The following is a 72,089-nucleotide window of genomic DNA, read 5'->3' as shown; positions in this document are numbered from 1 at the left end:
CTTGGGATTGTTAGAAACGCTGAGACAATAAAGAGCACCAATTTTGGACAGCTTACACTTGACCATCTTATGGCTAGCGTCAGGAAATTTGTAAATGGTGGAGCAAATCTGGAGGGCAACCTACCACTGCTGCAAGTAATAATATCATTATTAACATACCATATATTTAATTTTATGGAAAATTTTCTAAGCTGTTTTTGTTGTAATGCAGACGTGGTACTATGAGAAGTGGAGGGTGCACCAATTGGACTCTACCATCTCGTATGCATCAAGGTTAAGGCCGCTGATCCAAAACTGGAGTGACGAGAAGGCACAGAAGGTTGACAACATAATCAACAAAAAATATATAGGGGTTGGAGAGGTAAAGTGTTAGTACTGTGTGCCTGGATTATCTACCATATGTTTTGAATGATACTAACGACACTAACATACAGTATGTCGATGACCTGCTGCGGCCTTTCAATCCGCCACCAGTTGGGACGCCGGTCAAACCAAAGACTGACGGTCAGGTAAATGATGAACATCAGGCACAAATATATATTGTTACTTTGCAAGTACAATCGAAGTCATATGCTTCTAACTGCTTGTAATTTGCAGGATAAGGCACTCATGGGCCGTGTATTGGCTGATTTGAAAGAAGTTGCCTCCATTGTGCGGGAAGCCAGTGCACCACAATTTGATAGGATGATCACCCTTGAAAAAATGGACGAGTGCCTTAGGCGTACACTTGCGAACGGCAGATGCACGGACGACCTCATCACAGAATTCAATGTAAGTATACCATTATGAGTTTCTATAAATATTTTTACTATCAATACTCTCCACACTAACACATTTTTTTAAAGAACCACCGCTATGGAATATTTGATGCTGATCGCCCAGGAGTAGAGGACATACAGCTATCTGACCTGGGAGTACCTGCGGACCCAATGGAGGTCCCAGCCTCCCAGGAGAGAATACTACTCACCAGCAAAAACAAAAAAAAAGACACGGAGGTCATTGCCAAAGGCATTTCTGCTAAGGGAATACAAAAAGATAACATGGATGCCCCCATGAAGAACGTAGCTGAAGATTTGCAGCCTGCTCCTAGTTTGCAATCGCGAAAGCATTCAAAAACCACGACAAGCCTTGAAGCTTTCATGGTGATACACATTTCACATGTAACTGATTTTTTTAAGTTAATGCAGATTCGTAGCTAACATATGATCTTCCACGTTCAGGATGAAGAAGACAGAGCTGTTGTTGCAGCTTGCAAGGAGAGTCTCAAGAATGTTTCACAGCTTTATAAAGAGCTGGATGCTTCGCAGGGTGCTCCGAGTTTGGATTCGCGAAAGCATTCCAAAGCCACCACAAGCCTTGAAGCTTTCCTGGTGATGCACATTTTACAGTTAACTGGTTTTGTTTTTTTATTTCGCGCAGATTGCAAGCTAACAAGTGCTTTATTTCGAATCACAGGATCCTCTGAATTTGAGGCACAATGAGAATGTGCGAAAGGCTGAAGAAAGAAGAGATCAAGATGATGAAGATGTCAGTATTGAGGTGGGGGGAGAGGCAGGTACCAGAAGCAAACACCGGTCTGCCAAGGCTAAGGCAATAAGGGAGCCGGAAGAGACCCATGTCTTCCCAGTTGATGAGGACAACTATGATGATTCTTTAGCAAAGCAGCGACAAGATAGTGTGGTTGATTCCATGCTACCAACTCGTGCGAGCATCCGGAAAAGAGTGGCATCTTCATTATTGTGCAATGAAGATTATGTTCTGTACGATAGTGATAAGAGGAGAAAGAAAAACAGGACTCCATCAGAGTCTACCAACGATTCCAAGGACACAAAGAATACAAAGAGGAAAAACCGTGCAAGCATTTGTAAAGATACAGACACAGGTGCTTCGAGGCTGGAGACCGACCTTGACAAGTTTCGACAGAATTACGTGGCCGAAATTTTCAACACCTCAGATCTTGATAAACAATTGGTCGTAATTGATGACATTGTTCTGCTACAGAAGCATTTGCAATGCCTCACCATGACAGAGGGAGTTGTAGATGACAAATGGTTGGGTGACGAAGTAAGATATTTGCCAAATTATTTTATCAATTTTCTTTTGCACAGTACAATTAACTTGAATTTTGTTTTAGTTGGTTGATGCTGTGATTCAGATCATGCGTCATGATCATCCTAAGGACATAAGGGACGTGCAACTGGTTTACATTGAGAGGGTGGCCGGCGTCGCTATGCTCGAAAGAGATGGTAAGGTAGAGAACTGCCACGAGGCCGCTTTGGCGGGCAGTCATGGAACAACAAAAGGAGACAACTACCTCAGACATGATCTGGTACCATCTAACCATGACATAAACACATTTATTTTTCAAATCATTATGCATGTTGATGTAATCATCTTTGCTGTCCAGGTTTTTCTACCTATGAACATGGCGAACACCCACTGGTTCCTTGTGGTCGTAAATCCCAGAAGGAGGGAGATTCAGATTCTTGATTCACTTTTCAGCTACGTAGTAACACAAGTGGTTCACGTGGTGAGATTTTAAACGTCTTTCAATATAACACAGGATTTAGCATCATACCTAACCATGAACATTGAGCAACTTCTCATACCATGGACTTTGGCAGATACGTGGGGTGGAAGCACATCTGAGAGCATCGCTGCGAATCAATGGACCACAAAGCCATGCATGGCAAGACATTAATGTGACCCAATGGACAGTAAAGCATGTTCCTGTGCCAAGACAAGATGACAAGTCAGTCAACAATATTAGCTTCTAAATATGTTTTTCATTGTTAATACGTGAAATGGTGCTAACAGAATTAATTGTTGTAGTTCTTCTTGTGCACTCTACATGCTGAAGAACATCGAATTCTTTACGGGAGAAGATCTTACGCTGCGTTATGACCAAGTACGTAGAGTAACACCTAAAATTCTGTCAATTTTGTAAACATATGGAACGATACTAACATATCCTCCCATGCAGGCATACATTGACAATTATAGAAGAGAGCTGCCTGTTGTCCTTCTTAATTCGCCCTACAACAAATTGAAGTCCATGAAAAGGCTGAAGACGTACAATGCTAGCCTATCGGATGCAGCTCCGATTGAAGATCATGAAGATGCAAGTAGTTAGTCCAGCAGTGGTTGATTCTTAGATTTGGAGTGTACACTTGGTTATGAAGCGGTAGAGTAGGGTGTGGTTTGGTTTTAGTCCCGAAGAAGGTTTCCTAGCCATGTTCTTAGTCCAGTGCGGATTAATCAAGTTGTAATATTTCACAGTACTGGTTCCAAATACTATTCTTGAAATAAATTTGCTCTGCATGGGAGACGCTGAAACATATATTTGCTTTTTACGACCAGAACTTTTGAAGCTTAGGAAGGTTAACTGAATTCTTAAATTTATATTTAAGTTTCGTCGGAGTCTGACAAGATTCAGAACAATTACATCGCTAGTTAGAAGTTTCGGAATTTTTTTAACATCGCTAGTTAGTAGTTTCAGAAAAATTTCAGCGGGTGCTGAAATATTTTGGCCGAAATTCAGTGAGGCTGAAATATTTTGGCTGAAAGGCAAATATTGCAGTGAGTGCTGAAATGAATGAAGTTCAGTTATTTCATCGAAATCTCACCGAAGAGAAAACCATGGTGTCGTGCCATCTTGAGCAGCACCAGACATGATTCAGTATTATTAACAAAATTTGGTCTCACATATACGAGGAAAAAAGGTATGAGCATGAGCATGCAAGATCGGATGGGCAATAAAATAGCTTCACAAGAGAGTAAAATACTTCACGTGTGAAGACTCAATCCTAGTTGACTTTAGAACCAGTTTTTATCCTAAAAGAGGTCAAATGAACTACTTATAACCAAAAATAAAAGCGGTCCAGTTCTTTTGGCTGATTTTCAAAGAAACGGGAACTATATCTTTTTGATGATCGTGATTCTCAGGAGACCTACGTGTTGTTACGCAACTTACCTTGGTTTTTTTAAACCATAACTGACCTTTGCTAAACTCTCCACGCCCCCCTAATATTCAACTAGGTGGGTCCCCTCCCTTGATTTCCTCCAACCGAAGAAATCTATACGTAGATATATGCCCGGGTTGTTACGATCCCTATAAATAGGGATCCTTTGAAACCTCGTAGATCATAGTTCGTCCTTCTGCGCCGCCCAAACTAGCAAGACCGAAGGACGGAGCAACCCAGAATCCAGCAAGACCGAACGACGAAGCCAAACATGAATCCTCTGGTAACTCCCCACGATCTCCTACTGCAGCCGCTGCTATTTTTCGTGGCACGATCTTCCTCCCATGATCTCTTGCTGCAACCCCACTAGATTGTTTTCATATTCATGTAACTCAGCATGTTTTTAAACAAATTAAGTTGGGGGCGTTAGGGGAGGGCGCTAGGATTTGTTTCCTACCAGATTGGCAGTTCATTGATTAATTTCGGGCTAAATCTTAGCGTCTGGTCTTGTCGATGCCAATTAGTGCAGCGGGCGCTTGCCTTCTTTTTTCCTTCCGCACGAGTTATGGAAGGCATCGATGGCCCATGTTTTAATTCAATACTACTGACCATGATTAGCGCCTAGAGTTGAGGAGGCCACGGTTGGATAGTTTATTATTTTCCAATCTTTATTTTATTTCAGATAAGTGCCTTGCAATGGAGATTACCTTATATGACCGTTCAAACGTAACCAAGCTGAATCTAATGATAGTATTTGCACATTCATGGAACTCAGCATGCTTGTACCTCATGCAGTAGCGTAGAGCACAATTTTTATGTTGGTATATATAAGCTGTATTCGTCTGTATGAGTGTTTAAATTGTATACCATGCTGAATCTAATCACACTTGCACATCCATTGAACCCAGGATGCTTCTTTGCCGCCATATGAGGAGTTCATAAACGGATTAAACACGCAGCAAAGGATGTACATCCAGTTGATAGGACTGGGTGGACTTCTCAAGACACCTAGCATCAAAATTAGACGTGTACTCTGCCTGGCCATCGCTAATTCATATGATGCAGAGCAGGATGCCTATATCTCAATGGGAGACCATGTAGGATCACACTAGAAGATGTAGCGCATATAACAAGCATGCCCTGCCATGGGAAGAAGCACGTCCCTTCAAATCTTGATGATAATATGGAGTTGTGGAAGAAACTGAAAGACCGTAATGACACCAAAATAACTTTCAAAGGATTGCTAGCCAAGATGAAAGTCGACAGCACACAAAATTTTGTCAGGCCATTTGTGTTGTACACCATAGGCAAATATGTATGCCGAACAAAAGAGGAGTATGTTGATAACAAATATATTGGGATTGTTAGAAATGTTGAGACGATAAAGGGCACAAATCTTGGATAGCTAACGCTCGACTATCTTATGGATAGCGTGAAGAATTTTGTAAATGGTGAGGCAATTCTGGAGGGGAATCTACCACTGCTACAGGTAATTCATAGTAGTACAATTATCAGTTACCTAACATACATTACATAATGTACGAGAATGTTTGTAAACTGCTTTTGTTGTCATGCAGACATGGTACTACGAGAAGTTCAGAGTGCACCAATTGGACTCTAGCATCTCGTATGAATCAAGGTTAAGGCCGCTGATCCAGAATTGGAGCGAGGAGAAGGAAAAAAAGGTTGACAATATAATCCAAAATAATTATCTGGGAGTTGGAGAGGTAAAATGTTAGCACATTGTCTGGATTATGTAACATATATATTTTTGAAATCATACTAACGACAGTAAACTGCAGTATGTTGAGGACCTGATGAGGCCTTTCTTCCAGCACGAGATGGTATGCTGGCCAAACCGAAGACTGGCGCTCAGGTAAATGAGTTACATCAGGCACAAATATATATGGTAACATTCCAACTAGTATGAAGTTATATGATTCTAACTGTTTAAAAGTCTCAGATTACGGTACTCGTCGGACGTGTATTGACTGATTTGCAAGAAGTTGCCTCCCTCGTGCGGGAGTCCGGTGCAGAACAAGTCGATAGGATGTGCACCCTTGAAAAGAAAATGGATGAGTGCCTTAGGCGTACCCGTACAAATGGCAAGCTCACGGAGGACCTCATCAAAGAATTGAATGTAAGCCTAGAATTATGAGATTAGTATATATAATTGGAAATTTACGTGTACAAGTTTTTTTCTAAATTAGTTTACTATGAAAACACCCTAGACTAACATGTATTTCTTAAAGAAAAAACGCGATGGAATATTTCCAGGAGTGGAGGACATACATCTATCTGACCTCGGGGCACCTTCACAGCCAATGGAGGCCTCTGTTGAGAATGCTGAGCAGGCTTCTGACCAGGGGAAACAAAAGGATGTCACAGAGGTCGCTGCTAAGCACGATTGTAAGCAGGGAATAAAAAATGATGACATTGAGCCCCCCATGAAGAACCTTGATGAATATTTTGACGTACGCATGTTAACTTAATTATGAAACAATCATTGTCGTTTCAGAAATAACATGTGATCTTCCACGTACAGGATGAAGCATTCAAAAGAGCTGCTGTAAAAATTAAACATGATCACAGTGGTGTTCATAAGCTTTTGAAAGAGGTGAATGATATCCAGGGAGCTCCTAGTTTTGATAAGCAAATGCATTCCAAAGCCACCACAAGCCTTGAAGATTTCCAGGTGATGCACATTTTACCTATAATTGAGCAAGAATCTGCTAAAAGCTAACACGCGGTTTATTTCGTCTGACAGAATCCGTTCAACAAACGGAGTAAGCAGCACTCTGTGAAGGCTACGGGACCGCGAGATCCTGAAGAGCCCCGTGCCTTCACAGATGATGACAACCATGATGAATCCTTTCAAAAGCAGCAACAAGTAAGTGTGGTTGAATCGACGGCACCAAATCATGGGGGCGAAAAGAAAAGGGTGGTACTGCAATTATTTAAGAATGACGAGTATGCTTTGTACGATACTGAGAAAAAAAAGGAAAAACAAGACTCCATCAGAGTGTACAAATGATTCTGAGGACACGAACAGTAAAAAGAGGAAAATTGGCTCTAGCAACTTAAAAAAGATGTCAGAAGTTCCTGAAACCCAGAGGGACCAGCTAGACGTGGTTCGACAGGATTTCGTGGCATCACTGATCAACACTACAAATTGTGAAAAACAAATGGTCTTAGTTGATGACACTGTCGTGCTATCAAAGAATTTGCAATGCCTCACCCATAAAGATAAATCTGAAGATGGCGTTTGGTTGGGTGACGAAGTAAGATAGTATTTCACAAATTAGTTTATGAAGTTTCATTTTTGTACAATACAATTAACTTGATTATTGTTGTAGGTGGTTGATGTTGCGATCCAGCTCATGCGTCATGATCAACCAATTGACACAAGGGACGGCCAACTGGTTTACATTGAGAGGGTGGCCGGCGTCGCTAAGCTCGAAAGAGATGGTAGAATAGAGGAGTGCTACGAGGACGCTTTGGCAGGCATTCCTGGAACAACACAAGGCACCACCTACCTGAAACATGATATGGTATTTTAACCTGACGTAGAACAGATTTTTTTGTTACTATGCACGTTGATCTAATTATCTGTGCACTCCAGGTTTTCCTACCTACGAATAGTTTAAACACCCACTGGTTCCTTGTGGTCGTAAACCCCAGAAGGAAGGAGATTCAGGTTCTTGATTCACTTTTCCACTGTATGATACCCAGAGAAGTAAATAACGTGGTGAGAATTTCAACATATTTAATTATAAGAAAGGATTTAACATCGTATGTAAGTATTAGTCGTAGGCAACTTCTCATCCCATTGGGCTTGCAGGTACATGGGATGGAAGCACATGTGAGAGCAGCGACGCGAGTCAATGGGATTGAAAGCAATGCATGGGAAGACATTAACGTGACGCAATGGCCAGTATGGAATATTAATGTGCCAAAATCCGATGAGACGTCAGTCAACAATATTAGCTTTTGTTTTTGTTTTAGATTGTTAATATCTGAAATGCTGATCTAACAACATAAAATGTTGCAGTTCTTGTTGTGCACTGTACATGCTGAAGAACATCGAATTTTTTACGGGAGTAAAACTGAGGTTGCAATATGACGAAGTACGTAGAGTAACACCTAAAATTCTGTCATTTTCTAAAACATATGGAATGATACTAACATATCCTCGCATGCAGGCCTACATCGACAAATTCAGAAGAGAGCTACCTGTTGTGCTTGTCGATTCACCCTACAACAAAATGAAATACAGAAGTAGGTTCAAGCAGTACCATGCTAGGCAATCGGATGCACCTGCGGTTGAGGACGACGAGGATGCAAGCAGTTAGTCCAACATTGTGCTTCATTCTTACATGTGGAGTGTACACTTGGCCATAAAGCGATAGAGTAGGGTGTGTTTGGGTTTTAGTCCCGAAGAAGGTTTCCTAGCTGTGTTCTTAGTCCATTGCACATGAGTCAAGTTGTAAAACTTCAATAATATTGGTTACTATATTTTGCTTGAAATAAATTTGGTCTCTATGGGATCTTGTAGAAATCTATATTTGCTTTTTACTACCATGTGACAGTAATGGTGCCTGGGGCAACCCTAGAAGAATAATGGATTTTGATATATCTATTTTCATACGAGAGAAAAAGGTACGAACATGAGCATAGCCTCACAACAGAAGTCAAAAATACTGCCTCATTCAACACGCAATCCCAGCTATGTCTCGTAGGCAGGCCGCAAAGCCAAAGAAAATAGAGCATAGGATAACAAGAGTAAAAGCACGTACCATAGGGGGCCTCTGCAGGTGCTGCAACGCTGAATTGAAGCGATCACCTTCAGGAGCACAGTGGTGTGGCCATGGTACATCCATCCTGCCTCAGGGAATCACATAGCATGTTCTGTCATAGCCCTACAAAACGGAGGAAAAATTACTATTTGTACTAACCTTGTCAAGTGTGTGCATGTAACAAATGTTGGACATAACTAAACACGGAAGAATGAAATGCAACATATGGAAGAATTGAATTCTCATTCCTTTCTCTCTGCTTTTTGCGAGGACCATTACTCTCCCTTTAACAAGGCTAAAACATCATAATAAGACTTAACAGCAATCTTGAAAAGGTGGATATCCCATGTGAATCTAATTTTTCATATAAAGCACATGCCAAGTCTGTTGATCCCAGTCCAGCAATTGCACAAGAAGAAGCGAGCATCATAAATATTGAGCAACATAAGCTATGAATGTTTATAGTACATTCCAAAATTAATAGCTTATCATATTTATTAATCTCCAAATCTCACCTATCAGCCAAATTGAAAGAATACATGTTGAATCCAAAGATTGAACGTTCGTAGATCATGCAGTCGGGGCTGGAGGAACAGTAGTAGAAAACAGGGCATTGGTTCGGCCCTCGTAATACCATTAATCCTGATTCACTCACGAACCGGGACCAAAGGAGGCAACTGTCCCGGTTCGTGAGCCCAGGGGGCCGGCCGGGCCACGTGGGCCACTGGTCCCGGTTTGTCTGGACCTTTTGGTCCCGGTTCCACGCATGAACCGGGACCAATGCGCCTCGCCCCTGGCCCATGACCATTAGTCCCGGTTTGTGCCACAAACCGGGACTAAAGGGTTGGTCCTCGTTGCGGTCAGAGTTTAGTCCCACCTCACCAACCGAAGGGCGCTCACACCGGTCTATAAGCCCGTCCCTCTCTGCCTTGTTGAGATCCTCTCAAAATGAAAATAGATGCCCTTATACAGGGAATTTGACCTAAATTCAGAGTGAATTTCTCTGAAATTCACAGAAATTTATTATGAATTTAGGTTGAATTCTCTCTATAGGCGCATCTATGCTCATTTTTTTATGTTGGGGTTGGCGATCTTTACAGACTTTTTGTGTGTTGAATATGCACCATTCAAAATCAGTCTCTGCTTTGAATGGTTCATTTTGAACACACAAAAAGTATGGAGTTCAAATAAGTTCAAGAAAATGAAATCCCTTTGTAACAGATGAGTTTTCGTCCGAAACCCTGATACTTCGAAAGAGATTGTCCATTTTGTTCACGAAGTGCATCCAGCTTTTGCCGTAACCCTCTCAACTTTTTAGCACATGCTATGTGGGTGAAATGATGATACCATGCCAACTTTCAACCTTTTCAGAGCTCAATTGTAGGGCTTTTCAATTTCAGGGTCATTTAGCTCAAAACAATCCGTCACTGCATGAAAAATAACAAATGAAGTCAGAAAGGGTTGAAAATTGATGATGTGGCTTTGAATGGTGCATTTTGAACACACAAAAAGTCTGGAGTTCAAATAAGTTCAAGAAAATGAAATCCCTTTGTAACAGATGAGTTTTCCTCCGAAACCCTGATAATTAGTAAATGCATGAAAAATAACAAATGAAGTCAGAAAGGATTGAAAAATGATGATGTGGCTTTGAATGGTGCATTTTGAACACACAAAAAGTCAGGAGTTCAAATAAGTTTTAAAAAATGAAATCCCTTTGTAACAGACGAGTTTCCGTATGAAATCCTAATACTTTGAAAGAGATTGTCCGTTTTGTACACGAAGTGCATCTAGTTTTTCCGTAACCCTCTCAACTTTCTTGCACATGCTGTGTGGATGAAATGATGATACCATGCCAACTTTCAACCTTTTCAGAGTTCATTTGAAATGCTTTTCAATTTTAGGGTCTTATAGCTCAAAATAATTTGTAAATGCATGAAAAATAAAAAATGAAGTCAGAAATGATTGAAAAATGATGATGTGGCTTTCAATGGTGCATTTTGAACACACAAAAAGTCAGGAGTTCAAATAAGTTTTAAAAAATGAAATCCCTTTGTAACAGACGAGTTTTCGTATGAAATCCTGATACTTTGAAAGAGATTGTCCGTTTTGTACACGAAGTGCATCCAGTTTTTGCCGTAACCCTCTCAACTTTCTTGCACATGCTATGTGGATGAAATGATGATACCATGCCAACTTTCAACCTTTTCAGAGTTCATTTGAAATGCTTTTCAATTTTAGGGTCTTATAGCTCAAAATAATTAGTAAATGCATGAAAAATAACAAATGAAGTCAGAGAGGATTGAAAATTGATGATGTGGCTTTAAATGGTGCATTTTAAACACACAAAAAGTCAGGAGTTCAAATAAGTTTTAAAAAATGAAATCCCTTTGTAACAGACGAGTTTCCGTATGAAATCCTGATACTTTGAAAGAGATTGTCCGTTTTGTACACGAAGTGCATCCAGTTTTTGTCGTAACCCTCTCAACTTTTTTGCACATGCTATGTGGATGAAATGATGATACCATGCCAACTTTCAACCTTTTCAGAGTTTATTTGAAATGCTTTTCAATTTTAGGGTCTTATAGCTGAAAATAATCAGTAAATGCAAGAAAAATGGTGCATGAAAAATAACAAATAAAATAAATAAGTAATTAGAAACAAAATAATATAAACTTTATTAAAATATATAAGTAGAAACAAAATAAAATAAACTTTAATAAAATTTATGAAACTAAAATTAACAAAGTATTTTCTGTTCAAAACATTATAAGAAACCTCTAGTATTATTGAAACTAAAATTATATAAAATTGATGCAACTAAAATTATCGAAGTATTTTATGTTCAAAATCATTAAAAGCAAAAAGAATTTTCATAAAGAACTTTTTTTGTTAGGAACTTTAATAGCAAAAAGAATTATCATAAAGTAAAATAAATAAGTAATTAGAAACAAAATAAAATAAATAAGTTTTTTGTTGTAAGTAGAAACAAAACAAAATAAATAAAGCAAAAAAGAAAACAAAAAAACAGGTAAAAAATAAAAAATATGCCACCTACTGGGCCACCACGGCCTGGATACGACTAGAAACCCATCGATGGGCCAGGATTCAGGCACGCAGAAGGCCCAGTAAGCCCATCAGGCATAGCAGTGACAATTAGGCCCGTAAGCCTGCAATGGAGAGGAGCTCGAGAGGGGTGCGGCAGTGGGGTTTATAAACCACTGCGCGCCCCTCTCAACTAGCGAGGTGGGACTAAACTTTCGACGCGGGCGCAGCAGCACAAGGCCTTTGGTCCCGATTGGTGGCACCAACCGAGACTAAAGGTGTGCATTGGTACCGGTTCGTGGCACTAACCGGTACCAGTTCCCCCCTTTAGTCCCGGTTGGTGCCACCAACCGGGAACAAAGGCCGCCGCTTCCCGCACTTTGGGCTACTGAAAAGAGGCCTTTGGTCCCAGTTGGTGGCACCAACCGGGACTAATGGGGGCATTCGTCCCGGTTGCTGTCACGAACCGGGACCAATGCTTCTTCTATATAACTAGCACTTGTGAAAATTTTCATTCAGTTCGTCTTCCCCGCCCCGACGTCGCCGCCAGGCTGCCCCTCTGCGCCTCGCCGTCGCCGTCGTCGCCCTGCCTCCGACGCCGCCCCGCGCCGCCCAGACGCCGTCCCGCGCCGCCCAGATGCCGTCGCCACCCCGCGCCCCCTGCCTCCTCGTCGCCCGTCGCCGCGCCCCTCACCTCCACCCCCTGCCTCCTCGTTGCCCGTCGCCGCGCCCCTCACCGTCGACGTCGCTGCCCCCTGCCTCCTCGTCGCCCGTGGCCGCGCCCCTCACCGTCGCCCCCGTGCCCTGCCTCCTCGTCGATCGCCACCCCCTTAGTGAGTTCATATGATTATTCCTAATTTAGATGTGTAGTTAATTTAGATGTGTAGTTAATTGAGTTGTTGTAATTTGTTCATAAATGAATATGCAAAAGTTAGAATTTTTTCTGTTCATGGATTTTTTTGTGATATTATTGTTGAATATATAAATGTTTGTGTGTTCATATATATGCAAAGAATATGTCAATTTTTTCAAAGAACTTTTATAATTTTTTCTGTTGTAATTTTGTTCATAGAATTTTTATCTTGTTCATAGAATTTTTATGATTTTTTTCTGTTGTAATTTTGTTCATAGAATAAGAAGAGAAAGTGTTTAATAGAATTAGTTAGAAAAATAATAGAACTAGTTAAACTAGTTTAAATTTAGTAAGTACTACTTTATTCTATTTATAGTAAGTGCTTAGTAGTTGAACTAGTTGATTTAATAAAACTAGTTTATTTTACTATAGAAGTAGTTTATTTTTAGCAAGAAAATTAATAGAACTAGTTTATTTTTTTAGTTAAAGCAATTATTCCCGCATCGACGTCGACGATGCCAATCCCGCATCCTCGTCGTCGACTCTGCGGAGGAGGCCGGCTTGATCAGAGGGGCCATGTCCGGGACTGGGCTCCGCCGGGCTGGTTTTGGGAGGTGCTACCTTCCGGGGGGCGTAGGTTGGTGAGGAGCCAACCCGTCATTGACCCGATCCTTGTTTGGTGGCGGTCGCGTGGGCCAGTGATGGTGCCGAGGCTTCCGGACACCACGGAGGTGGTACGTCACTGTGTCAGCGAGGAGGACGAGCACGTCCGTCGCTACATGGTTGCGTTGGAGTGCAGGTTCGACAATACCTGGCAGGTTCTTCAGGGATCTCACTGGAGCTATGATCCTGTGATGGTTCCTTCTCTTTGGGTATCCACCGCCCGCGCCGATACCCATCGGGCGCTACGGTTCTAGCTGTACTAGCGATGCTATATGTATGATAGTATTCGAGGTGTATTAGTGATAATATTCGACGCTGTACGGACGCATGGAGATGATGTAGTTTTGCTTATAATTGAATGCATCCTAATTTGAATACTACTTTATTTTGTGATTTGATTTTGCTTATTGAATGCTCAAATTGGAAAACTACTCGTACTTTGAATGCTAAAATTGGAGAGCACTATGCAAGCGTATGCATATGATTAATTGATAGCTTATAGGGTTTTCGTTCTCGCAGAAATCTAGGAGCCCACCTCCATCATCCCTGCCGTCGTCCCCGTCACCGACCCCCTCCGACCTCGAGGGGAGACCAGCCACGAACCGGTTTTAGAAAGATAATTAAACGATATTTCAGGTTGACTTTAAGTCTATTGAGTCTCCACCATATATGAGAGGACGAAGAATCCCGACTGTTGTCGTGGGGGTAGCTTCTCCTTCGTTCTCGTGTGCTAGACAATTTGGTGTAATGCACTCGGGAACGAAAGGAAGGAGCTACCATCACCGACGGTCGCAAATGTCTGAGAGGAATCAGTGAGGGAGAGTTCCACCATATATATATGAGAGGACGAAGAATCCCGACTGTTGTCGTGGGGGTCGCTTCTCCTTCATTCCCGTGTGCTAGACATTTTGGTGTAATGCACTCGGGGATGAAAGGAGGAGCGACCATCACCAACGGTCGAATGTATACACCACGTGAGCTGAGAGTTTTCAAGAAAAGACTCGAGAAACCGATAGTCAACCCGTGATGAATAATAATGATCTAGCTTAGGTTTTTTAGTACATATATTTAATTGTAGATGTTTAATATTTGAATTATGAACATAGGAAATGTCGTACTCGAACGACGAAAGTCTCCCGGGGGAGTGCGACTGGTGCCACGACGACCGAGGTCTATGCGACAGGCCTCACCTGGACGAAGATCGGCGCAACGACGACAAGTGTTATTTTTTCATAATTAAGCATGACTTCAACTATTTCAACGTGTACTTTTCATCTTTTACAATTCGACTAGCTTATCCCATGCCATGCAAGACGCTACGTCTTGGAGAGGATGGGTTTTGAAGACCATGAAAGTATGGAAACAAAGAAAATTCACCTAAGGATCCATCATGATATAGATTTTGAAGTAAATCTGTATAATTCTGAGAGTGTAACTCATTCTGGTTGCAAAAATTGGGACGCATTTTGCAAGATGTATGGTTTTGATGAGGGTATGCTTGTCACCATTGATTTTGGTGATCCTGACATCGAGCAAGACAATATGGACATTTGGGTCCTTGTTGATACGCCTCCAATTCTACCGCTATGTGAGTTTCTCAAACATAGTTATTAGCTAATTTATATTGTTCATTTCAAAATAGTTGACAGCTTATTTTCATTGACAGCTTATTTTGATTGTTCAAACAATGTGCGGAACATGGTAGACAGAACCTACTACACCGATGGCTCTGAGTTAACTTATAAGGAGAAAACTCATCTGGTCGGATTTTGTACTGATCTTGAGAATTACAATATCTATTGTAAAACTCCTCCACATTATGGTCAATACGTGCCACTAGTGCACGTGTTGAACTACGGTAACTACTATGGAGATACCCTGGTAAGGTTTCTTACTATTACGACATCCGTGCATCTTTTGCATACTTCTAAAACTAGTACATCATTGCTAACTATGAAGTTATTACTATGTTTTTCAACAGATAATCCCAGAGGATTGTGTGCCTCATTTGATGTATCAGAATGGTAGCCTTGATGTTTTGAACATACAACCAGGTCATCCTACGAATCTCAACTGTCCATACCGGATTTCTAAAAGAAGTGGAGACATGAAAATCAAAGAATGGAAAAAATGTATGGACAGTCGCAAGGAGGTTCTTGATGTTTTGATCTCCATTCTCCATAATGGAGAGTCGGGGTTTATATTTTTTTATGCTATTTTACCTTAAAGAGGGTATTTAGGTCCTACCTAATACTGATGATCATGTGCTAAGAACAATTAAGTAGGGTTGGTTCGATGACTATGAGGATGATGATCGTATGACTTGTTATTAATAACGAGTAGAAGTTGTATGATGATGATTAGTAGGACTTGTTATTATGATGATGCATGATGCGGGCATGAAGAGTTATTATATATCAGTGGGTGAAATGAACATGGATTGGAATGAAGTGAAGGCAACAAGCACGTGGTGCATGTCGAAAGTAGTACTAATCCAAACTTGATCAAGTTAGGATTAATATTACTTTCGACATGCACCACATGTTGCCTTCACTTTAATCTAAGCCATGTTTAGGCATAGCAGTAGCGTTGGTAAATCAAGCACGGAAATAAGAGAGGACAGTTCTCTCTGTTAGCTAGCTTACACACCCTAAATCACCCCCTAAACCCTCCCCCCTTTAAAAAAAAAAACAAAAACCGGGACCAAAGGCCCTCCTGCCTGGGCTGGCCGCAGTGGCCACGTGGAGGCCCATCTGTCCCGGTTCGTGTAAGAACCGGGACTAAAGGGCTAGGGCATTAGTAACGACCCTTTAGTCCCGGTTCAACAACCGGGACAAAAGGCCCTTACCAACCGGGACATATGACCCTTTTTCTACTAGTGGAATGGGGCTGGCCGTCGAGGCCGGCGGCCGGCTTCATCTAGTCCCGCAGAACATGATCCATACCCAACCACCTTGCCATCGGACGAGATGCATGGCCAGATCAAAGCTGCAGCCATGGCTGAGAAATGATATGTAGAGGATGCAAACAACCAATTGGGGTGTGGGAAAGAGGTTGCCTATAACCTTGTGGCTATAGGCACCCGCATGGAGGACTGGGAGGTGCGATGGCGCCGAGTCTTCGCCGACGGCCGTCGTGGGGAGGGCAGTGGGCCTCCTCTCGTGTTCGTTGAAAAGGTGGTGCGAGATCGCGAGGGAATTGGGGTGGAGGAAGGGAGGGGCCGCGACGCGCGGCTTGATCCTGCCGGCGACGAGGGAGGGAGGGGCCGCGACGAGCGGCTAGATCCTGCCGGCGAGGATTAAAACCGTAGCGGCGGCGAGGAATAAACCCTAGCGAACGGGATAAAAATCGAACCGAAAATAGCCCTGAAATTCGTACCGAGAATACCCTCGAAATATTTGGGAGGGAAAATCAGATCAGTTCGAAATATTTTTTCTCCCGAAAATGCCCCTCGGGGTCTGATATAATACACGTGACATCAGCGTATTGCATCGGATCTGGACCATCGAATTCGCTGCGACGGACGGTCCATATTGTTCGGATGCAGTGTAAAATGACCCATAATTAATCTTACCAGATTGAGTTAATTTGTTGCACTCAGAAGTTGTGCACCCCAGCTTGCAGTAGTCAACGGCTGTTTTTGGGTAGTCAGCTGCGTATATGCATGCAACCAGCAAACCAAAATAAATAAATTAAACATCGATCCATCTCTTGTACTTTCAAATTGAATTTCGCAAGCTAGTAAATTAAGTTGCATCCACCTCTCTTTTGTACAAGTATACAATGATAGATAAATGGGACGAGCAAATAAAAGTCTATGCGTACTAGAATTAATGTGACGGAAAGAATGACTTGTCATTTCACTGCTCATACATATGAGTATATATACCTTGTACGAATGCTGGGGCCCTTTCATAAGGCATCCGGCAATCATCAGAATCAACATCCGACATGTAACCAGTGCAATAGTGGCAACACGTTGAGGTGCTGCCGAATGGGCGACATGTCAGATACGCAGTCATAAGAACCGGTACGCAACAACAATGGGAAGCTTGTGCTTGCTGGGTTTGCAGCATAGCTACAACACCCATAACTACAAGTATCACCGCCATGGTCTTCACCATATTCGTAGTTGGTAGCTACTAGCTAGTACTCACGCAAAGGGATTGAAGTGACTATACTCGATTGACCGCTCAGATGATGAACTAAGCACTTTGCACATCATCACTATTTATAGGAGATGGTTGGAACATGTAGCTGCAACCATGTGGAAAGTGCATGTGCGGCTGATTGACTGATGGATCGAGATACATATGCTACGTCAGAGAGCTAGACATAATATATGTATAGTAGACCCATGCCGATCGGCTGACGGATCATGAACATCGTGGTGCTAGAGGATTACATAAAATACATGTGATGGGCCAAAGAGCTAGATATAACATATGCTTAGTAAACGCGGGCTGATAGGGATCGAGATCAATCGCAGTGCTAGAGGATAGTACATATCAGATAAGATATGCATTCAGTTGGGCATGTGCAGTTTGCTACCGAATGGGGACTCAACAATCCATGGTTCCCGGTTGCTGTTTATAGCATATGCTGCCGTCGTGTATTCTCGGTGTTGAAATTGCAACATTCCTATAGCTTGAAAACAATAATTTCTTTCCGCCACATACTTCACCAATGCAGTTAGCCCGATGATCAAAGTTTGGTGGCAGCACCCCACACATATATACCCCTTTCCCCAATAAATCCATTTACAAATGATCATATCACCATTTTCATGCAGCATGGATATATATCGATCATGCCAATATTTACACCTGGAAGGCAGGACTAAACAATCAAATCTAGCTTATTGATCATGGTAGTCATGCAGAGGCCAGTTAAAGCCAGTGGCAGGGGTGTCTGTCTCCTTGCGCTTGAGGGTCTCCATGTCAAGACAACAGTGCCAACCTGCTAGGGTTGAGAGAGTGAGTGAGTGAGAGAGAGAGAGAGAGAGAGAGAGAGAGAGAGAGAGAGGGACAGACCAAGCTCATGGTGAAGCTCAAGCAAGAATTCCAATCAAGGTTATCCACGCGTGTCAAGACCGCGGAAGACGTGTATGTGTCTAGGTGGGTGGGGGGTCGTCCCCCCTATGCCACAATACGCCGAATTTGTAATTCCCGAGCATCGGACTGTGTGTTCGCCACCCAAATTTTGTTGTTGTCAAAGCTTAGTTCTCCAGAGTTTTTAGGTTGCATACCTTATTTTAACATCCTAGAAACTTGTGTGTATATTTATACATACACAGGTGCGACAAGCTACAATGTAATTGTGAGTCACTAATCAGTTAAAACGTTTTACTTTTGCTCCTTCCACGAACGAGTCCCATGTTAGGGTTTCCCCACTTCCCGCCGGTCTCACCGCCGATTTTCCTCGTCTCGTGCTCCATTTTAGGTGTTTCTTTGAGTTTGTTTAGGGTTTATGTTCTGTTCAAGAAGATGAGGCTGCGGTGGCAGTCCTGAAGATAGAATAGTTCTCCCTGCCTAGCCCCCGTGCAGTGTGTCTAGCGTCGTCAGAGGGCGTGTGGAAGTGTGTCTCCGGCGGATCTCGCGGAATTCGGTCAATGTTTGTCTTTGGTGGATCTTCTTGGATCCGGTCTTCGTTTGTCTACATACGTGTGTCTATAGGCTCGATCCTTCCGACCCACGCTTATTTATTAGTGATGGTTGCTGTTCTGGTTTGCTGGTCCTTTCGGGCCTGAGCACGGCGACTTCCCGACTGCCTACTACAAAAAGATTTTCCCGGCTCCGGTGAGGAAGGGGCGATGACGCCGGGGCGACTTTGGCTCACTTAGTGCTTGCAGTTATCACTAAGTGGTCTATGAAACACAGATGCAATTTCCATTGCTTCTTGTGTTCTTTGTACTGCCATGATGTTTGATGGATAGATCTGAAGTTTTCCCGCATAAAAGGACTTTGGGTGACTACCCGAAATGTTGTGTTCATGCTATCAAATTGCTTCTGTGTTGCATGCGTTAGCTCATATGTTGCGTCTATTGCATGATTTTCCTTGCCGGCAACATGGGAATTTATATAATCTCCTGCCAACAGCTACCAAGGTGGCTAGAATAAATTCTCAAATAATTTGAAAATTGAGCTACATTTCATTAAGAGAGTGAAGTCGGCATGCCATAAGCCAATGGTACAACATAACCATTCAGCATGAGATGATGACCACTTTACATCCTCACAAGAAGATGCATGATACATGTCTACTGATATTGGGTGTGACATCTAATTATTGAAGGCAACATAAACACTCCTTGGCCAGCTTTTGACATGGACTGCCTGTTGGGGAACGCAGTAATTTCAAAAAAATTCCTACGCACACGCAAGATCCATCTAGGTGATGCATAGCAACGAGAGGGGAGAGTGTTGTCTACGTACCCTTGTAGACCGAAAGCGGAAGCGTTATGACAACGCGGTTGATATAGTCTTACGTCTTCACGATCCGACCGATCCTAGTACCGAAAGTACGGCACCTCCGCGATCTGCACACGTTCAGCTCGGTGACGTCCCACGAACTATCGATCCAGCTGAGTGTCGAGGGAGAGCTTCGTCAGCACGACGGCGTGATGACGGTGATGATGAAGTTACCGGCACAGGGCTTCGCCTAAGCACTGCAACGGTATGACCGAGGTGGATTATGGTGGAGGGGGCACCACACACGGCTAAGACAATGTTAACTTGTGTGTCTACAAGGTGCCCCCTCTCCCGTATATAAAGGAGTGGAGGCGGGGGGAGGGCCGGCCCTCTATGGCGCGCCCTGGAGGAGTCCTACTCCCACGGGGAGTAGGATCCCCCCCCCTTCCCTAGTTGGACTAGGAGAGGAAGGAAGGGGGAGGAAGAGGAAGGAAAGGGGGGGCCGGCCCCCCACCCAATTCGGATTGGGCTTGGGGGAGGGTCCCCCTCCTAGGCTCCCTTCTCCTCTCTCCCACTATGGCCCAATAAGGCCCATATACTTCCCGAGGGGTTCCAGTAACCTCCCGGTACTCCGGTAAATGGCCGAACTCACCCGGAACCATTCCGATGTCCAAACATAGTCATCCAATATATCGATCTTTATGTCTCGACCATTTTGAGACTCCTCGTCATGTCCGTGATCACATCCGGGACTCCGAACTACCTTCGGTACATCAAAACACATAAACTCATAATACCGATCGTCACCGAACGTTAAGCGTGCGGACCCTACGAGTTCGAGAACTATGTAGACATGACTGAGACACGTCTCCGGTCAATAACCAATAGCGGAACCTGGATGTTTATATTGGCTCCCACATATTCTACGAAGATCTTTATCGGTCAAACCGCATAACAACATACGTTGTTCCGTTTGTCATTGGTATGTTACTTGCCCGAGATTCGATCGTCGGTATCTCAATAACTAGTTCAATCTCATTACCGGCAAGTCTCTTTACTCGTTACGTAATGCATCATCCCGCAACTAACTCATTAGTGACATTGCTTGCAAGGCTTATAGTGATGTGCATTACCGAGAGGGCCCAGAGATACCTCTCCGACAATCGGAGTGACAAATCCTAATCTCGATCTATGCCAACTCAACAAACACCATCCGAGACACTTGTAGAGCACCTTTATAATCACCCAGTTACGTTGTGACGTTTGGTAGCACACTAAGTGTTCCTCCGGTATTCGGGAGTTGCATAATCTCATAGTCATAGGAACATGTATAAGTCATGAAGAAAGCAATAGCAAATAAACTAAACGATCAAGTGCTAGGCTAACGGAATGGGTCAAGTCAATCACATCATTCTCTAATGATGTGATCCCGTTAATTAAATGAGAACTCATGTCTATGGCTAGTAAACTTAACCATCTTTGATTCAACGAGCGAGTCAAGTAGAGGCATACTAGTGACACTCTGTTTGTCTATGTATTCACACATGTACTAAGTTTCCGGTCAATACAATTCTAGCATGAATAATAAACATTTATCATGATATAAGGAAATATAAATAACAACTTTATTATTGCCTCTAGGGCATATTTCCTTCACTGCCTTGGCTTTACTAGTTGGTGCACAGGTTATGGCATCCACTGGCGCAATGTTCCACGATATCTTTCCCTTCGCCCTACCGCCAACAACTAATGAAGAAAATAATAATAATTAGATATATGTATGTGATTCTTGGAGTAATTGTTAGTGTTCAATGAAGTAGCAATAATCTAGAGTAATTTTGTAGTGTCTGATGTTACAATCGATTGTGATAACATACTCCCTCCGTCTAGGTGTGTAAGTCACCTTACGAAAATCAAATATTCCCAAAACACTTAGGCACGGTACATTAACTCAGTCCTTGTTTCTTGTTTCGTGACATATCAACCAATAAGAGACGTGGGCCGTGCATGCTTTTAATGACTTGAGACTAACAAACATGACATGCAGTGGTTAGTTCATTGCATGCAATGCTATTAATTAGCAAAAAGACATTAAGTTCTCTCGTTTTCCCCTTCGCCTTGGTCGCGGTGCACAACCTAAAATGACTTATACACCTAGACGGAGGGAGTAGATTTTCTCTCTGTTTGATATGCGAGGGATGTTTTGGAATGCAAGGGGTCTTAATGAGAAAAGGAAATTTGGTGGTAGCACACACGCATATATACCCCTTTTCCCATTAAATCCACTTACCGAAAAAGGCTTTCGCCCCGCTTTATATATAAAGCAACGATCCAGTTACAACCAACCTCATACAACTCCACACCAACAGACACAGGGCAAGATACAAGAATGTTGGGAACAGCTACACCACCCAACACAACTCCAAGCCATCTACTGGAAGGAAGAGAGAGCGCCTCTTGAAGTCGTCGGGTGCCTCAACCGTGAACGAATCACAGCGAAGAGTCGGAGCTGTGCACGACGAACCGATTACTCCAAGGCGGAGCCTTCAACAAGGTCATGGCACCTAAGTACCGCCACCGCCTGATCCAAGGATCGAGGTTTCCCTCGGAGCAATACGGAGGAGGAAGAGGAACCACGGCGGCGCCTTCAAGAAGGATACGACGCCCGTAGGCGCCGCCGCCACCGACCTGGCAAAGCCAGGAAGAGTTTTCACCAGGCAAGCCCTCTTCGCCTCCGAGACGGAGTGCCGCAAGCACGCTGCAGAACCACCGCCACCGACCGTCAAACCCAAGCTACCACGCCGCCCGCACGACCATGGTAACCGGCCAACATCCGAGCCGCGAGCTCCGCCCACGAGCATCGCGCCTCCCACCACCGAGGCCGCCGCCCCGGCATCCGAGACCACCCCTCGACCGCCGCCGCCGCACACCGACATCGTCAACCGGTGAAGGGGCAGTAAAGACCCCCTCTTTCCACCCCAAACAAGCTCCTATGGCAGGAGCGGCCGGCAGCCAGATCTGGGCAGGGGAAACGCCGGCGGCTAGCCGTGCTGCAGCCACCCGAGACACCCGATCTGGCACCTCCAAATCGCGGCGACGGCGAGTCCGGGAGGCACCCCTGCCTCCCCCTCACGGCGCCCTTGCCATTCACCGGCCAGCCGAGCCACACCAGAGCACAAGAGGAGCCGCCACCAGCAGCCGATTCATGCGCCACGACGGCCGTAGAGGAGGGGGTCGAGCATACCGCTGCCGCGCCGCCACCTCCGCCAGCCCGCGCCGAAGAAGAGGCAACCATCCACGACCTGTGCCGACCGCAGCCCTTGCCGCCGGAGGAGAAGACGACCGGCCGCCGCCACCGCCCCAGGCACACACCGCCACCGCGCCGCCCGTCGCGCCGTCGCTGCAGACGAACCGCCGTGGCGCCCAGCGTCAGCACCACGCCCCGGCCCGGGGTGTTGACCCGCGCCAACCCCACCGCGCGGGAGGACGAGGATGCCCCGCCGGCGCCGGCGCCGACCGGCCTTTGCCCAGCCGGGCCCCCTGGCGGCGGCGAGGGAGGAGGAGGGAGGAGGGGAGGGGAGACCGGCGGCGCGATCTAGGGTTCCCTCCCTGTCGCCACGCGGGGGCGACGCGGGAGGGAGGAGGGGTCTGGTCCTTACTTACAATTGATTAACTAATACATCATCGTCATGCATCAGAAATTTGACCATTAAGTAGGTGCAGGTAGGTTCCTGCATGCGTACATACGTGTGGTGGAGCTTGGGCTGGCCAGCAGTACTAGCTAGATGCGCTGATCGAGCTAGATATAATATATGCATAGTAAACGCTCGCCGATCGACGACGGATCGTGATCGATCGTGGTGCTAGGGGATAGTGTTGGATAAGATATTGGGCAGCGACAGGATGCTAATGAATGGAGCTAGTGACTTACGGTTCCCGGCCGGTTTCTGTTTATAGCAAGGTGCCGTCGTGTCTCCTTGGTGCTGAAGTCGCAGCCTTCCAGCTCCCTCCATTCCTAAATATATGACGTTTTTTTAGTTCAAATTAAACTACCAAGAATTTCTTTCAGCCACATGCTTTGAGATGTCGACTTCACGGAAAGGATCATGGTTTTGGTGCACATCAAACCGTCTTCCACTGTAAACTGGTTCTCGAGATAGTAGGGTGATGCTCCTGTTTATGAGTTCCATCCAAGGTTTTCTTTTCCGGTTAATATTTCCGGTAACCGTAACCGGTCTATTACTTGCTATATTATTATTGTGATAACATACAACACACTGTTCCTGTAATTTTTTTGGAAGAATTTGAACTTAAGCATTCACAGAAGATAAGATAGAATAAGATGGTTTTACTAACATGCTAGGGTCGCGCGGGTAAGTCGTGGAAGCTATGAAGGTCATGGGTTCGACTTCTCCACGCCTCTTATTTTTCGCTAGGTTTTACTATCACTCCCAGTGGACCCTATGAGATAAAAATTAGATTGAGCTACGTCTCAGAGGAGTCAAACCCAGCTGCTTCATAGCTTTTGTCAGACTTCAGCTTCACCTACAGCCAACTCCATGTAGTTAGCCATGCTAGTCGCTCCCTTGATTTTAGGCTCTCATGTGTACACCATCTTGAATCAACTCCACGTCCTCGACATATTGAAGCGCACAAACCCACGTCGCCTAATCAGGGAGGGGCGATGTTGGCGGCGCGGCTTCGGCTCGCTCCAATGCGTGTAGTCGTCGCTAGGTGGTCTCCGACAATGCATATGATTTCCATTGCTTCTTGCGTTTTTTGCACTGCCATGATGCTTGATAAATTAATCAGAAGTTTTCCCGCAAAAAAAATAGAATCTGGTTCACTACCCCAAATGTTGAGTTCATGCTGCCAAATTGCTTTTTGTTGCATGGGTTGGCTCGTATGTTGCGTCTATTGCACGATTTTCCTGCCAGCAACATGGGGAATCTATAATCTCCTGCCCGCAACTAGCAAGGTGGCTAGAATGAACACTCAAATAATTTGAAAAGTAAGCTACATTTCATTAAGATCGTGAAGTTGGCAAGCCATAAGCCAAGGATAAACCTAAACATTTAGCATGAGATGATGAGCACTATACATCTTCACAAGAAGATGAATGATACATCTCATCGACTTATTGGAAGTAGTAAAACTATAACACAAGTAACATTTGACATGCTACTGACATTGGTTGTGACATCCAATTATTGAATGCAACATAAACACTCCTTGGCCAGATTTTGACATGCAATTATATGGCTGAACTAGTTAAGCATCGTGGACTTTTGCAATGTCAGTGTTACTCATGATGCACAGTTAATGGCATCCACTGGTACCGCCAACAACTGCTGGAGAAAATTAAATTAATTAGGTGATGCACACGACTAATTAAGGAATTGTTTTGGTGGAACATTTACTACTATGTGAGACTTTGTGGGGACTCCGTGGAATTTGTTTGTATACTGGAACGTGTATTTTTCTTGAGACTGTATTAGTAGCAACAAGTAACTGATGATGTTACAATCGTTGCTGGGAGTAGGGGTTAGTGACTGATGATGTTACAATTGATTGAGATAGCATATAGCATATAGATAATCTTACCAAATGGAGTTAATTTGTTGCACACGGAAGCCATGCACCCCAGCTTGTAGTAGTTGACAACTGTTGTGCGGTGGCCAGCCTGCAGCGTCCCCTGGTGAAGTTGCCCCAGCCGCCCATGACACCAGATCTAGCACACACCCATCCCGAGGCATTATTGCTAGCCGCGCCTCCGCGTGCTTGGAGAGTGACGAGAATGGGTCGCCATAGTCGTCGGTTGTGACACGGCCGAGGAGGTGGGTCAAGGAGAGGCGCTAGGATCATGTGTGTGTGTGTGTGTGTGTGTGTGTGTGTGTAATCATGCCAATATTTATAGCCGGGAGACAAGACTTAATAATCAAATCTAGCTAATTCATCATCATATCATGCAGAAGCCAGTCAAGCATGGAGCAGGGTCATCTGGCTCCTAGCTCTTGAGGGTGTCCATGTCATGACAACGGTGGCAACTCGGCAGGGTTTAAAGAGGAGATTGATTTGATCATGCATGCAAAAGATAGTGATAAACAGAGAGAGCGGGGGGGGGGGGGGGGGGGGTGAAACTGGCAACTACCATCTTGAACTTAGGGAACGAGCTCACGATGTTGCTCGAGCAAGAACTCCCGACAAAGGTTTTCCATGCTTGCTAAGACTGGGGAAGACGCGCGCACCGCGTGTGGGCGCGCGATGGGGTGGGGGGGGGGGGGGATTGGAGGGCCATGCGATCCAGCTCCTATTTGGTGATGAGCTGAATTCGCAATTCCCAAGGTCAGCACACATATTATGTTTTTGTGACAGGTTAGTTTTGCTGAGTTTTTAGGTTGCATACGTTTATTTTTGACATGTTGTAAACTCATGTGTGTTCTTCTACACACACAAGTGTGACAAAAGCTACACTTAATGCAACTCTGTGTCATGACTCATGACCCCAAATGTTGTGTCCATGCCACCAAGTTGCTTCTCCGTGGCATGTGTTGGTTAGTATGTTGCATCTATTGCACAATTTTCCCTGCCGGCAACTTGCTAGGTGGCTTGAATGAAACAGCATAATAATTCACAAAAAACTACATTTCATTAAGAGCATGAAGTCATCATGTCATAAGCCAAGGATAGAACATAAACATTCAGATGAGATGATGAGCAGCATAATCCTCCTAGGAAGATGCATTGCACATCTCATTAACCTTATTGGAAATAGTAAATTTGTATCACAAGTAACATTTGACATCCTACTGATATTGGATGTGACACCCAATTATTGAAGATAACATAAACACGCCTTGGCCGGCTTTTGACATCTAGTTCCATGGCTTAACTAGTTAAGCATTGTGGACTTTTGCAATGTCAGTGCTGCTCTTGGTGCACAGATCATGACATCCACTGGTACAACGTTCCATGGCATCTTTTCCTTCGTTGCCACTGCCAACAACTGCTGGAGAAAATTAAATTAATTAGGTGATGCAGACTAAAATTAATTAGGTGAGGCATATGACTAATTAAGGAATTGTTTAGGTGCAACATTTTACTACTATGTGAGACTTTGTGGGGACTCCGTGGAATTCGTTTGTCTGGAACATGTATTTCCTTGAGACTGTACTAGTAGCAAGAAGTGACGGATGATGTTACAATCGATGCTTGGAGTAGGTGCTAGTGACCGATGATGTTACAACCGATCATGGTAGCATATAGATAATCTTACCAGATGGAATTAATTTGTTGCACACGGAAGCCGTGCACCCCAGCTTGCAGTAGTTGACGGCTGTTGTGCGGTAGCCAGCTGCGAATATATATGCGTGTATGCAAACGAAAATGAAACATATATTACACGAGCATTCGAACAGGACTTGCAAGAAAAAGTTTATGCGAAACATAATTAATATGACAAAAAGGATGGCCGGTATACATACATATGGGGACATATGGGGGCCTGCATCCACCGACTGATACATAGCCACCACACGTAGGGCAACACTGTGACATGGTACCAGAAGAGCCGCGGCATGTATAGTACACAGGGACCGCCAGGTCTAAGCAGCAACACACGCTAGCTTGCACTCGCTGTGTTTGCTGCAGGGCCACAAGACCCACAACTGCAAGCATCACTGCCATGGTCTTGACGCTGCTCTTGCCGCCTCTCATCACCATGTTCTCAGCTGGTTATCTCACGCAAAGTGACTTCAAGGGGTGGAAATGACACTGGTGAGATGATGATGAATCCCACAGCTGCGCCTCGCCACTATTTATAGGAGATGGTAGCAGCGAGCTAGCCGTAGATGTCAACTTGTAAGCTGCTTGCAGTGCGTGCCTTTGTTCATTGAGTAGGTGCAGGCAGGTTTCTGCATGTGTACGTACGTGGTGGAGCTTGGGCCGGCCAGCAATGCTAGCTACAGGATTGCACAAGATATATATATGTTGTGCGCCGATCGACCTAGATATAATACATGCATAGTAAACGTTTGCCGATCGACGACGGATCGTGATCGATAGCGGTGCTATTGGATTACATAAGATATGTATTCAACTGCGTATGTACAGGTTGAACCGAGCAAAGTGATCCCCGGGTGCTGCGTGTCCGACAGCGCAGTAATGCACGGACTGCCCGACTGATGTTTTTTTGAATTCAAGCATGTAAAAATTAAGTATATTTGCGTTATTTTGGTTGTGCCCGAGGATGCGACCAGCGCGGGTGTGATCCGGCGTGTTTAGCGGATCAGCGTAGATTTAAATTTAAGTTTGCCGACGGACAGAATGCGACTAGCGTTGGATATCGACCTCCCGCATCCGTATCCGCGGACTGGTCCCCTGTCCGTGAACGGATGCACGAGATTTTTTGTGGGTCACTATTGTAGATGCCCTAAGTAGGTGCAGGTAGGTTGTTGCATGTGTACGTACGTGGTGGAGCTTGGGCCGGCCAGCAATGCTACTAGCTACAGGATTGCATAAGATATATATATGCTGTGCGCTGATCGAGCTGGATATAATATATGCATAGTAAACGCTCGCCGATCGATGACGGATCGTGATCGATAGCGGTGCTAGAGGAATTACATAAGATATGTATTCAATTACGTATGTACAGGTTGAACCGAGCCAGTGATCCCCGGGTGCTGTTCATAGCAAGGTGCATCGTGTCTCCTTGGCGTTGTTGCTCTAATTTAAAACAAGAATTTCTTTCAGCCACACACTTTGAGATCTCGACTTCATTGATAAGATCATAGATTTGGCCGCGCAATCCCTGTTCTACTGTAAAAAGATTGAGAAATAGTAGGGTGATGCTCCTGCTTATGAGTTCCATTCAAGGTTTTCTTTCTCGGTTGGTATTTTCTCTTGTGTGCGAGCTTGAGTGCTCCTATTCAGCGCTTAGCACTAGTAGAAAAAGAGGCTTCCATACGCCCCATTAGTCCCCAAAATAATCGAACCGCGACCAAAGGGGTCTTTAGTCGCGGTTCGGGAGGAGACCCGCGACCAACTATCTGGGCCCAGCGCGCTCGGTCGACAGCTGGCGGACGGGAGGGGCTTTAGTCCCGGTTGGCCTGGCCAACCGTGACTAAAGGTCCTCAGGCTGGCCCGAAGGCCTTTAGTCCCTTGAGGCATTAGTACCGGTTCATCATTTTCAAACTCTACCCACACACACACACACACACACACACACACACACACACACACACACACACACCCCGTGGATCGCCTTTTCAGTTTTAGAAAAAACAAAAGAAAATGATGGAAATGTCAAAAAAAGAAAATAAAATAAGTTTCCCATGTGATATGTGGTCTAGTTGTTGGGAAAATTAACAAATATGAATTTCGACTTTATTTGCAAAATCTCTCTGGAATTTCTTAAAATGGGCATAACTTTTGCATACGAACTCGGATGAAAAAGTTTTTTATATGAAAAATCATCTACTCGAAAAGTTACATCCGAATTTAACCGGGGGAACCCCGTTAAACATTTTCAAAATCCTCAAAAACCTAACAGAAAAAATGATACGGGGCTTTTAAGATCTGGAGAGGCAAAAAAATTCAAAAAAATTCAAATTGTGGTCAAACTGTGGTCAAACAATGGTCAAACTAATTATTCTAGAATATTAGTGTTACTAAATAATTATTTCAGTTTTTTTTAAATTTTGGTCAAATCTGGTCAAACTGTGGTCAAACAGTGGTCAAACAATGGTCAAACTAATTATTCCAAAAATATTAGTGTTACTAAATAATTATTGTTTTTTAAAACAATAGTTTCAAACTCAAACAGTGAAATGTGTCACTTCGTGCTCAAGCTAAATTCCTGAGGGTTAATAGAATTGACATCCTACTATTGTCAGGAAAACAACAAGTGCAGACTTGGAAACGAGGGAGAATAGAACCCGGAAGTTAAGCGTGCTCAGGCTGGAGTAGTGAGAGGATGGGTGACCGTCCGGGAAGTTAGATGATTTGGAATGATGAGGGATGATTAGAGATTAGAAGATAAATTGAGCAGTGATGAGGGGTGGTGATTAGAGATTAGAGGTTAAAATAATTCAGAAATTTGAAAATAAAAAAAAATAAAAAAATTCGCAAAGAAACCAGGTTTAGGGGGGCTAAAACCCTAAACCTGCGGAGGAGGCCTTTAGTCCCGGTTAGCCACGAGAACCGGGACTAAAGGTCCTCCGCCCCGACGGACCCCTGGCGCCCACGTGCACGGGCCTTTAGTCCCGGTTAGCCACGAGAACCGGGACTAAAGCCTTTAGTCACGGTTACGCGACTAAAAGGGTGGGGGGTCTTTAGTCGCGCATATTTAGTCCCGGTTGCACAGCCGGGACTAAAGGCCTTTGCGAACCGGGACTAAAGGCCTTTTTTCTACCAGTGTAGTGCGCTCAATAGCAAGCCAATCGCCCTGGCTGGTGTGGGCTCATATAAGTTTTTGAAATTCTTTTAATTCAAAAAAAAACTATTTCATATATTTACACAAAAGAAAGAAAAAGTTAACAAGTAAGGGAAAGTATTATTGTGGAAACAAAAAAACACATTCGTACATATATACAATTTTCATCATATATTTGGAAACAAATCATCGGGAAAAAATTCATCACGTCACATATTTTAAAAAATACTCTCTTCGTCCGGAAATACTTGTTATCAAAATGAATAAAAGAGGATGTATCTAGACGCATATTAGTTCTAGATACAACCTTTTTTTATCTTTTTTGATGACAAGAATTTTCGGTCGGAGGGAGTAGGTTGAGCATAGAGCATATTTTTAGATAACCACTTATTTGAAAAATAAGTTCATCATGTGTTTTAAAAATATTCATCGAATACTTAAAAGATGGCCATATCATATTTCAACAAAGTCCACCACACATTAAAAAAATGAATGCTTATTTCAGTAAAGTTCATCACATATTGTAGAAAAGTTAGTGCATACAAATTTAATATTCAAGTATTCAAAACTTTTATTCTATTATCACAATACACAGGTATTTCATACAAATATGTTATTCACATATTGAAAAAGTGTTGAACAGTTTTTTTATACATGATAACATTTTTAAAACATGATGAATGTTTTTTGAAATAAATGATAATTGTTTAATACACAATGACCATTTTTAAAACACATTTTTTTCCAAATAGGTCTCAATTATGTTCATATTTTTTTGTAAATAATATGTTTATATTTGTTTCATCAGAAAATGTGTTTATGTTTTAAGGCATAATTACATGATCTACAATTCTACGATCGAAATTTGATTTTCGAAAAGTTTGGTAGTATCGCTAGTATTTTTCGCAGTTGGTAGTCTCCAAAGATGAGATTTACAAAATTTCACATAATTTCGTGAGTTATTTGTTGTCATATCTCGTGTTTTGTACATCTAGGATCTATGAAAACATTGCTGATTTTGTTTACACGTTCACGGTAGACAAGTGAGATAATGAAGCATGTGACGTGCCCGAGCTTCGATAAAGTGCTAGTTCCACCACTGTGGAAGTGGACGAGAGTTTACGAAAGTTTACTGTGAAAGTTGAGGCAAAAGCTTTGCACATATCTTATTGACACATGCATAGGGATGAAAACGGCGTGGAAGTGGAAGGAACTGAGTGCTACCATATTTGTTTTCATATTTTTCTGCAGAAGCGGAAACGAATACAGAAACCCCGGAAACAAATACGGAAACGGATACTACCAGAAACAAACACGGAGTGAATACAGAGCAGACAAGGAAAGAAAACTGTGTGTTGACCGAAACTTAAAACCCCCTTGGATCATAGAGAAATACAGACAAAAAACAAACAAATTGATGGAATTGTTAACATGGCTACAAAGTAATATGGTTGTGTTTGTAACATAGGGTGGTATTGTAGTAGTACATGACAATTCCATATAGGATCTAGTTGAATATGTGTGTGGTAGTAAAAGCTGGTACTCAACTGATACCTTTTGCTCATTCTACTCATTGTGTCATTGTGTGTTGTTTGGTAGTTAGGCTACAAAGCAGCCATGGGCCTATAGTAGAAACGGAAATTCCATATTAACGGAAACGGAAAGTTCCGTTTCCACGTGTGTTCCACCGGAAAACACAATTTCCGTTTTTGTTTCCGTTTCCGCATAAAAAATTCCATTTCCATTTCAGATTTGCAAATTTCTGTTTCTGTTTTCATATTTCCTCTCCATTTCCTTTTTCTCTGGAAAAGCAGAAACTTCCACTCCATTTTCATCCCTACACATGGGCGATGGCTGAAACACTAATTGACCGCCCATGCTTTGATTAACCTCATAAGACCCCTTGCCAACCACAACATTGGTTACCCCTATGAAAAGGAAGAACAAAAAGCAAGATGACTCGCTAGAACAAAGCACCATAATAATTTGCAAACTAAACAAGATTTCACTAAAAGCATGGCGTCATGCCATTTGCCAAGGATACAACATGAAACATTTAACAAGAAATGATGATCGAGCACTATACATCCTTGCAGGAAGATGCATCATACAGCTCATGATCCTTATTGGATTTGGCACCAATTATTGAAGGCAACATAAACACTCCTTGGCGGGCTTGTCAGATGCAGCTCTTTGGCATAACTAGTTAAGCCATGACGACTTGCGCAATTTCGGCATTGTTCTTGGTGCACAGATCGTGGCATCCACTAGTGCAGCGTTCCGTGGCATCTTTCCCTACATCGGTATGAAAAATATATATTAATTAGGTGATACATCATACTCCCTCCGTTCCTAAATATAAGTCTTTTTACACATTTCAAATGGATTACGACATACTAATGTATGTAGACATATTTTAGAATGTAGATTCACTCGCATTTTATTCCGTATGTAGTCACTTGTTGAAATCTCTAGAAAGACTTACGGGAAGAGAGAGAGTACATGCGAGCAATGAGTTATATAGGTGGGACTTTTACTAGTACTACGAGAGTTCCTGGGGGACTGACTGATGCATGCATTTTGTTTGTATATTGCAGGGTTATTGCCTAGAGATTTGTAGCAGCATGCGCACGTGATGGTGTAGGTTGGTGTTAGTGATAAACCAAGTGGCAACCAAGATCTCGAGAACCTTACCAGATGGAGTTACTTTGTTGCACAAGGAAGCTGTGCACCCCAGCTTGCAGTAGTTGACGGCTAATTCCCGGTAGGCAGCACAGCAGCGTATATGCAGGTAAATGTAAGCAAGCAAAAATTAAATACATATCGATGGAGCTCACAAGCTAGCTAGTAATTAAAAACAGGTTCCATCCATCCATCTATTCTTCCTACCATGCACAAATAGAGCTAGACAGGTATATTTTAACTGGAGTTGCAAGCGACGGTGAATGCAAAACCGAATTAATATGTACGACGAAAAGCAGGGTCCTTCATTTCACATACCTTGCAGTGCTGTCTCTATATCTATATAACCGGACTTGCATTCAAATCCAGCAGCGTCTGATACATAGCCATCAGAAGCACCGCAGCACTCTGAGACGGTGCTATCAGATTTTTCGCGGCACTTAAAATAGGTAGGGACGGAGTCTAGATGGCAACAACAGTGGGATGCTTGTACTTGCTGGGTTTGCTGGAGTGCCACAAGACCCACAACTACGAGCATCAACGCCAAGGTCTTGACAATGTTGCCTCTCATAGCCATGTTCAATTCTTTCACACACGGTGATTGAAATGAATGACGCTGAGATGAAGCAACACCTCGGCACCGCCACTATTTATAGGAGATCTGGCTGGAGCGAGCTAGCCACGCATCTAAACTTGTAAGCTAGCCGCGTGGTGTGCATGTGCTAGCTGCTCGATTACTCTGCTACTTTGATCCTTCTTTAATTTTGCTGCGGCATGTTGTCATCTGTCATGTCGGTGGTTCGGCCGGCCAACAGTCATGGAGGATCACATAAGATATAGTACATAGATATGCTGCGTCGATCGAACGGGATACAATATACACGCATGGTACACGCGCGCCGATCAACTACGGATCGTGATCGACCGCAGTGCAATAGGATAGTATTATATCAGATGCATATTCAACTGGGCATGTACAACATGATTTCTGTTCGAGATCTCGACTTCACGGATAAGATCGTGGATTTGGCTCACTACTGGAATCCACTCGCCGAGTGCTAGGAATACCCAACGAAGGCCTGCAGATACTCGGTAAGAGTGTTGCATTCGGCAAAATGCACTTGGCTTACCCCCTTTGGCAAAGCCAGTCTCGCCGAGTGTGTTTTTTCCGGACACTCGGCAAAGATTTTGCCAAGTGTTTATTTGGGGCGTTTGATAAAGATTTGTGCTTGATAACAATAAGCTAAAGGAGGATGGAAACAACGGCAAAAGGTTGATGTACTGAGTGTAAACAGTTGACAAAGACTGACTTTGGCAAATCATATAAACATGAAAGCAAAAAAAAGCGAGATGCGCTATGGCGATGAGCTCATCATGTTGACCCACGAGCACGAATAGTAGTTGGAGAGCTGCATGCAAACGAGCCAGTGTGTTGCAAACGCGAATGCAAGTTGCACGCCATGATTGTTGGCACTAGGTCCCGATATACGTCGCACTACTCGTAGACGAGTACTTTCCGTCGGAGTCGTGGACGTGGATCGATTCTTGGCTTGAAGACGTACGTGGAAAGCTAGCTAGTTGAAACTAGCAATCAGCCGGCGGCTACGTACAAGTCGCCGGAAACACAGACGAGAGAACACACGAGTTGATGGCTAAAGGCCCGTGACGTGCCTTTGTACTTTATTGCTTTTAATTTTATCTGATTACAGGCATAGGGTACAACTATATTTATACTAGTACAAAGCTAGCTAACCCAAACCTACTCGGATGATTGCACCAAGTCCGTGCCGGACTGGTCTGCCGTGGTTGATTCCAACAATCACCCCCCCCCCCCCCCCAACCACGATGTCCTCACTTCACAGCTTGGACGCCGATCCTTCCCCGCATCTCCGTGAACTTTTGTCGCCCCAAAGACTTGGTCAGGATATCTGCAAGATAGAGCAATCGTGGACTTGTTGTCAACGTAGAGCACCACTCCTTCCGGTTCCTTGTCAGTGAGGTCACCGAGTAGCCTTTCTAGCCACACACCTTGACCTGCCGCGGTTGCAGCTGCAATATACTCCGCTTCACAGGATGATAATGCGACCACCTTCTGCTTTTGTGATAGCCAACTCACTATGCTTCTTCCCAAGAAATATGCCACGCCCGAGGTACTTTTACGGTCGTCAATATCTCCTGCCAAGTCGCTATCACTGTAGCCAAGTAGCTCCACCATCTCCTTCCGCTTCTCTCTCAAATAGACACAACCGAAGTTAGTTGTCCCTTTGATGTACCTGAGTATTTGTTTCACAGCTGCCCAATGTTCTGTCGTGGGTGCTTCCATAAAGCGACTCACTACGCCAACGGAATATGCCAAGTCTGGTCGTGTATTCACAAGATACCTTAGGCTTCCAACCACACTTCTATACTCCGTTGCATCAACCACGGGTGCTTGGCTTTTCTTGCTAAGTTTAAGTCGAGGCTCCATTGGAACATGACTTGGATTGCAGTCCTCCATGCTACAGCTTTCAATAATCTTCTTTGCATATGCTTCCTGGCATAGTGTGATTCCCTCCGGTTTTTGATGTACCTCGATCCCGAGATAGTAAGTCAAGAGCCCTAGATCACTCATCTTGAAAAGCTCCTTCATTTGTAGCTTGAATCTAGCAATCTCCTCCTCATCTGCTCCAGTTATCAAGAGATCATCAACATAGATGCCCACTAGGAGACGATCCTTGCCTTTACCTCGCTTGTACATAGCATGTTCCAGTGGACTTTTCTCAAAACCAAGAGAAACTAGTGTACGATCAAGCTTGATGTTCCACGCCCGAGGAGCTTGGCATAGCCCGTACAATGCCTTGTGTAGTTTCAACACCTCGTGCTCCTCTCCTTTTTTGATGTAACCCGGTGGTTGCTTCACATATACTTCTTCTTTCAACTCCCCGTTCAAAAAAGCAGATTTTACATCCATGTGATGTAGCTTCCAAGATTCTTGAGCCGCGAGAGCTATAACTAGCCTCACCGATTCCATCCTTGTGACAGGAGCGAACACTTCCTCGAAGTCTACACCTTGCTCTTGCACGTATCCTTTGGCTACGAGCCTTGCCTTATACTTCACCAAGTTTCCTTCGGCATCTTTCTTGACTTTGTACACCCACTTGAGCCCTATGATTTTATGGTCGTTGGGTGGATCCACGAGCTCCCATGTTTTGTTGTCTTGGATCGATCCCAACTCCTCGTCCATAGCACGACGCCAACACTCCTCCGTGTTTGCATCTTCAAATTTCGTCGGTTCCTCGACGCTAAGCACACACCGCCGTCCTCTTCCTTTAATTTTCACAGGATTTACTTTTGGAAGCACTTCCTTTGGATATAAATCCACCACTGGTCGAAGACGTACTGGTGTCGGCGGACGTTCCCTTGTCTCCTGTACAGTCGAAGACGAGGAATCATCATATGAAGTTGCCACACTTCCGTTTTCAGGCGATTGGAGCACCCTTGGGCTGGCTACACGTCCACCAGGTGAACCACGTGAGATTGGTGTACGTACAGGAGAACCAACAATCCCATGCACGTGGCCTTCTGGCCCTCTTGACGCAATGTGAGGGCTACGTCCTGGGCTGACTTCTCTGGACTCTGACTCGAGTCCATCTTCAGGTCCATCAGTTGGGCAACTGGATGGGCCGCTCCCCTCTGACACGTTCTTTTGGCCAGCTGAGCGAGCGCTACCAGGGGCGCTGCGTGCGTTGCTGCCTGGCGTGCCGTACGCAGCTTCGTGCGCGTCGGCCGCCACTGCTTCTGGCGCGTGCCTCGCGCCATCGTTTTTTGCCGCGCCGCTCGCGATGCTTGAAGTCTTCGGTTGATCACCAATGTCTGCATGCTCGTAATCATTGTAAACAACGTTGAAAATTTCATGGGAAGACGGGTATACCGGCTCGGTCGAGTTCCAATTCCATGACCTCGCTTCTTCAAAGACCACGTCACGCGTCACAACCACCTTATTGGTCGAGGGGTTGCACGCACGGTATGCCTTTGTTCCCTTTTCATAGCCAACCAACACCATTGGAGTACTCCGATCTGCCAATTTGCTAGTATGCCCGGTCACTGTATTCACATGCGCCACACACCCGAAAGTGCGAAGATGATCAACCGTGGGCTTGTGTCCGTACCATGCTTCGTACGGCGTCATCCCAACCACACTCTTGGTTGGAGCCCGGTTCAGCAAATAAACGGCCGTATTGACCGCCTCACCCCAAAACTTGCCCGGCATGCCTTTACTCTTCAGCATGCTTCGTGCCATCGCTACCACAGTCTGATTCCTCCGTTCCACAACACCGTTTTGCTGCGGTGAATATGGCGCCGTAAGATACCTCTTGATCCCTTGAGCTTCGCAAAATTCCGTGAATGCACGAGACTTGAACTCACCCCCCCGATCGGTACGGAGGGCCTTCAGCTTGGCTTCAGATTCTACTTCAGCCGCCATCTTTATTATCCTGAAGGCTTGCAAAGCTTGGTCCTTTGTCTTCAACAACACGATCCACATGAATCTGCTGAAGTCGTCGACGACGAGCAAGAAGTATCTATTTCCGGCAGGGGTGGCCGGTGTAATCGGTCCGCACAAGTCTCCGTGGACCAACTCAAGAGCTTTACTCGCTCTAAAGTTTCCCTCTCTTGGGAACGGGGCTCGCCTTTGTTTTCCAATGAGACAACCGTCGCACACTTGGTCAACATGATTGATGCACGGTAGACCACGTACCATCTCCTTTTGTCCAAGTTGCCGAAGAGCCTGGAAATTTAGATGACCGTAGCGCGCGTGCCACTTCCATACCGAGTCGTCCATGCTTGACAAGAGACATACTGGATCCACACGATCTAAGTTGAGGACGTAAAGCCTGTTTGGTGACCTCTGCACCTTCATAATTAGCATCCTCTGATGGTCATACCCCCATAGATAGCCATCTTCGAGCACAATCTTGCAACCACGCTCCTCGAGCTGACCAAGACTTATGATGCTGCTCTTTAGCTTAGGAATATAGTACACATCCGTGAGTACCTTGTGACCGCCGTTCTTCAACTCAAACAGGACAGTACCTCGCCCTGCGATGTCAACGGTCCGTCCGTCGCCGAACCGAACCGTGCCTCCCACCGAAACACTGAGCTCAGAAAACTGGTCCTTGTCGCCGGTCATGTGGTTGCTAGCGCCCGTGTCGAGGTACCACACGTGCCTCGACGTGTTCATCCTCTTCTTAACGTGAAGATAAACTGCCTCCTCTATGAGCGTGACAACCTCTGTAGCCGGCGCCTTTGGAGCTGGACTGTCCTTGTCCATTAGCTCGCATACTTCGACCATGAGCATCATGTCTCCATCATCGCCTCCTTTGGCCAGGAGAGCTTTCTCCTTCGGTGGTTTCTTGCACTCCGACTTGAAGTGCCCCATGATGCCACAGTTGTGACACTTGATCTTGCGCTTGTCGAACTTCGTCTTCTTCGGCGCGCCGTCGCCGGCGTTCTTCTTACTTTGTTCTTTTGGCGCACGATCTTGGCGAGTGTTGCTGCTAGAGCCCTCGCCTCCTCTCCTTGAGTCCAGCGCCAGCCACTGAGCCCGTGTGAGCATGACATTCTCATCGTTCCTCCCATCCCCGAGACTGTACCGCATACGCTCGTCGTGAGCCTTGTAGCATCCGACGAGATCGTCGATGGAGAGAGTCTCGAGATCGACGCACTGCTCGATCGCCGTGACAATTTGCAGGTACCGGGGAGGGGCTGCGCGCAAGAACCGCCGGACAACCGAGGTCTCCGTGAGGTTTTCACCAAGCGCGCGGATCCGATTGACGAGAGTAGCCACCCGTGAAGCGAACGCATCCACGGGCTCATTGTCGCCCATGACCAAAGTCTCATAGTTCCTTAGGAGAGTTTGGAGATTGGCTTGCTTGACGCGGGTGTGTCCCTCGAACATGAGCTTCAAGGTATCCCACGCTTCCTTCGCCGTTTCTTTGGCGATCAGGTGTTGGAGGACATCCATTGGCATCACCGAGTAAATCGTCGACGCCGCCTGCCGATCCTTCCGGTGGTCGGCTCCCTCCTTCTTGAACGCGTTGCCTCCTGGGTCGACCGCGTCCCATAGCTCGTTGGCGCGGAGACCACACTCCATGAGGGCCTTCCAGACCCCGAAGTTCTCGCGATCAAATCGTGGGTACGACGAACTCGCCGGAGTAGCAAATACTTTAGCCGCACCGGAGTATTCTGCCAGTTGCTTGTTCTTATCGTCGTCTGCCATGATCCTCCGTTACTAGAAGACCAACCTTGCTCTGATACCAATTGTTGGCACTAGGTCCCGATATACGTCGCACTACTCGTAGACGAGTACTTTCCGTTGGAGTCGTGGACGTGGATCGATTCTTGGCTTGAAGACGTAGGTGGAAAGCTAGCTAGTTGAAACTAGCAATCAGCTGGCGGCTACGTACAAGTCGCCGGAAACACAGACCAGAGAACACACGAGTTGATGGCTAAAGGCCCGTGACGTGCCTTTGTACTTTATTGCTTTTAATTTTATCTGATTACAAGCATAAGGTACAGCTATATTTATACTAGTACAAAGCTAGCTAACCCAAACCTACTCGGATGATTGCACCAAGTTCGTGCCGGACTGGTCTGCCGTGGTTGATTCCAACAATGATGTGCATCTGCTGCTCCTTTGGTCATTAACTGGGTGACGCATCCGTGCTTATGGTGTGTCGTGGTGGTGCTTGGACCCGCCAGCAGTGCCAGAGAGCTAGATATAATAGACACGACCCAGATCCAGATCCAGATCGATCGCAGTGCTCTCAGTAAAAGCGTTGGGGCCGGTACGGACCCAGATCGATCAGAGTGCTAATTGAATAGGGGGTCAGCGATCCACAGTTCCCGATTTCTGTTTAAAGCAAGATGCGCCGTGTCTCCTTGGTCTTGAAATTGCACCCTTCCTATAGTTTGAAAGCAAGAATTTCTTTCAGCCACATGTTTTGAGATCTGGGTTGCACGGATAATATCACGGATCTGGCCCATAATCTTGAGATGGTCGGAGCATGCTCCTGCTTACAAGTCCCATCAAGTTGCTATGCGTTAGAGCATCTACAGCCGGGTGCCCCAAATCAGTGTCAAACGTCCGGATGGCCCGCCCGGTCACTACCGATTACGAAAATTTGACCCAGACGGGCACCCTAAACGGGACTCAAACGCCCGGCCTGACCGGTACCCCTCATATTCAGCTCAAATATGAGGCGGATATGGGCGCAACCGGGCGCACCCGCCACGTAGGACTGACGATGGGGTCCCACGCGGAATCGCTTGGAAACCCAGCGGTCCGACGGACGCCTTCTCCGTCACCGCAGTGTGATCGCCGCGTGGCAGCGCTTCGGCTCGCCGCCCAAGGCCAAATCTGGCTATTTAAGCCTGCCAACGTCCCCCAACCCTAGCTCATCCACCTCCTCCCTCTCTGCGTCGCCACCCGAGCCCATCCGCCGCCTCTCCCCCGCTCTCCCACATTCTCCGGCATCGCCATTGGTCCGGCACAAGATCATGACGTACGCTATGCTGACGCCGGAGCGCTGGAGGCAGATAGCGAAGGAGATCTAGGCGAGGCGGGCTGCCTGCATCGCTTTCGGGCTGCCTCCGGAATCGCGGAGCCAGAGAAGGAGGAGGAGGAGCAGTAGCCAGAGGAGGAGGTGGGAGAGCAGCTACCGGAGCCGATGGAGGTGGCGGATGGCGGAGCAGCAGGCCATCCTGGAGTCCATCCAGGATGAGGCCTATGTGGAGGCCAACAGGCAGTTCCTCCGGCAGGAGCAGGCGGCGTTCGACGCGCTCTTCGCCGAATTTGACGCGGAGATAGAGAAGGGGGAGGCTGGAGCGGAGCTGCCGGAGGCGTTGGAGCTGCAGTTGCTACCCATGTACCCGGAGCCGGGCACGGAGATTGTCGACATCTCCGACGAGGTGCAGCTAGATCATCTACGTAGTACGTAGTTTTTTTGTACTTTGCATGCTTTTGTATGGATTTGAGAATCTAGTATGAGATGTCCGGATGTAGTTGTGTAAATTTGAGGGCTGCCCGGTCACTGCCCGCGGACGCGCCCAGCCGCGTCCGCGTGCTTTTGAGATTTCATATTTGTCATATATTTTCTGGAAAAGGAGGAAAAACCCCGGCCTCTGCATCAATCGATGCATGCAGCCATAACATATTTATCATATGCGGCTGTAGATGCTCTTAGAGCATCTATTTTCGGACGCCTAAGACCCCTCTCGTATGTTGGTGGATGGCCCGATCAATGGCCGGTCAGAAAAACCTGTCCCAGACATACGTCTTAAACTGGCCTCAATCGACCGGGATGACCGGCATGATGCATCCTATTTGGCGCTTCAGTGACCATTTGCAACGGGCTCAAGCACCTCCCGCTAGGCCGGCCCATTCTACGTTTTTTCTTCTGTTTAAAAAACTCAAAAAAGGGGTCCGACAAGTGCAATCCACAAGGATCTTTTCCTTCCGAATGAAGCACACTGACCACTACGGTACCTCTTCGTTTTGTGAATACCTACTTCATGTTATATATTTCTATCTATGTATAGGAAATGCCCTCCCCCCCCCCCCCCACGTTTTCCCTGTTTTGTTCCTTTTCTTTTTTATTTTCTGTTTCTTTTTTCTTTTCTTAAATTCATGATCTTTTTCCAATCAATGATTTCGTTTTCAAATTGATGAACTTTTTCCAATTTGAATGAACTTTTTTTAAATTCAGTTAACTTTTTCAAAATCAACGATTTTTTTAACATTTTGGTGAACTTTTTTAAAAAATCAATGATTTTTTATTCAAATCCGATGTTTTTTTCAAATTTTTTGTACTGTTTTCAAATCCGATGAGCCTTTTTCAAAATTCAGGATCTCTTATCAAAATTTGTGAACTTTTCTTCCAAAATCGATGAACTTTTTTTCAAATCCGATGAACTTTTTTCAATATCGATGATTTTTTTAAATGATAATTTTTTTAAGAATCAGTGAACTTTTTTTCAGAATCGATGAGTCTTTTTAAAATTTGATGAACTCTTTTCAAATTCGAGGAGTTTTTTCCCAGTTTCAATGAACTTTTTTAAAATTCAATGAACCTTTTCAAAACCATAAACATTTCTGATTTCTCAAATTTTTCATTTTTGTGAATTTTCTTTTGTTCTTTTTTAAATTCAACCGAGGTGAAAGAAACACTCTTTTTTTGGCAACAGGTGAAACAACGCTCGAGCAAAGCGACCAGGGGTAGCGATCGATGAAGCGATCGAGCGCTCGTCACATGGGCCGGCAAACGAGCACGCGACTGTCAGCGCCATGTAGAGGAGCTGGCGCCTACATCGTTGTATAACAGCTCCCGACCGGCACCCATCATATCCAGTCAAAATATGAGGAGGCCCTGGCGCGATCGGGTGCGTCCGCCAGGTTGAACCTAGCCCACTGTAACATCCCCAGTAAGTTAGCTACAGTGGCCACATGGTAATCATGCCAAGTCATCAACTTTACATCCTAAGAAATGGAGTTAAGAAATAATTCAACTCAAATTCAAAATTCAAATAGTAAGTGAAATTTGGGAATCTCCAAACTTGCGGGCAATATAGTTCATAATTTTGGAAATAATCCATAAGAAATTATGGTAGGGGAAAACAACAACACTTGCTTGCTCATTTGGGAGCTAGCACCAAAAACAGTAGCCTTTAATCCTTTTGCAATTAAACAAAATTCAAATGAAATTTTCATGCCGCCAAACTTTTTGTGGCAGTACTTGATAGTGCCTAGTATTTATTCCGGCCAATGGTTCTTTTTGCAAAAGTCATTTAGTGCAAGAATTAAATGGAAAATGGAGAGGAAATAAACAGAAAATTAAAAAGAAAAGGTTACAAAAAGGGCACCGTGCCACTAGGCCTTGGGAAGTCACAGTGCGCCCCAGCCCACTGTGGCCGGCCTTCCCTTACCTCCCGCAGCGCTGGGGGGGGGGGGGGGGGGGGTGTCAGCGCACTACACATCCATGGGCGTGGATAAGAATGCCATAAACCGCCCCTGGAAGCCCTAAACGGACACTAGCCCCCCTCCAAAACTTTCCCCTCTCGCAGCTCTCTCTCCGCTCCTCTGCTTGCGCTCCCGCAACCGCCCGAGGATGCACCGTCGTCGCCGTAGCTTGCCGGCGTACACTAGTGCAGAACAGGCCTTTATCACCGGTTCGTAAGGGCCTTTAGTGCCGGTTCTGCAACCGGCACTATGGAGTGGAGACTAAAGGCCCCCCCTTTAGTACCGGTTCGGCACGAACCGGCGCTAAAGTGCCACCACGTGGCACGAGCCAGGCCCGGGTGCTGGTAGACCATTAGTACCGGTTGGTAGCACCAACCGGTACTAGATGTTTGGGGGGGGGGGGGGTTGGTTTTAATTTTTATTTTTCCATTAATTTTGTGTTTTCCATTTAATTCTTTTTTGTTTGCTGGTATTTTACGATACTACATATTGTACACGTTATGCATATATCTCTACTTCTAATGTCTCAGTTGGTGAATAGTCTTCATGATTTTTTTTCGTCTGGTTAATTTTTGTCCGGTTTATTTTCTCCCACCTCCCACCACCCCTCCCATGTTAATTTTTTTTCTTTTTTGCACTTAAAACCGAATCGCGTCTGATACTCATTCTATTTATTCGTGCTTGATTTGGCAGGTGCCGATTCAATTCAATCATGTAATATTTGGTAATTAAGAATTCATAAATAATACCATATACTCCGTCCGTCCCGTAATATAAGAACTTTTTCAAGCTTTGTTAGTTTGAAAAACGTTCTTATATTATGGGACGGAGGGAGTACATGAGATCACCTTCCACACAGATCACCTCCCTCTTCGATTTATTTCTCTCACCGGTTTCCTTCCATACTTAGCTCCACTAGGAAAAAAACACAACCATCGAAGCCACGCCCTCATGTGATCATGTATCACAATGAGAAAACTCCTTATCTCTACTCCTAATGAAACAGTTGGTAGTCTTCGTTCCATGGTTTTTTTTCGTCCCTCCTCCCACCTCCTACCTCCCTCGCAGGTAACGATCCCCTCGAAGAAAACCCAACCAAAACCACGTTAGGAGGGAGCGATGCCTCTAGGTAGTCCCCCGCATGCCAGAGAATCGAACGAAAATCGACGACTCGCACGCACGAGCGAGCGAGGCGATCAGAGTGCCCTCGATCCCCATCCAGGTCACAACAGATCCCTTCGCCGCCGCCCTCGCACTCGCATCAAGCGCCCTCGATCCCTGCGCTACCTCCGTTCGCCGCCGCCGATCTCGTCGCTACGTCGACGACAAACATTTGACGCCGCCAAACCCCTTGTCATCGTGGATCCCTTTGCAAACGTCGAGGTCATCTTATAGGGCGCAAACACCGAGGACACCGCCGCCGCAGTCGCCACCATCGCGGAAACCCAGGGTAGGGCGGTCAGCGAGGAACGGCGCAAGGAGGCTGTGCCGGCCATGCCCTACCCTCCTCTGTGTGCTGGTGGTGGCGATGCGGCGCGTCATCGACCGTGAGACTAGCAAGCCCGAGTACCGTTGCGTTTGCGCCTGCGTCGACACGGCCGCCGACGGCGATTGCGGGAGGACCAAGTGCGGCGTCCGGTACGCAGGATTAGATCGCCACCTGCCCAATCCTCATCCGGCCGTGGTGGCCGGACGTGCTTCAGCTGCCCCGCCCGAGTCGAGGGCCGTCAGGACCGCCTCCCAACCATTCGACGGTTTGGCTGACTCGAGCTGGGACACTTGGTCTTGCCCTGCTGCTTTCCTCGTCACAGGAGGTAACGCTCGCTCGCCCAAAGTATTATGTATGTTCTTTACCATGGTACATTAGTTAGCTATAGGAGATGACATCTTTGTGCTTTTCTTATTCTTCCTGAACACGCATATGAATGTTTGTGCATTGAGACGACAGGTCTTTCGGATCAACTATTCCCTGGTCTGGCTTCGCCTTTTAATTTGACTGAATATCTACTTACGCTCTTCAAAATTGTTTCTGTGAGTTTCTTTAAAACCTATTTGCGCACCCGGCTAGATCATACAGTTGTTAAAGTATGGAGTTTTTTTATTAGATCTGTTTATCTCAAGGCTTTGACATGTCGGCTTCGTTTAGAAAAATTTAGAGCCAGCATTCAGCATTTACTCAAGGGAATACTCTATATATCGTTCAATCTCGGTGTAGGTCCAATTTCTTGGAAACAGTTTCAGTCAATGCCGGGTCGAAACCCCTTAAACTCAGCAAGTAGCTTTCTTCCTTTGTTCAAATCTCATTTCATTGACGATATATTGTGCTGCATGGAGGTAACGCTCGCTCGCCCAAAGTATGATGTATGTTCTTTACCATGGTACATCAGCTAGCGATAGGAGATGACATCTTTGTGCTTTTCTTATTCTTCCTCAACACGCATATCTCTACTCCTAATGTCTCAGTTGATAGAATAGTCTCCACGATTTTTTTTCGTCTGGTTAATTTTCGTCCGGTTTATTTTCGTCTCACCGCCCACCACCCCTTCCACGTTAATCTCTTCTTCTTTGCACTTAAAACCGAATCGCTTCTGATACTCCTTCTATTTATTCGTGCTTGCTTCGGCAGGTGTTGATTCAATTCAATCATGTAAATATTGTTGGGAAACGTAGTAATTTCAAAAAAATTCCTACACACACGCAAGATCATGGTGATGCATAGCAACGGAGGGGAGAGTGTAGTCTACATACCCTCGTAGACCGTAAGCGGAAGCGTTATGACAACGCGGTTGATGTAGTTGTACGTCTTCACGATCGACCGATCCTAGCATCGAAGGTACGACACCTCCGCGGACTGCACACGTTCAGCTCGGCGACGTCACACGAACTCAGGATCCAGTAGAGCTTCGAGGGAGAGCTTCGTCAGCACGATGGCGTGATGATGGTGATGATGAAGTTACCAACGCAGGGCTTCGCCTAAGCACCGCTATGATATGACCGAGGTGGAATATGGTGGAGGGGGGCACCGCACACGGCTTGGAACAATCAACTTGTGTGTTCTAGGGTGCCCCCTGCCCCCGTATATAAAGGAGCAAGGGAGGAAGCCGGCCGGCCCTTGGGGCGCGCCAAGGAGGGGGGAGTCCTCCTCCTAGTATAAATAGATTTTCTCGTAGAACTGATCATATATATATATATATAATCGAATGTCTCACAACCACCATTAATTATTCACACATACACATGTATATATATATATATACAATTTCTCCTACATGTTGCCTTAGTGCCTTCGGAGCACGATGACAAGTGGTTCATGGGGGCGGTAGCGGGTAATAGTATTCTCCTTTGGGATCTATGACCTGGTCGAGCAAAAATCCCGCTATTTCCTCTTGAAGTGCTCGTATGCGCTCCTCTGATAGGAGCTTGTCCCGCACCTCTTTGAACTGTTAAGAAGGAGATTAATATGCATGTGTATTAGTTGTGTGACTAGATATCGACAATCATGTAAGATTTGTGAATAGTGTTCTGGCAAACGTACCCAGTCCTGTCTATCAGATCTGCTCCTTCCGGACGCCATCATTCGAATGTTCTCGCAAACGTAGTATGCACACACTTCAGTCCCCAGCACCTGCTTCAGGGCCTTTACGACAAAAGAATTTAATCAAATAATAATTAATCAAGCATGTTAATTAATTAATAGTATTGAAACAAGAATTAAAGAGATGGTAGCTAGCTAGCTAGTACTACTTAATTATTTACCTTGGGTCGATACCAACATAGCTTTTGTCGCCATTTTCCTGGAGTCACCTTGATGTACTTTGCCCAAGCCCTGCCCGCCGGCAAAGAAAATTAATAAAGGGGTTACTAAAAATAGTTCATATCAGGAAATGACGAACTAAATAGGCCGAGATATAGTTAATAATGATTGAAATAACCTGTCGACTATCCCCTTCACGATGCTGTAGTCACTATTTTTTTTAAGTAGTGAGTCCAGTACTTCAACTTTTCCTTCGTCAACTTTAATGTCTAACAAGATCCAATGAAAGCTGCCTGCGCTTACGTTTGCATGTATAAATTAAGCGGGCATGTGCATAACACTAATCAACTATAACCCTAAACCCTATACACTTATTAACATCTAGCTAGTAAGCAAAAACAGAATTTGTAGTACAAGACAGTGTGACCCACTCGAAGTTGTAAGGAAGTAGTATATCTTCATTGCTATTGAGGCGCTTCAAGAACTCTAGCATGCATTTCTCTACATCTTGTCTACACCATTCCAATTTCCATGTGTATTCATTAACGGTATTTGGGTCAATGAACCCAATGCCATAGCGTCCAGCTTTTTTCATTTCATACATCTTCATCCTGCATAATACCACAGAAAAGAATATATAGTGAGGATATATAATTACAGGTAATTAATGATCAATCAATGAGCACTAGAGCTAGCTTGAGACTTAAATTACAGAAAGAAATCACTTACAGACAATAGCAACTGACGATAGATTTGTCGAGTGCATCTTGATTGAATAACTAAAATAGTTCTGAATACTCAATGGCCAGAGCTTTCTTATGGAAGTAATGATCTTCCTCGACTTGCACCATGAGGGACTCTCGATTGGAAATCTTGGTAATTTTCATGTACCAATCATGCAATTCATACATTCTCGTTGGGAGGTTCTTGACCTCCTCGGGCTCGACCAAAGGTTGGCCCCGGACATATTTCCGTTTTATTTCCTCCTCTCTAAGCGGAGGCATGGGCTCGATCTCGAGGAGTTGTCCAACAGTGATCTTGAGCATTTCAGCCTGCATTATATGCTCCTCGGTTATTACCACATCGCCCAGCTCGGGAACGTAAACGGTTTGCCCACAATAATATTGGGCGCGCGTACTCTCATGTGTTGTTGGCACAACAAGCGGGGGGGTCGATTGCGCTGCCTGTTCTCCCAGCTGGGGAACGGTTTTCCCGCATTTTTTGACAGCTGCTTGTTGGCTCGAGCTTGAGCTCTCTTCTTTCTGTAGTCGTGCTCGATGTGCCTTCTTGATTTGGCGCTCATAGTCTGACTCAACAGGCTTGGGAGCTGGTTGTCTAGCCATACGAATGAAGTGGTCAATCTTTTGCTCAGGCACTTTCTCCCTCGGTGGCGTTGCCGGTTTCGGTCGAAAATGAGCGTCCACTTCGGCCTGCACTATTGCATCGTTTTGCTCCTCGGTCATGTCATGAGGCCTCTGAGGAAGAGGAGCGACGCTGCTTGGACCATATTTATATCGCTTGTCTTCGCCTGTACTTTCTGTACTACCTCGACTCATACCGCTACACACCATAGCTGCGGCGTGTCTCTTCTGCGATTGCTTAGGCGGCGGAGACGGCTGACGTGGCTTAGTTGGAGCAGGAGGAGTGGCCTGACGCTATGCCGGACTTGAAGCAGGAGGTGTGGCCTGACACGGTGTCGGACTTGAAGCAGGAGGTGTGGCCTGACGCTGTGCCGGACTTGAAGCAGGAGGTGTGGCCTGACACGGTGGCGGACTTGGAGGAGCGGGAGTCTGCTGACACGGTGGCGGACTTCGAGGAGGAGTCGGCAGACGCGGTGTCGGTGGACTTCGAAAGATGATGCAATCCTTTTTCCATAGGATGAAACGATGTATGGCCTCTCCCAGTGTTTGCTCGTCGTCACCTCCAGGAATGTCAAGCTCTAGCCCCGAATATGGGCCCACCACCTCATCAACCAAGACACGAGCATAGCCCTCTGGAATCGGGGCGCAATGGAAGGTTGCTTCGGGGGTAATTGTAAAAGCAACGACGTTCGCCACCTTCATGGATATGTTCTTCATTTTGTAGTGTAGCTCACAGTTAGTGTTCTCTATGATGTCATCCATAGGGTATGTATCCAGCAGTGCGTCGCCCGGGGCGGAACCAACGCTGCTTCTTGGCATGGATGGGACGGTGCTATCCAATGCTGGATGATCATCCGCTTGCTGCTGCCGCTGCTGAGACCCCCTTTCCTGGCTAAGTGAGTCGATCTGCTGCTGCTGCTGCTGGAATTTGAGTGCCAAGTCCGCCTGCCTTGCTTCTAGGCCTTGAAGGCGTTCCGCGTCCTGCTTCCTCTGCTCCTCCTCCAGCTTCCTCTTCTTCTCCTCCTCCATCTTCTTTCTTGCACGGGTCCTGTAGTCGTCGTTCCATTCCGAAAAGCCCTCATACCAGGGAATAACACCCTTGCCTCGTGTTCTTCCCGGGTGTTCAGGATTTCCCAGGGCGCGCGTAAGCTCGTCGTTCTCTCTGTTGGGCGTGAACACCCCCTTTCGAGCATCTTCTATTGCGTCAAGTAAATTTTGTTCTGCTCTGTTTAGACTTGCCTTCTTCGAAACCAGGCCTGTCTTCGGGTCCAACGCCCCCCATGCACATAGAACCAAGTTCTGCACCTGGGGGGCCAGCTCCTGGTAACCGGAGTGACCCCTGCATCCTCCATCTCTTGCTCAGACTTACCCCACTTAGGCATTGCCACCGCGTAGCCACCTGGACCCAGCCTATGGAACTGCGTCTTTTTTGCGGCATTGGCCTTGTTTTTTCTCGACCGTTCCTTAGATAATTCTGATTCCTTGAATTTCATGAAAGCGGGCCAGTGTTCTCTTTGCTTCTCAAGTGTTCCCTTGAATTCTGGAGTCTTCCTTTCTGCAGTGAGGTAGTTGGCCCATACAGTTTTCTTGTGGGTGTTGAATGCAATTGCCATCTTCTTAAGAGCAGCGTCCTTGACTTTCTGCACATCTGCATCAGTGAAATAATCTGGTAGGGTGAAATGTTCCATCAGAGATTCCCAAAGCTTTTGGTTTGCTCTGTCGTCGACCCAAGTAACATCTGGGCGTTTAGTTTTTGGCTCTTTCCATTCTTGAATGGAGACCGGGAGTTGGTCCTTCATAAGAACTCCGCACTGACGAACGAACTTGCTCGCAATGTTCTTAGGCGTGAGGGGTTCGCCATTAGCTTTGATGGAATCTATGTTGTAGTTTACACCCTCCTTCAACTTTTTGCTCGGGCCGCGCTTTGTCCTGCTGTCTGTAGAAGCAGATTTGCTCGATCCGGAGGGCTGAAAGAAGAAAGATTAATTCGTTAATATATCTTCAAATAAAAAAACATGTGATGATCACTAGATGCCTGCTTATATAAATATACCTCGCCGGTCTTTGTTATTTCAAGATCAACATTGTATTCGTCATCATAATCATTGTCTGCGTCATCATAATCATAATCATAGTTCATGACTTCATCAGCTCGGTCGTCGAGATCAAATATCTTATCATCACCCTCCCCGGTATTGTTCAGATATTGGGAGCCGTCATTTGCTTCATACAGATCATCTGGCCTGCTAGGGCTGTGTATGATCTCGAACAGGGCCTCTTCTCCCTCTCTGCCGGTATTGTCCGCCATAGCTTTTATTTAACTAATACAGAAGAAATATAAAATAATTTAGTATTCAAACTACAATGCATGGATGCAATCAATAAGGAAAAACTGAATCATATAGTACATAATATGCATCGTCTCGAATAATATATAATCTCGAATACATCATCTCGCATAATATATAATCTCGAATACATCGTCTCAAATAATATATAATCTCAAATACATCGTCTCAAATAATATATAATCTCGAATACATCACTGGCTAGGTAGCTAATAAAGATCGAATACTATAGAAGAATCTAGGCCACTCGCGGTTCCTGGGGCGTGGGCGGTGGACACCCAAAGACAAGGAACCATCACAGGATTATATCTCCGGTCATCTGCCCAAAGAACCTGCCAGGTATTGGAGAACCTGACGTCCATAGCAGCCATGTAGCGATGGACGTGCTCGTCCTCCTCCCTGACACGACGACGCACCACCTCCGGCGGGGCGGGCTCCCTCTGCACCGAATGTGGCCCACGCGAACGCCACCAAAGGAGATCAGGGTCGACGACGGGACCCGAGGCCGGGTTCCTCACCAAGCGTCGCGCCCCTCCAGGTAGCACCTCCCAGTGCCAGCCCGGCGGAGCCCAATCCCGGACATGGGTCCTCTGAAGCAGGACGTCGTCGCGAACGGGTCGACGGCGAGGATGCGGGCCGGGCATCGTCGAAAACAAATACTATATGCCGCAAAAGTAAAGTAACATTTTTTAAATGATTGGATTGTGATTTCTTATATGCAAATTCTAAATTTTATAACTAAAAATATAATAAACTAAAAAAACATCGACCATATCTAAAACTAACATTTCTAACATTTCTATAACTAAAATTGTATAACTAATTTTTCTTTAACATTTCTATATAACAAACATTTCTATAACATTAATACAGAAAAAACTAACATTTCTATATATAACTAACATTTCTATATAACTAACATTTCTATAACATTAATACAGAAAAAACTGAAAAAACTAAAAACTAATAACTAATAACAGAAAAACTAAAAACTAAAAACAGAAAAACTAAAAACTAAAAACAGAACAAAAATTGTGTATGTGTGTGTGTGTATGGTGTGTGTGTGTGTGTGTGTATGTGTGTGTATGTGTTGTGTGTGCAGGCGATGGCGACGGCGAGCCAAGGCGACGGCGCCGGTGGCGCGCGCGGCGGCTTCGATTGGAGGGAGAGGAGAGGGGGGACAGAGGCTCACAGCGCGGGCGAGGTCAAGGCGACGGCGACGCGGGCCGGTGCGGGGACGGGGACGGGCCGGTGACGCGGACGGCGCGACGAGGACGGGGGCGGCGCGGAGTCGACGGGGACGGCGGACGGCGGAGGCGGCGGTGAAGCAGAGAGAAGTGGGAGGAAATTGACGAAATTTTCGTAAATGTTTCTTATATAAGATGGTCCTTTAGTACCGGTTGGAGCCACCAACCAGTACTAAAGGTCGACTTTGGCCAGGCCAAGCGGCGGGAAGCGCCCACCTTTAGTACCGGGTGGTGGCACCAACCGATACTAAAGGCCCACCCTTTAGTACCGGTTGGTGCCACCACCCGGTACTAAAGGGTGTGCGCTGCCAGGTGAGGGGCGCAGAAGTTTAGTACCACCTCGCTAGTTGAGGAGCGCCAGGACCAGTTTATAAGCCCCGACGCGGGCACTGCATTGAGCTCCTCACAATAGCAGGCCTTCTGGGCCTACCTCTCCTACTCTGCCTGTGGGCCTACTGGGCTTGCGGGCCTGCATCCTGGCCCAACTACAGGTTGGGTTTCTAGTCATATGCAAGCCGCTCTGGCCCAGTAGGTGGGTTTTTTTATTTTCTTTTTTTTTTGCTTTATTTATTTTTGCTTTATTTATTTTTGAGTTGTTTTTTTGCTGTATTTAGAGTTTCTTTTGGAATATTTTTGCTTTAGGTACAAAAATTTACAAACTTTCTGTTAGTGCCGGTAGTTTACAAATTTGAATAGTTTACATTTTGAATTATTTGAAATTTGCGTGAATCACTAGTTTGTGAATAACATAACTTTGAATATAGATTTTCAGTGATTCTTTTTTCTTATGTTTAATATTAGTGTGTTTTATCATTATATTCAATTTGGTAATGCTTAGGTTATTTAAAAAATGAAATCCCTTTGTAACGGATGAGTTTTCGTCCGAAACCCTGATACTTCGAAAGAGATTGTCCATTTTATACACGAAGTGCATCCAGTTTTTGCGGTAACCCTCTCTACTTTTTTGTACATGCTATGTGTTTGAAATTATGATACCATGCCAACTTTCAACCTTTTCTGAGTTCATTTGAAATGCTTTTCAATTTCAGGGTCATTTAGCTGAAAAAATCAGTAAATTCATGAAAGAATTTGTTTGCACATAAAATTTCTTCGCATTTCAAATGCCAAAACACATAACTACCCTAACTATTATAGAGATTCCCTCCTGGGTGTGAAACACAGAAGAAATTGATGATAGTGAAGCTGGTCACATCCCAGATCTTTGGGTGTGAAACTTTTTCTTCGCGTATGTCCCTTTGCGCCGTAGCCATGGAAAATCTTCATCATTTAACTGGATGCTCGGGTCAATATTCACTGTAAATGGAGCAATTTCATCAAACTTTTCATAATCTTCTGACATGTTTGTCTTGTCATCCACTCCCACGATGTTTCTCTTCCCAGAAAGAACTATGTGGCGCTTTGGCTCATCGTATGATGCATTCGCTTCCTTATCTTTTCTTTTTCTCGGCTTGGTAGACATATCCTTCACATAGAAAACCTGTGCCACATCATTAGCTAGGACGAATGGTTCGTCTGCATACGCAAGATTGTTGAGATCCACTGTTGTCATTCCATACTGCGGGTCTTCTGTTACCCCATATCGTGTCATATTGACCCATTTACACCGAAACAAAGGGACCTTCAAATCACGTCCATAGTCAAGTTCCCATATCTCCTCTATGTAACAATAATATGTTTCCTTCCCCGTCTTGGTTGTTGCATCAAAGCGGACACCACTATTTTGGTTGGTGCTCTTCTTATCTTGGGCGATCGTGTAAAATGTATTACCATTTATCTCGTACCCTTTGAAAGTCATTATATTCGAAGATGGTAACTGGGACAGCGAGTACATGTCATCTTCAATAGAGGCGTCATGCATGGTACGTGTCTGCAACCAGCCGGCGAAACTTCTGGTTTGTTCACGTGTAATCCAGTCATCAGACCGCTCCGGGTGTTTGGAGCGTAGAAAATTCTTGTGTTCGTCCATATACGGAGCCACCAAGGCGGAATTCTGTATAACTGTGTAGTGTGCTTCAATGAGAGAATGTCCGTCCTACATATTTTTTGATTCCCTCCTAGCGTGCCTTTTCCATCCAGTCTGCCCTTATGCCGCGATTCAGGAACACCAATCGGATTAAGGTCAGGAATAAAGTCAATACAAAACTCAATGACCTCCTCATTTTCATGGCCCTTGGAGATGCTTCCTTCTGGCCTAGCACGGTTATGAACATATTTCTTTAAGACTCCCATGAGCCTCTCAAAGGGGAACATATTGTGTAGAAATACAGGACCCAAAACACTAATCTCTTCGCATAGGTGAACTAGGACGTGCGTCATGATGTTGAAGAAGGATGGTGGGAACACCAACTCGAAACTGACAAGACATTGCACCAAATCATTCTCTAACCTTGGTATGATTTCTGGATCGATTACCTTCTGAGAGATTGCATTGAGGAATGCACATAGCTTCACAATGGCTAATCGAACGTTATCCGGTAGAAGCCCCCTCAATGCAACCGGAAGCAGTTGCATCATAATCACGTGGCAGTCATGAGACTTTAGGTTCTGGAACTTTTTCTCTGCCATGTTTATTATTCCCTTTATATTCGACGAGAAGCCAGACGGTACCTTAATACTGAGCAGGCATTCAAAAAAGATTTCCTTCTCTTCTTTGGTAAGAGCGTAGCTGGCATGACCCTGATGTATGCCGTCTTTTCCATGCATACGTTGCTGGTCCACCCGTGCCTCACGTGTATCTTTTGTCTTACCATACACGCCCAAGAAGCCAAGCAGGGTCACACAAAGATTCTTCGTCACGTGCATCACGTCGATTGCAGAGCGGACCTCTAGATCTTTCCAATAGGGCAGGTCCCAAAATATAGATTTCTTCTTCCACATGGGTGCGAGTCCGTCAGCGTCATTCGGAACAGGTTGTCCGCCAGGACCCTTTCCAAAGACTACCTTCAAATCCTTGACCATATCACGTACATCAGCACCAGTACGGTGGCGAGGCTTCGTCCGGTGATCCACCTCACCTTTGAAATGCTTGCCTTTCTTTCTTACGGGATGCCTGCTCGGAAGAAATCGACGATGTCCCAGGTACACATTCTTCCTACAATTGTCCAAATATATACTGTCGGTATCATCCAAACAGTGCGTGCATGCGCGGTATCCCTTGTTTGTCTGTCCTGAAAGGTTACTGAGAGCAGGACAATCATTGATGGTCACGAACAGCAAGGCCTTTAGGTCAAATTCTTCCCCCATGTGCTCATCCCACGCACGTACACCTATTCCATTCCACAGCTGTAAGAGTTCTTCAACTAATGGCCTTAGGTACACATCAATGTCGTTGCCGGGTTGCTTAGGGCCTTGGATGAGCACTGGCATCATAATGAACTTCCGCTTCATGCACAACCAAGGAGGAAGGTTATACAAACATAGAGTCACAGGCCAGGTGCTATGGTTGCTGCTCTGCTCCCCAAAAGGATTAATGCCATCTGCGCTTAGACCAAACCATACGTTCCTTGCGTCATCTGCAAACTCCTTCCCGTACTTTCTCTCAATTTTTCTCCACTGCGACCCGTCAACGGGTACTCTCAACTTTTCGTCTTTCTTACGGTCTTCTCTGTGCCATCGCATCGCCTTGGCATGCTCTTTGTTTTGGAACAAACGTTTCAACCGTGGTATTATAGGAGCATACCACATCACCTTGGCAGGAATCTTCTTCCTGGGGCGCTCGCCCTCGACATCACCAGGGTCATCGCGCCTGATCTTATAGCGCAATGCACCGCATACCGGGCAAGCGTTCAAATCCTCGTACTCACCACGGTAGAGGATGCAGTCATTAGGGCATGCATGTATCTTCTGCACCTCTAACCCTAGAGGGCAGACAGCCTTCTTTGCTTCGTACGTACTCTCAGGCAATTTGTTGTCCTTTGGAAGCATATTCTTTATCATTACCATCAACTTTCCAAATCCCTTGTCAGATGCACCATTCTCTGCCTTCCATTGCAGCAATTCCAGTGTGGTGCCCAACTTTTTCTTGTCAGCTTCGCAATTCGGGTACAACAAGTTCTTGTGATCCTCTCACATGCGCTGCAACTTCTTCTTCTCCAAATCACTTGCGCAGTTTCTCTTTGCATCGGCAATGGCCCGACCTAGATCATCAGCGGGCTCATCTGATGCCTCTTCTTCAGCTTCTTCCCGCATTGCCGGCTTAGCTTCTTCCCCCATTGTTGTATCATCGTATTCAGGGAACCCATCGCCAGGATAGCTGTCGTCGTCCTCTTCTTCTTCAATGTCTTCCATCATAACCCATCTTTCTCCGTGCTTGGTCCAAACATTATAGTGGGGCATGAAACCGGACTTAAACAGGTGGACGTGAATGGTTCTTGACGTAGAGTAATTGTGATCATTCTTACAGACTAAACATGGACAAGGCATAAAACCATCTGCCCGCTTGTTTGCCCCAGCGGCAAGCAGAAAAGTTTGCACGCCATTAATGAACTCGGGAGAGCATCGGCCATCGTACATCCATTGTCGGCTCATCTTCATTACACAACACCGAATAGACCAAATTAATACAAGTTCATACATAAAGTTCATACAAGACTTAAATGCAACAAACAAATAACTCTCTAACTAAAGAATTTAAATGCAACAACAAATGCGATCAAGATCGCAACTAAGGTAACAATTGATCCAACAGCATAATGATACCAAGCCTCACTATCAATGGCATATTTTCTAATCTTTCTAATCTCCAAGCGCATTTTCTCCATCTTGATCTTGTGATCATCGACGACATCGGCAACATGCAACTCCAATTCCATCTTCTCCCCCTCAATTCTTTTCAATTTTTCTTTCAAATACTCGTTTTCTCTTTCAACTAAATTTAACCTCTCGACAATAGGGTCGGTTGGAATTTCCGGTTCACAAACCTCCTAGACAAAAATATCTATGTCAACTTGATGGGCATAATTTGTCATAAACATGAAATGCAACAACTAGTTTTAAAAGAGAATATACCACATCCGACATAACAAGGACGAGGGCCGACGAGGACGGATATCAAAACCATGGCACTATGTATAACAAACAACGTACGGGTAAGATAATTATACGAGTAACTATATATATCCAAATCACACAAACATCAATTTGGTAATGTAAAACATTCATGAACAAGAGGCTCACCACAAGGTGGTGCCGGCGACGGAACGGTGCGGGCGATCGACTGTGGTTACGACGGAGATTTAGAAGGCACTAAGTAAACCACACCTACATATGCAAACTAAGTGTTAGTTTTGACCACAAATTGCATATAAATCAAATACTAGCACATATATTTTCTACCAAATTACTAAACTCATAAATTAATCACTATACAAAGCATTGCAAGAGCTAATCTAGCAATGAGAGATGAAAGGACAAAGTTGCTAACCTTTGTGATCATTTGAATGGATGGGGGCCTTCAAATCTTGACAAATTTTGGGCAAAATGTGTGATGAGCTCGAGAGGAAGAGGGGAAGAACAGAGAGGAGAGGGGAAAGGGGAAGAACAGAGCGAGCTCGGGTGGACGAAGGGTTTATGTAGGACGACCTTTAGCACCGGTTCGTGCCATGAACCGGTACTAAAGGTGCTGGAGGGGCCCCGGACTGACAACATCCTGCCACCACTCACTTTAGTACCGGTCCGTGGCACGAACCGGTGCTAAAGGTCGGCCACGAACCGGTACTAATGAAAGCGGCTGGCTAGCCGTTCGAACCGACACTAATGCACACATTAGTGCCGGCTCAAAAGCAAACCGGCACTAATGTGCTTGACATTTGACCCTTTTTCTACTAGTGGTAGCCACCGGCCACCCCAGCCTCTGAAGACGTGTCCACTAACTTCTCCGCGACATCGCACATCTTCAAGAAGATGAACCCAAGCCTGGGAGCTCTCTAACGTGCCACCAAGGTGGCCGCCGCCGTCGCTACCGGCCACCTCCGGCCACGCCACCGCCACCATTGGACGTGCCGTGCTACGGTCGATCCAGCGCGCCCATCCGCGCGTCGTGGGGATGCCTGGGATGCAATCCCGCGGCAGCTCCGCCGCTTCGGCCATTGTCGGCGCTAATCACCCCCTCTGCCACTGTCAACCGGGCCCCGCCTCGTTAATTAACTAAAATGCTAACTAATGTTACACTGACAAGGCCCAACACCCTTTAATTATTTTCCTTTTAAATTAGCCCAATGATTAAGTCCACTGTCTATTATCACAGGTGGGGCCCCCTCCACTGTTTTAGTGGATAAGACCAGCCCAGTCAGCTGCTGACCCAGCCGCTGGCCCCCCGTCAGGATCAAATGCACTCTACTGGGTACACCTCTGTGTACCCCTAGCAAATAGTGTTTAATAATTTTCGAATTTAATTTAAATCCAGAAATTCCAGAAAATGTTTAAATCTTTGAAGATTCATATAAAATAATTTGTAACTCGAATGAAAATAATTTATATACGGAAGTTGCTCAGAAAAATGTGACGAATTCGAATATGCTATCCACTAATCTGTCACATGCTTCTAACATTATGAACATGGAAACTTCCCCTCTGTTTTATCTAACCGATAACCGCCGAAAGCTGGGAAAACATCCTGTTTTCCCGCTTCATTTGTATCGTGTAGCACTGTGTTTGGTCACCATTAGCACAACATATTCCATGTCATGCATCGTGATGCATTTGATTGATTTATATTTATTGTTTCTTCCCCCTCTTCTCTTCGGTAGACCCCGAGACTGACGCTGCTCTCGGGTATGACTACACACCTGACGTCCAGCCTCTTTCCGCAGAGCTTCCAGGCAAGCAAAACCCCCTTGATCATTCCTTCTCTCTCATGCTTGCATTAGATTTTGCTATTGTTGTTCGTTTGTTCCTAATCTGATGTATAACCTGCTTTTGTAACTTGCTATTTTTACCTTACCTGTTATCCTATATGCTTACTATAGGTTGGTTAGAGATCCATCAGTGACCCCTCACATTGTCCCTGTTGCCCCCCATCATCGCTGATGACTCGATCAACGTGATCGACGTCCAGAGCCCGACACATCGCCGACACCCCCTTACTTGTACGACTCTGCAGAGCTACAATGGAGTGCTGAGGGTGATACCTCGTAACGCACTCCTGATGATAACTTTGTAGTGTAGCTAATTAGTCGTGATCTACGGAGGGCGATTCATCCGTCACCACTAGCGATAACGACTCTGTCGTGCAACACCTCAAGTGTGAACCATCGAGGGTGATTCCTCCAAGATCGCCTTGCCGGTTACATCATATGGAATCCATCGAGGGTGATTCCCCAAATTCCCTTTGATGTTATGGGCACACGGTTACTTTGACATTAGCCCAAAACCATGTTGAAGTTGGGTCGGCCCCGAGGGGTACCCGCGAGAGAAATTTGAAGTCGGGTTGACCGTGAGGGTACCCACGAGTGATGTGGAGTCAGGTTAACCTGGAGGGTACCCGCGAGATAATTACGCGGCACAGCTGGGCATTCTTAGCACTTGCCGTAAGTCCGGGAGACGGGGCGACGGGACCACAGATCGTGGATCATGGATCGTCTCCACACCCTCCCAAGTCACTAATGCGTTTGGATATGTGATCCGAGTAGGCCTCTGGCCTTTTCGCACTAACCACCACGCGGGAATAAGTATGGTCACTTGGTGTCATACGATTCTCCGAAAGCTCTTCGGAGGTTAGCAATTGAGGGAGGCGCGCCCGGTTGGACAGTAACTACCCGTGCTTGTATAAGGGGGTGGGTCTGCTCTAGGCCGCGTACGCAACATGCAGGAGTTAAAATGGCGATGGGCCTAAGACTCCTATGCGCTTAGGATGTTGACCGGCGTGATGGCCTCTCTGTTGAGCCTAGGTAGGACTACACTGTGTCGATCAGCCGAGGCCGGGCATGACCCAGGAAAGTGTGTTTGGTCGGAGTTAATCGAGCGTGTTGGGTAAGTTTGTGCACCCTTGCAGGGAAGTATATGTATTCGAATAGCCGTATCCGCGGTAACGGACGCTCGGAGTTGTATCCTGATCTATACAACTAGAACTGGATACTGGAGACACTAAATGGATATGATGGCTCCGAGTTTGCTTTCTCGCAGTGAGTCGAGGAAGGATCTCTAGGCATTGATACTACAATATACTTGTTACTTTATATATGCAAATCTGCACACTTCTAATGCTGCAAGATGCTTCAAGATGCTAGTCTTCGATAGGCTAGGCCTTCCGTTCTATTCTGGCATTTCTATAGCTTAGACCAAATATATAGCCCCATTTCTTTGATACCAATGCATGCTTAGCATAGATCTGATGTAAGTCTTGCGAGTACTTTGGATGAGTACTCACAGTTGCTTTGCTACCTCTTTTCCCCTCTACCCGATTGCTGCGATCAGATGACGGAGCCCAGGAACCAGTTGATCGCGATGACGACTACTACTGCCTCGACGGAGCCTACTACTACGTGGATACCGCCGACGACCAGGAGTAGTTAGGAGGCTCCCAGGCAGGAGGCCTGCGCCTTTTCGATCAGTTGTCTTTGTTTTGCTAGCCTTCTTAAGGCAGACTTGTTTACTTATGTTAGTACTCAGATATTGTTGCTTTCACTTACTCTTGTGTATTCGAGCCCTCGAGGCCCCTGGCTTGTAATATAAAGCTTGTATTATTTTATTTGTGTCTAGAGTTGTGTTGTGATATCTTCCCGTGAGTCTCTGATCTTGATCGTGCACATTTGCGTGTATGATTAATGCACGATTAAGTTGGGGCGTCACACCCACGCTGGCCCACCCGACCCCATATATATTCGTCCCCATCCCGTCGGCAAACCAAACCATAGCCACTCCACTCCGCCACTCAAGCTCCCGTCCGGCGATCTCCGGCCTTTTCTGGCATGGCGGGCAGCGGATCTGAGTCCTGCACCTCCATATCTGTTGAACCTGAGCTCTTACGCGGCCCCGAGGTGGAGATGGCTTGCGCTCCGCCGCTCCCGGTAGAAGGTCGTCTGACGGCAGCGCTTGGACTCCTTGCATCGGGAATCCATTGCGTCCACCCAAATGGCGCATGGATCCGCCGCTAGGTGTGCCATCGCTGCCTCACCGGAGGCGGTGCGGTTCATCTGGCGTCCAAATGCGGTGGCGGACATGCAAACCCTCCCTTGGAGCGCCAAGGCGGAGGACGCACCATGGGCATCGTCTGACGCAAACATGGTGTGGCATGCCCACCGTGCGAGGCAGCAGGTGCGGGAGGCGGTGACAGCCCTCGCGGCGATGGATGTTGGCAAGGCGGAGTCGCATTTTCCGGCACCTCGTATGGTGCACCAGTCCTGGCGCCCCAACCGCATCATGGTGGATATCTCTGGCTCATCCCTAGATGGATCCATCATTGATCTTACGTCCACTGGCACCGTCAGGGTTGTGGGCTCCGACGAGGAAGAGTAGGGCATGGGAGATGGCGGCGCCTTGACAGCGTGTTTGGCAGCTTGAGGGAAAAGGCATGGGAATTTTTAAGTGGGAGTTAGCTGAGAGATTAGACATGGGAAGTGGACTATTAGTCCCAATCCCTCGTTTGGTTTGGGGGTGGGAGTTAGTCGTGAGAATCTTGTTTCCGCAGCTTGCGGGATGGGAGCAACGAACATGGCGATTGCATTTTTCTCTCTCATTTCCCATTCCCTCCTCCAATTACCAGGGCCCCCCGTGGGAAGAGATAAGTGGGAGTTTGACCGGCAACTCCCTTTCCCCGTCCATCATCAATTCCCCTGTCCTCCAGTCAAACAAAGGGAATTTAAACCCCACGCCCGCCTAATTCCCATTCCCTAATACTACTTCCCCCGAAACAAACAGGCTGTGAGTCTCTTAAGATGGCTCGTGTCCCATGTCCTACTCTACCTCGCCGATGACCGGGCCAACACTCTGGGGACCCCAGCCGGCCGCCGGATATGGCCACGGCGGAGCCGGACGAGCTCCTCTTAAGATTAGCTTTACGTTGCATGTAATAGTATGGATTGAGGTTTCTAATTTGAGGTATCCGGTTGTGGAATGGATTATTTGAGCCGTGACCGGTCACTGTTCGCAGACGCGCCCGGGCTTGTCCGCAGGTGTTTGAGGTGTCGGATTTGCCAAGTCCAGCTGTAGACGCTCTTAGAGCATCTCCAACGCTGACCTGCAAAACGGACAATGCATCCGTCTACGGATAGGGTGACCAGTCCATGGGCACGGATGCAGGAACCGATCATCCAAAGCTATTCACATATATTTGAAACTGTCTTTCAAAAGATCGGATGAAGTTCATCTAAACCAGATGATTTTTATCCAAATCAGGGAAAACATTTACATTTCGGGTGGTTTTCATTAAAAGGGGGGGGGGGGGGAGGGGGACCGAAACCTAGCCTATAGCGCCGTCTGTCATCCAAGTCCTTGATGTTCTCTTTAGATGCCCGCGTCCTCTATATGTCCTCTCCGTCAGCGGTGGTGATAAGACCCGTGAAGTGAATGTGTGGTCGCTGGCAAGGAAGAGTAGAACATAGGAGACGGACCGGCCCATTTAGAAGTCAATCCCCCGCCGGCTACCATGCCCTACTCATCCTCAGAGGAGTCCGTCACCTGTCCGTCGCCGGTGGACGTGAGATCGATGATGGACGAGGACGGTCTGGCACTCTCCTCGTGCGCCCAAAAGTTCGTCGGCGGTGCGTACGAAGCGCAGCTTGCGGGTTGGGCTGGGCGTTCAGTTTTAATGGTTAATACGGTTTGGTTTATTCGGTTATATTTTATTTTGGTTTTGAAGAAATTGCCACGGAAATAAGTATACAAAATTCATACACCAAACCATATTAACAGAAATATATCAGTTCGGTTTCTTCGGTTGACCGAAAAACCGAAGTACATGCACGTATCAGTCGAAGTGTCATGACTAATGAGAAGGCGTGGCTTTTGTACAGAATGCACAAAATAATTAGTTCTATGAGCGCATACACATACACTTGGTGGAAGGATTCACTAGCTTTTCATTAGCCGTGCATGCAAAAGAATAGTAAATGTTCCAATGGATTAAATTAATCACTAGTATAGTGATACGTATTAGCATGGCTTTACGACACTACTTATATTAAGAGATTAGATCTTTTTGTAGAATGCATCGAGACACAAGAACTTTTTTGAACAGCGAGACGCCAGAACTTGAGAACGCCAGTAGCGAAGTACTAACTTTGAGCGGCCGGCGAGCCAGCTAGATGTGGCAGCAATTGTACATTACGAAGTAGTAGATTTTTCAGAAAAATAGATAATTTGTTTTTGAGCAGTAAACCACACTTTATTGATTAATGTTAAGGTTTACAGGACTAATTAGGGGATCACGGGGATCACCTAGCCACACATGGCGTCCAACATCTAATGAACTCGAGAATTTTGCTAAGCTGTGCGCTTCCCAGTTCAAAGCCTGACCTTCGAATTTGATATCACATGTGGAGAACTCCCTTGACCGTATCACAATTTCTTTGACAATGGCTGAATATCTTCCTTCAGTGCCTTTGCTAATATCTGCTACCACCGATTTTGAATCACAAGCGACGACAATTCTGTCCTCCATAAGATCAGGGGCTAATGAAAGAGCTTCCCTGCAAGCCAAAGACTCAAGTGTAGCCGCGTCGTTAATACCTTCAAAGACCATTGCCGATGAGCCGAAGAAGGTACCATTATTGTGTCTGCAAACCGCTGCTGCTGCCCCTCGTTCTCCATTCCTCGAGAATCCACCATCAACATTGATCTTAACAAAGCCTTCACCTGGAGGTCTCCAGATCTGGTGAGAAGTGCTCCCGGCCATGGCCGCTCGCACCCTCTCACCCCGGGGTCTCTCCGTGTTCTGTAAAGACTCCAGCTCGGCTATGAAACTGACTATGAAAGAATGAGTTGCATGTGGACTCTGCAGGTTACCTTCATGAATCGACTTCCGCCTTGCCGTCCAGATTGCCCAAAGTGTGACAAACAGCTCTGTAAGTTTTTTGTGGGATAAACTCTCAATCATAGCGAATATCCAGCTCTTGGCGTTCGGCTCCCTAGTGGTCTCCACATGATCAACAATATCCCCATCAGCTAGAGCCCACACACGCCTTGATGCTGAGCACTCCATCAGAGAGTGCCGCCATGAATCTTGTGCACCACATAGTTGGCAATTCTCAGTGTCAGCCATGTTTCTGCTATGACGAACGTCCTCTGTGGGGATAGAACATCTAGCAAGTCTCCACAAAAAATTCTTGATTTTTTCGGGTACCCCAACAGACCATAGCGAGGACCACTCCCTTGCTTCTTCTTCATAGTTTGATCTCCCGACATTGTTTTGCACCCACCCACCAAAGGTCAAGTTCTTCTCTTGGTTGGGGCTTCAAAACATGATTTGGACGCTCTGCAAAAAACATGATTTCGACGGTGAATAGATTGGAGAAGAGGTGTAAACATCGAGCTAGTTCGCCAAAAGAGGAGAAACGAAGGATAAGAATAACATGCTGGTGTAAACATTTGTGCTACGAACAACTTGCTATTTCCTTGTTGTTCTTCCCTGCCCTTTTATGTTTCTGCTCCGGTGCTCCCCCCGGGCTGAACGCGAGGGGGGAAAACACAAGGACAGCCAGGATGAACCAAAAATGGTTCGGAACGAGGGGCACGATCGTATTTTTTGCCCCTGCGTATAGCCGTCGAGGAGCCCTGGGAAGCCCGTACGGCCCGGTTAGATCGTATGCCTGGCCATATACGTATTCATATACACCCGGGCGTTTTGTTTTCACGTGCAACCGCCCGCGGCCGTGGGGCAGCACGTGTCCATGGGAACATGCGAAAACTGTCGCATCATATAAATGTGGAGGGGAACAACCTCCAGCCGCATCGCCCACTATTTCCGCCCGCCGCATCATCTCCCTCTCCTCTCCCTCCCATCTCCCACCGCATCCTCTCACACCGCGTCGTCTCCCTCTCCCTCACCGCATCCTCTCCATCACCTGCATCGCCATGGAGGACGGACGACGCGAGCGCCCCGATTGGGGCGCGGATCTGGTGGCGCTGGCGCAGCAGGTCGCGGCGCCCGCAGCGGTGCAGGGCGATGCTGGCGTCCAGGGCGGTGCAGCAGATGTTGCAGATCTGGAGAAGGTGGAGGCAGGCTGGAGCGGGGCAGTCCAGCCAGATGCGCCTGCTCTGGCGAGCTCCGGCGAGGCGCAGAAGGTGGAGGTGGGCTCTGGCAAGGCGCACAAGGTGGAGAAGGTGGAGGCGGGCTCTAGCGAGGAGCAGGTGGAGCAGAAGGTAATTCCTTATCCCTTTTAGTTGTTTTTTTAGATTCTAGGGTTAGTTAATTCATTAGAATCTTTATTGCTGCTTGTGCTTAGATTTTGTACTGTGCTGGATATATTGGTAGATATGTTTGGATATTCCCTCAGCGGGCCACGGCAGGGGCTAGAGATCATAATGAGAGTTAGGGTTTTTTAATTCATTAGAATCTTGATTGCTGCTTGTGCTTAGATTTTGTACTGTGCTGGATATATTGGTAGATATGTTTGGATATTCCCTCAGCGGGCCACGGCAGGGGCTAGAGGATTGAACACATCCTTCCATGTAACCTAACAATTTAGTTATGGGGCTGAGTAGCCCCTAGTCTTGTGCTCATGCCGACGGCACGGCCTCGCCATTCCTGTGTATGTGGATGTGGCGCCACAGTGTACTATTTTCGTTCCATATCAATGTGTGAGAGATCATGTGTGCAAAATCTAAGGTCATCTAAAGGAGGTAAAAAAGACCACCACATTACGGAAGGACCATTTGGTCTCATTTAAGCCAGTTTTTGTAGAAAGGTGTTTTTTTCCGACCATCTCCAAATGACCCCAATTTTGTTATATGTGGTCAAATACATGTGCCAAACATGGATATGAAAGAAATATGCAAAAAAAATTAGTTTACAATGCCCCCTGAAGGTATAGTCCGATGTTTTGAACAGTCATTCTACATGCCAGTAAAAATTAAAAAAAATGTAAACCTTCAAAACCTAGCTATGTTTGTGTGAGAGTTCATGTGTGCAAAATTTGAGGTCATTTAAATGGACCATTTGGTCTATTTAAGCCAGTTATTGTACAAAGTTGATTTTTTCGACCACCTCCAAATGACTTCAAATTTTGAAGGCATGATCTCTTTCATAAACTCCGAAAGAATATGAATGTTTTCCATTTTTTAGAATTCTCTATATTTTAGAGTGGCTTGGTGAAACTTAGGTACATACCTCGGACTTTACCTCAAGCGGACAATGTGAACTTTCATTTTTCAAGAAATTCCTTTGATAATCATGTTGGGGATCGTAGCAGAAATTGAAAATTTTCTACGCATCACAAGGATCAATCTATGGAGTTTACTAGCAACGAGAGGGAAGGAGTGCATCTACATACCCTTGTAGATCGCGAGCGGAAGCGTTCAAGAGAACGGGGTTGATGGAGTCGTACTCGTCGTGATCCAAATCACCGATGATCCTAGCGCCGAACGGACGGCACCTCCGCGTTCAATATACGTACGGTTGGGAGAGACATCTCCTCCTTCTTGATCCAGCAAGGGGGAAGGAGAGGTTGATGGAGATCCCGGAGCACGACGGCGTGGTGGTGGAAGCAGCGGGGATCTCGGCAGGGCTTCGCCAAGCTCAGCGAGAGGGAGAGTTGTTACGGGGGGAGAGGGAGGCGCCAGGGGCTTGGGTGCGCAGCCCTCCCTCCCCCCTTTATATAGGAGCCCTGGGGGGGCGCCGGCCCCTGGAGATCCCATCTCAAGGGGGGGGGGGGGGCGGCAGCTAAGGGGAAACTTGCCCCCCAAGTCAGGTGGGGCGCCCCCCACCCCCGGGGTTTCCAACCCTAGGCGCAGGGGGAGGCCCATGGGGGGTGCACCAGCCCACCAGGGGCTGGTTCCCTTCCCACTTCAGCCCATGGGGCCCTCCGGGATAGGTGGCCCCACCCGGTGGACCCCCGGGACCCTTCCGGTGGTCCCGGTACAATACCGGTGACCCCGAAACTTTCCCGGTGGCCGAAACTGGACTTCCTATATACAAATCTTCACCTCCGGACCATTCTGGAACTCCTCGTGATGTCCGGGATCTCATCCGGGACTCCGAACAACTTTCGGGTTACCGCATACTAATATCTCTACAACCCTAGCGTTACCGAACCTTAAGTGTGTAGACCCTACGGGTTCGGGAGACACGCAGACATGACCGAGACGACTCTCCGGTCAATAACCAACAGCGGGATCTGGATACCCATGTTGGCTCCCACGTGCTCCTCGATGATCTCATCGGATGAACCACGATGTCGAGGATTCAAGTAATCCCGTATACAATTCCCTTTGTCAATCGGTACGTTACTTGCCCGAGATTCGATCGTCAGTATCCCAATACCTCGTTCAATCTCGTTACCGGCAAGTCACTTTACTCGTACCGTAATGCATGATTCCGTGACCAACCACTTGGTCACATTGAGCTCATTATGATGATGCATTACCGAGTGGGCCAAGAGATACCTCTCCGTCATACGGAGTGACAAATCCCAGTCTCGATCTGAGCCAACCCAACAAACACTTTCGGAGATACCTGTAGTGCACCTTTATAGCCACCCAGTTACGTTGTGACGTTTGGCACACCCAAAGCATTCCTACAGTATCCGGGAGTTGCACGATCTCATGGTCTAAGGAAATGATACTTGACATTAGAAAAGCCTCAGCAAACGAACTACACGATCTAGTGCTATGCTTAGGATTGGGTCTTTTCCATCACATCATTCTCCTAATGATGTGATCCCGTTATCAATGACATCCAATGTCCATGGTCAGGAAACCGTAACCATCTATTGATCAACGAGCTAGTCAACTAGAGGCTCACTAGGGACATGTTATGGTCTATGTGTTCACACATGCATTACGATTTCCGGATAACACAATTATAGCATGAACAATAGACAATTATCATGAACAAGGAAATATAATAATAACCATTTTATTATTGCCTCTAGGGCATATTTCCAACAGTCTCCCACTTGCACTAGAGTCAATAATCTAGTTACATTGTGATGAATCGGACACCCATAGAGTTCTGGTGTTGATCATGTTTTGCCCATGGAAGAAGTTTAGTCAACGGATCTGCGACATTTAAATCCGTATGTACTTTACAAATATCTATGTCTCCATTTTGAACAATTTCACGAATGGAGTTGAAGCGACGCTTGATGTGCATGGTCTTCTTGTGAAACCTGGGCTCCTTGGCAAGGGCAATAGCTCCAGTGTTGTCACAGAAGAGAGTCATCGGCCCCGATGCACTGGGAATAACTCCTAGGTCGGCAATGAACTCCTTCATCCAGATTGCTTCATGTGCTGCCTCCGAGGCTGCCATGTACTCCGCTTCACATGTAGATCCCGCCACGATGCTTTGCTTGCAACTGCACCAGCTGACTGCCCCACCATTCAAAATATACACGTATCCGGTTTGTGACTTAGAGTCATCCAGATCTGTGTCGAAGCTAGCATCGACGTAACTCTTTACGACGAGCTCTTCGTCACCTCCATAAACGAGAAACATATCCTTAGTCCTTTTCAGGTACTTCAGGATGTTCTTGACCGCTGTCCAGTGTTCCATGCCGGGATTACTTTGGTACCTTCCTACCAAACTCACGACAAGGTTTACATCAGGTCTGGTACATAGCATGGCATACATAATAGACCCTATGGCCGAGGCATAGGGGATGACACTCATCTTTTCTCCATCTTCTGCCGTGGTCGGGCATTGAGCCGTGCTCAATCTCACACCTTGCAATACAGGCAAGAACCCCTTCTTGGACTTATCCATATTGAACTTCTTCAATATCTTGTCAAGGTATGTGCTTTGTGAAAGACCTATGAGGCGTCTCGATCTATCTCTATAGATCTTGATGCCTAATATGTAAGCAGCTTCTCCAAGGTCCTTCATTGAAAAACACTTATTCAAGTAGGCCTTTATACTTTCCAAGAATTCTATATCATTTCCCATCAATAGTATGTCATCCACATATAATATGAGAAATTCTACAGAGCTCCCACTCACTTTCTTGTAAACACAGGCTTCTCCATAAGTCTGTGTAAACCCAAACGCTTTGATCATCTCATCAAAGCGAATGTTCCAACTCCGAGATGCCTGCACCAGCCCATAGAGGAGCTTGCATACTTTGTTAGCATTCTTAGGATCGACAAAACCTTCCGGCTGCATCATATACAATTCTTCCTTAAGGAAGCCGTTAAGGAATGTCGTTTTGACGTCCATTTGCCATATCTCATAATCGTAGAATGCGGCAATTGCTAACATGATTCGGATGGACTTCAGCTTCGCTACGGGTGAGAAGGTCTCATCATAGTCAACTCCTTGAACTTGTCGATAACCCTTAGCGACAAGTCGAGCTTTATATATGGTAACATTTCCATCCGCGTCCGTCTTCTTCTTAAAGATCCATTTATTTTCTATCGCTCGCCGATCATCGGGCAAGTCTGTCAAGGTCCACACTTTGTTTTCATACATGGATCCTATCTCGGATTGCATGGCTTCAAGCCATTTGTTGGAATCTGGACCCGCCATTGCTTCTTCATAGTTAGAAGGTTCACCGTTGTCCAACAACATGATTTCCAACACAGGGTTGCCGTACCACTCTGGTGCGGAACGTGTCCTTGTGGACCTACGAAGTACAGTGGTAGCTTGATCATGATTGTCATCATTAACTTCCTCTCTAGTCGGTGCAGGCACCACAGAAACATTTTCTTGTGTTGCGCTACTTTCCAGTTCGAGAGGGGTCATCTCATCAAGTTCCACTTTCCTCCCACTTACTTCTTTCGAGAGAAACTCTTTCTCCAGAAAGGACCCGTTCTTGGCAACGAAGATCTTGCCTTCGGATCTGAGGTAGAAGGTATACCCAATGGTTTCCTTAGGGTATCCTATGAAGACGCATTTTTCCGACTTGGGTTCGAGCTTTTCAGGTTGAAGTTTCTTGACATAAGCATCGCATCCCCAAACTTTAAGAAACGACAGCTTAGGTTTCTTTCCAAACCATAATTCATACGGTGTCGTCTCAACGGATTTCGACGGAGCCCTATTTAAAGTGAATGCGGCAGTCTCTAAAGCATAACCCCAGAATGATAGCGGTAGATCGGTAAGAGGCATCATAGATCGCACCATATCCAATAGAGTGCGATTACGACGTTCGGACATACCATTACGCTGAGATGTTCCAGGCGGCGTGAGTTGTGAAACAATTCCACATTTCCTTAAGTGTGTGCCAAATTCGTGACTCAAATATTCCCCTCCACGATCTGATCGTAAGAACTTTATTTTCCTGTCACGTTGATTCTCAACCTCACTCTGAAATTCCTTGAACTTTTCAAAGGTCTCAGACTTGTGTTTCATTAAGTAGACATACCCATATCTACCAAGTCATCACTGAGGGTGAGAACATAACGATAGCCACCGCGAGCCTCAACGCTCATTGGACCGCACACATCAGTATGTATGATTTCCAATAAGTTGGTTGCTCGCTCCATTATTCCGGAGAACGGAGTCTTGGTCATTTTGCCCATGAGGCATGGTTCGCATGTGTCAAATGATTCATAATCAAGAGAGTCCAAAAGTCCATCTGCATGGAGTTTCTTCATGCGTTTGACACCAATGTGACCAAGGCGGCAGTGCCACAAGTATGTGGGACTATCATTATCAACCTTACATTTCTTGGCATTCACACTATGAATATGTGTAACTTCACGTTCGAGATTCATTAAGAATAAACCATTGACCAGCGGGGCATGACCATAAAACATATCTCTCATATAAATAGAACAACCATTATTCTCGGATTTAAATGAGTAGCCATCTCGCATTAAACGAGATCCAGATACAATGTTCATGCTCAAAGCTGGCACTAAATAACAATTATTGAGGTTTAAAACTAATCCCGTAGGTAAATGTAGAGGTAGCGTGCCGACGGCGATCACATTGACCTTGGAACCATTCCCGACGCGCATCGTCACCTCGTCCTTCGCCAGTCTCCGCTTATTCCGCAGCTCCTGCTTTGAGTTACAAATATGAGCAACCGCACCGGTATCAAATACCCAGGAGCTACTATGAGCGCTGGTTAGGTACACATCAATAACATGTATATCACATATACCTTTGGTATTGCCGGCCTTCTTATCCGCTAATTATTTGGGGCAGTTCCGCTTCCAGTGACCGTTTCCCTTGCAATAAAAGCACTAAGTCTCAGGCTTAGGTCCATTCTTTGTCTTCTTCCCGGCAGCTTGCTTACCGGGCGCGGCAACTCCCTTGCCGTCTTTCTTGAAGTTCTTCTTACCCTTGCCTTTCTTGAACTTAGTGGTTTTATTCACCATCAACACTTGATGTTCCTTTTTGATCTCCACCTCCGCTGATTTCAGCATTGAATATACCTCAGGAATGGTCTTTTCCATCCCCTGCATATTGAAGTTCATCACAAAGCTCTTGTAGCTAGGTGGGAGCGACTGAAGGATTCTGTCAACGACCGCATCATCCGGGAGATTAACTCCCAGCTGAGACAAGCGGTTGTGCAACCCAGACATTTTGAGTATGTGTTCGCTGATGGAACGATTCTCCTCCATCTTACAACTGTAGAACTTGTCAGACACTTCATATCTCTCGACCCGGGCATGTGCATGGAAAACCATTTTCAGCTCTTGGAACATCTCATATGCTCCGTCCTGCTCAAAACGCTTTTGGAGCCCCGGTTCTAAGCAGTAAAGCATGCCGCACTGAACCAGGGAGTAATCATCACTACGCGACTGCCAGGCGTTCTGAACGTCTTGAGTTGCTGGGAAAACAGGTGCATCACCTAGCGGTGCTTCAAGGACATATGCTTTCTTGGCAGCTATGAGGATAATCCTCAGGTTACGGACCCAGTCCGTGTAGTTGCTACCATCGTCTTTCAGCTTGGTTTTCTCTAGGAACGCGTTGAAGTTGAGGGCAACATTAGCGTGGGCCATTTGATCTACAAGACATATTGTAAAGATTTTTAGACTAAGTTCATGATAATAAAGTTCATCTAATCAAATTATTAACGAACTCCCACTCAGCGGGACATCCCTCTAGTCATCTAAGTGTTACATGATCCGAGTCAACTAGGCCGTGTCTGATCATCACGTGAGACGGACTAGTCATCATCGGTTAACATCTTCATGTTGATCGTATCTGCTATACGACTCATGTTCGACCTTTCGGTCTCTTGTGTTCCGAGGCCATGTCTGTACATGCTAGGCTCGTCAAGTCAACCTAAGTGTATTGCGTGTGTAAATCTGGCTTACACCCGTTGTATGCGAACGTTAGAACCTATCACACCCGATCATCACGTGGTGCTTCGGAACAACGAACCTTCGCAACGGTGCACAGTTAGGGGGAACACTTTCTTGAAATTTTAGCGAGGGATCATCTTATTTATGCTACCGTCGTTCTAAGCAAATAAGATGTAAA

The 72,089-nt window shown here is 45.8% G+C and overlaps 2 protein-coding genes, 1 non-coding gene and 1 pseudogene across 3 annotated transcripts; all 4 read right to left on the bottom strand.

Annotated features, from left to right (window-relative positions):
- Positions 1-26,353: 26,353 nt before the first annotated feature.
- Positions 26,354-27,519, bottom strand: LOC109747996 (uncharacterized). The gene is made up of 3 exons (XR_012193865.1): positions 27,211-27,519; positions 27,003-27,080; positions 26,354-26,732 (listed from the first exon to the last, which is right to left on the bottom strand). It is a non-coding gene; the product is annotated as an uncharacterized protein (transcript).
- Positions 27,520-32,117: 4,598 nt separating this feature from the next.
- LOC109747992 (probable thionin-2.3) lies at positions 32,118-33,475 on the bottom strand. The gene is made up of 3 exons (XM_020307045.4): positions 33,162-33,475; positions 32,856-32,915; positions 32,118-32,456 (listed from the first exon to the last, which is right to left on the bottom strand). The coding sequence occupies exons 1-3, from the start codon at positions 33,418-33,420 to the stop codon at positions 32,368-32,370; spliced, it is 408 nt and encodes a 135-aa protein (XP_020162634.1). The 5' UTR covers positions 33,421-33,475; the 3' UTR covers positions 32,118-32,367.
- An 11,478-nt stretch (positions 33,476-44,953) lies between these two features.
- Positions 44,954-56,095, bottom strand: LOC141026645 (uncharacterized; annotated as a pseudogene).
- A 6,793-nt stretch (positions 56,096-62,888) lies between these two features.
- On the bottom strand, positions 62,889-63,764 carry LOC141026643 (uncharacterized). Its single transcript, XM_073503482.1, has one exon. The coding sequence runs from the start codon at positions 63,762-63,764 to the stop codon at positions 62,889-62,891; it is 876 nt and encodes a 291-aa protein (XP_073359583.1).
- Between the last annotated feature and the right edge of the window lie 8,325 nt (positions 63,765-72,089).

The sequence above is a fragment of the Aegilops tauschii genome, chromosome 1, assembly GCF_002575655.3.
Source record: "Aegilops tauschii subsp. strangulata cultivar AL8/78 chromosome 1, Aet v6.0, whole genome shotgun sequence".
Classification (NCBI taxonomy): domain Eukaryota; kingdom Viridiplantae; phylum Streptophyta; class Magnoliopsida; order Poales; family Poaceae; genus Aegilops; species Aegilops tauschii.
The sequence above is the reverse complement of the archived record's forward strand: the minus strand, read 5'-3'. Positions and strand labels throughout refer to the sequence as shown.

Bases quoted from the DNA above. Each gene is read 5' to 3' on its own strand.
- LOC109747992 (XM_020307045.4), bottom strand. From the start codon at position 33,420: ATGGCTATGAGAGGCAACATTGTCAAGACCTTGGCGTTGATGCTCGTA. The intron at 32,916-33,161 runs GTATGTGAAATG...ACCGGGAATTAG, and splicing joins TATAGAGACAGCACTGCAAG to CCGTCAACTACTGCAAGCTG. The intron at 32,457-32,855 runs GTAAGGTTCTCG...ATACCGATGTAG, and splicing joins CAACAAAGTAACTCCATCTG to GGAAAGATGCCACGGAACGC.
- LOC141026643 (XM_073503482.1), bottom strand. From the start codon at position 63,764: ATGGCTGACACTGAGAATTGCCAACTATGTGGTGCACAAGATTCATGG.